The sequence below is a fragment of the Phaseolus vulgaris genome, chromosome 9 (genome assembly GCF_000499845.2).
Source record: "Phaseolus vulgaris cultivar G19833 chromosome 9, P. vulgaris v2.0, whole genome shotgun sequence".
Lineage (NCBI taxonomy): Eukaryota > Viridiplantae > Streptophyta > Magnoliopsida > Fabales > Fabaceae > Phaseolus > Phaseolus vulgaris.
This window is the reverse complement of record NC_023751.2, coordinates 5990048-6057970: the sequence shown is the minus strand read 5'-3', so window position 1 is coordinate 6057970 and position 67923 is coordinate 5990048. Positions and strand designations below refer to the sequence as shown.

The window sequence follows — 67923 nt, the reverse complement described above, 5'->3', positions numbered from 1 at the left end:
TCAAAGCTTGACATCTCGCCAATTGTGGAAGTTCTTCTTTATTCATTCGAGGCTAAGCACACGAGTAGTAAATTGTGGTTGTCCCTAAACGGTACCCCTGGAAGAGGTTTGCTTACCTTCTTCCAGTCATCATACAAAAATTTCAAAGGTAAATGTGTTAAAGTTTGAGCTTCAACAGGAGATCCGACCCTACTATACGGATTTCCCCTGTACTGGACCCCTAAACCCAAATTTCATAATGCTTGACGCCCGGAAGATTTGTCTCCAAAAGACGAGGGTATATGTGATTTTTTGACAAGCTTGAAGGTTGTCTTTGACATCTCTTATCTATTGACCAAAGAGTATCTTCCCGACTCCTTGAAGGCCTATACTGGTACTCCTTATTTCTTACCCTTGTAAATGTACCTATATCACAATCATTAACCACTTACTTGTCTTTTCTTTTTTGCAGAAAGGATATTGTCCAACATTGGCAAAGCGGAGATGGCTGAGCGCGTTAGAAAGATGAGAGCAGCTACCAGCATGAGCAAGGATTTGTTGCCACCAAAAAGGAAAGCCCCTGTCGAGGTTGCTTCAGTCTAATCTGACCAGGACAAGAAAACCAACTCGGGCTTTATTTTCAAGAGAAAAAGGCGAGACTCCCCTCCAACTCGGATGGTCGAGCTCCACACCATGTCCGGCTGATGACAAAGTGCAAGATTGCATAGTGTCTGAAAACCACAAAAATAAGGAGATCATGGAGCTCCGCCAAGGAATGGATCGCCTTCAGATGGAGATCAACCAACTTAACAACATGCATAAAAAAGCTGAGCATCTCTATACCGAGAAGACCCGAGAGGCACTGGTCCTCTCCGAAGAGAAGGACAAGCTTCTGGGCGAGATAGAAAATCTAAAGAAAGAGATGGCTCATAAGACTCCAACAAGATGATTGAGTCTCTCAAAGATGACGCTACCCGATCCTTCTTGGTCGGCTTCAAAACTGCCATGGAGCAAGCAACAGTAGTCCATCCTACGATGGACCTTTCCGTAATGGACCCGGGCAAAACCATGGTTGACGACCAATTGAGAAATAACTAATCTTAACCTTTATAATAGCTATGGACTGTAATATTTATTGGCTTGCCACACTTACTTGACATTATGGCCCTTTGAAAAATTTATGCATGTTTTTTTTTAACGTTTGTGAATCTTTTTACGTATACAAATGTATGCCTTGACTCTTAACTCATTCTCTTCATCTTAACACAACTAATATAACAAATTTCTGTTAACTTAAGCATAAAGTAATAACTTATTTACCTTGGTAGAACGTCTACTCTTAAGTAAGTGATGCATTCGGGGTGAGGACAACCTTTACTTTAACTTGAATCTCACGAATAACTCCGTCCCCCTTACTGGGCGACCCTTGGTATGATTATTGCATCAATTTCATGATGCCTTACTTCATAAGGTGTCTATTTAGGTAGTAAACCTATCCCATGCTCGGTCATCTTCACCATATACCAGAACAAGTAAACTCTTCATCACAGGCACCTATACTCGAATGAATTCATTCATTCTAAGCTAGATCGTCTTAGAATGTGAAAAACTAAATCTAATAAACCCACTCCACAGGGCGTCTATACTCGGATGACTCTATTCACCCTGGGCTAGGACGTCTTACCATGTGCCAAATTAGCTAATTCAACAAATAAATTTATCTCACAGAGCGCCTATGCTCGGGTAGTCGCACTTACGCTGAGCTAGGTCGACTTACCATGCACTAAATCAAGTAAATCGTCAATCAGATTAACCTTACTGGGTGTCTATGCTCGGGTAGACGTACTTAAGCCGAGCTAGGTCGACTTACCATGTACTAACTCAAGTACATCAACAAACAAATTAATCTCACAGGGTACCTATGCTCGGGTAGACGTACTTACGCCTAGCTAGATCGACTTACCATGTGTTACATCAACTCTATTCAATCAAAACTAATGCACCATCTTCTGAGAACAAATTTATCACTAGGTGATCTCGTTAAGAAACTTCTTCAAGAAAAAAAAGAGCATCACCTTAAACATCATATTGTTAAAAAAAAAACATCAAAACTTGAGATTGGCCACGTTCCACGTTCGTGGGATGGCTCCCCCTTCCCGAGTTTCCAACTTATATGCTCCATTTCCGAGAACCTCAACTACGCGAAACGAGCCAGTCCACTTTGGAGATAGCTTGTTCTCCTGCTGGTAGGGGTGGACCTTTCGCATCACCAAATCGACAACCTTGAATTGCCGAGGTTTCGTCTTGGTCTTGTGCTTTTACTCCATCCTTCTCTTTAAAGTCTCCGAGTTGATACAAACATGATCACGCACTTCGTCCAACAAATCTAGGTTCACCTTCTTTCCTTCATTGGATTCTTCAACAACAAAGCTTTGAAACCTGGGAGAATTCTCTTGTATCTCCACTGGTATCGTGGCATCTGACCCTTATACAAAACTGAAAAGTGTCTCTTTGATTATTGATTGAGGGGTGGTGTGATAGGACCACATGATTTTGGGTATTTCTTTTGACCAAGTTCCCTTTGCCTTTTCCAATCTCCTCTTCAACCCCCTTAGTAGGAATCTTTAGCTGACTCAGCCTGACCATTCGTCTAGGAGTGTTCTACCGAAGCGAATACCTGCTTTATTCCAAGCTTCAAGCACAACTTACCCAACTGTTGACTAGCAAATAGAGTTCTGTTGTCGGAAACTAGGTTATGGAAGAGGGCCAAGCACAACCTTCCATGAAAGGCAAGAGCCAAGTCAAGAGCGTCTAAGACAAGCTAGGAGCGTCTAGGACAAGAAGACCAAGCTAGGAGCGTCCAGGACAAGCTAGGAGCGTCTAGGACAAGAAGACTTGGATCAAGCTATGAATGGGAGAGTGGCATACTAGCACATATTCCGTGAAGGCCCATCAAGTGTATTTTAGCTTTAATTGGGGTGTAAATAGCATAGCCATGTGGACACATGTTTATTTTTCTGCACATTAGAATTAAGGAGGAGTTAACCTTGATTAGCTAAAGGTTTCTAGAAGCCTTCACTAATCAAGGGACGGTTTTGGAAGCCATGTGAACCCATGTGCACCCATGTGCTCCATGTGCCCATGTGCCTCACATTTCCATTTCATTTGGCTTCCATTTGTGTAGCATTTAGGTCATCAAATCTGGTCCTCTTTAGCCTATAAAAAGAGGAGCATACACCTTGTATTTTCAAGATTAAGGAGAATAATGTTATGCTGCCAACATTGTGCCATACATTGCTTTTCCCTAGTTTCTAGGATCTAATCTTCATCTTCATCACCTACCATAGGGCTGGCCGAACCTCCCTCTTTCCATACACATCATGCACCTTCAAGATCACCATAGCTCCTAGGAGGATCTTGCACATTTCAATCCATAGCTTCCGCACCCTTGATCCTAAATCCGAGAAGAGCTCCATGAATTTGCCATCATTTGGTATCAGAGCATAGGTTCTTCAAAGATGAGTAGTTCTTGGTCATTTTCATTTTGAGTTCTTCTTTATTTCATGTTGTTCATCTTGTTTTCATACTTGTCTTGCTGTTTTTAATTTTTTACTTTGATTTGGTGTGCTATTTGGAAAATCCAATCGGTGCACTTTGCTTAATTGATCTTGAGCAATCCTTGTGCAATTTTTGGTAGGATTCCATACACCTTTGAGTTGCTGTTTTTATTTTAGGTATTTGAGTCTTTATTGCAATTTTATTTGGTTCATTTTATGCTCTTTGAGTCTTTTAATTTCTGAATCCATATGTGTTTTGTCTAGTCTTGTTTTTCCAAAATGTCATCAAATCATAAGTAGTACTTTGTTTGGCTTATTTGTTTCTTGATTTTGGTCTAAATTTTTGTTTTGAATCTGCTGTGTTCTTGATCTTTTGGTGCCTTTTATTTTTTAGTTTGAGTTCATATTTGTGTTTAGATCTACACAAATTCCTTTTCATTAATTCAATTGTGTTTGTCTTTTGGTATCTTGCTGTTTTTTCCAGTTTTTTACAGAATCCCCTGTTTTACACACTCTATGCTGGCTGTTTTGTTTAAGAAAATTATTTCCCTACATAGGAAATTTTTTATTCTCTGGATTATGCAAGATTGAGGTGTTACAGAAAAGACAAAAAAAGAATCAGCTCAAAAGATTCAATAGAAAAAAAATGACAAATATTTTAAAAACAGTGTGCAAATCTGGGCGCTACAGTTGGCGTAACTGAACACTGAATTTGAAAAATTTATTAAAAAAAATGGTTCATGCGTTTGGAGTGAAACCAACGCCAGAATTTATTTAAGATCTTGAATATTTTGCATATAAATTTTCAGAATCAAATCTTAAAGGGGCAGCTCAGCATAAATCGGGGAAAATCACGTTCTCTGGCCCACAACAATTTTTCAGTGGTGCTGTTTTTTTATTTTGAAATCTATTCTAGTGCTATTCTTAGGATTCATTTTGTGTGCCTACCTTTATTTGAGTACCTTTATTTGCTTGTCTAATATTTCTTGGAACTCTTTCTAGTTGTCACAATCTAACTCCATTTGTGTGGTACTGTTTTTCCAATTAAATTGTTTCTTGCTTTCATTCTTTGGCTTCTAGATTTGGTGCTGGAATTGATTCTCAATTGGTGCTTATTTGAGTGGAAATTTGACTTGAGTAAGGTCTAGTCTTCTTGATAGGTGCTGGAATTGGAGAATTAAGTCCTTAATTCTAAGGGGAACAAAAGCAAAGGCAGAAACAAATACTTCTCAAAACACCACAAACACTTGGAGGGCCCAACAAGAAAGACAACCAAGGAAGTGCCAATAGCAAAAAAAGATCAACAAAGGGAGTTTTCTTAATTTTCTTTGCAACTTAACTTGTGTTAATTACTTCTTTAATTACGTGATTAGACGGTGAGTGTGTCTTCAAGGGCTCCAAGTGTCCAAGAAGCCTCACCTGGGGCCGACTAGTGTAGAGTTTACTAATTAGCAATTGTTAATTGTTTTTAATTACATTTCCTTGCTTAATTAGCTACGTTTTTCATGTGTGTTGCCTTGTTTAAGCTTTGTTAATTCGTCTTGCTTGGTTACTTAGTTAGATTGCATTGTTTTCTTGCATTAAAATCTAATTTCTCAACTTAATTGTGTTCTAAGTAGTTTACTAAGAGAAAGCTTTGTGTGAAGACATTGAGGGATAGTTTTTGGCTAAGGCAAAGGCTTGGTATTGAAGTAGTCCTTTGTGAATCACCTCCCTTACCTGGAAAACTACCTTCTTTGACTTTCCTAAATTTTCTCAAGGTAAAATACTTGTATACACAAAACTTTAGCCATGTCTTCTTCTCCTCACTCTCCAAAGTCTATTGAAAGTGAAGTAAAATCTATAAAAAAAACTCTTTTGAAAGAAGTTTCACAAGCTGTGCAAATGATTTCTTTTAGACAATTGGAGAATGAGACTAAAATTAATGAGTTGGCTAAAGCCCAAGAAGAGAAATCACAAAAATCACAAAAATCAAAAAAATCTCATACTCATGCATCTAAAAGTAATGAGTCTCTAGGGGAGGGGAGCCTTAGAATCAATGACTATTACCAACCACCCCCTAGAAGAAATAGGCAAAGGGAACAAGAGGGGCCAAGGGAGGTTAGAGTAGACCTACCTCACTTCCATGGTAAAGAGAATGTAGAAATCTACCTAGATTGGGAGATGAAAGTAGAACAACTCTTTGCTTGCCATAGGGTGAGTGAAGAACGTAAGGTACCCCTAGCCGCCCTTAGCTTCTAAGGGAATGCTATGTATTGGTGGACCTCTCTCGAAAGAGAAAGACGTCTTCATAGGGAACCTCCCATTACATATTGGAATGACCTTAGGGGAGCCCTAAGACGTCGTTACATACCTTCCTACTACCATAGGGAGTTGATGGACAAGCTCCAAAGACTCCAACAAAAGAACATGAGTGTGGAAGAGTATAGGCAGAAAATGGAGTTCTACATGATGAGAGCATCCATTAGGGAAGAGGAGGACACCACCATAGCTAGGTTCCTTAGTGGCCTATCACTTGAGATAAGAGATAGGGTAGAACTCCTACCTTACTGATGTGATTCCAATAGCCACATAGAACAAGATTCTTGACATTTTTAGGAATCACCTTGAGCTGGAAAATATAGAGGCACTTTTCTTAGAGTTGGATCATGGTTCTAAGACAAGAACTCACCAATAACTAGTACCAAATCCCAAACTCATTTGGATGAACCAAATATTGTCAAATTGAATCAACAAAGATATTAAAACTGGAATTGACCGAACAGAATTGAACAAATGATCAAATGAACCGAACCAAAACAGAAATTAAAAACAGAAACAGAACATAGTGCTGGAAAATAGAAAAACCGAAACTGAAAAACTCAAGAACACAAAGCAACATGAACAATTGAAGAAGAAGAAAGGAAGGAGAAGAGAATGCTCATGAAGATAGAAGGAGGATGGATGATCTCGCCACTAGAAGTGTGGAATGCTCCTAGATGAGAGTGATGCCGCCACTTGAGGACTCCATTGATCCATCAAGATAAGACTAGAGAAGAAGGCTCCAAAAGCTCTCCAAAGGTCACTCAAAATTTGAGTAGAGTTTTCTTAGATTAATTCCAATCTGAATTTTACAAAGAGAGCACCTCTATTTATAGCCTAAGGTGCTGAAAATGCAAGCTAAAACAATTCAAATTTCCCTCCCAAAGCTAGCTAAAACCGGCGCCTATTTCAAGCCATGAGGAAGGTGTGACTCCTTCCTTCACTTTGGCACCTCCTATTCTACTTCTACACCTATCTACTAACACACCCCCCTAAAGCTCCTAACTAAAGCCTAAAAGATGCTATAACAAAAGAGGTTTCTAAAGTTTCCCTCTAAGCACCTTCAACTAAAGAAACTACAAAAAGAGAAAATAAATGTCCTCTAGCTCCCAAAGCTTTGAACATGCTTCTTGTAATCCTTTGAGGTGGACTTTGACCTCCATGGGCGTCCTCCATTTGTGCCTCCACCTCTTCTTGAGCTTGATGATTGGCCTTCATGTCCTCTTGAGTTTGATCTCCATCATACTCCCCGAGTTGGAGAGAATTCGACCACGAATTCTGGAGACCTACAGAAAAAGGAGTTAGATCGCTGACATTAAAAGTATGACTACCTAAGAATGTATCAGGCATATCTAACTCATAAGCATTGTCATTAATCCTCTTGAGGACTTGGAAAGGTCCATCCCCTCGAGGCATTAGTTTGGACTTCCTTTGAGTAGGAAAATGATCCTTCCTCAAGTGAAGCCAAACCCAATCGCCCTCATCAAACAACAATGCTTTTCTCCTTTTATTGGCAAGTTCAGCATACTTGCCAACCTTCTTCTCAATTCTCTTCTTGATGTCTTTATGCAAAGTTTTCACAAAAGAAGCCTTTTCATCCCCATCTTTGCACAAGACATCTTCAAGAAGGGGAATAGGAAGAAGATCAAGAGGTGTTAGGGGATTAAACCCATAGACCACCTCAAAAGGAGAATGGGAGGTGGTAGAATTTACTACTCGGTTATATGCAAACTCAACATGGGGTAGTAAATTCTCCCACACTCTAGGATTCCCCGAAATAAAGCATCTCAATAGTTGTCCCAAAGTTCTATTCACCACCTCGGTTTGACCATCAGTTTGTGGGTGGCAAGTGGTAGAAAATAAAAGCTTAGTGCCAAGCTTGCCCCACAAGGTCTTCCAAAAGTGACTCAAGAACTTAGGATCTCTATCGGACACTATAGACCTAGGAATCCCATGCAAGCGAACCACTTCTTGGAAGAAGAGGTTTGCAATGTGGCATGCATCATCCACTTTGTGGCAAGGAATAAAGTGAGCCATCTTTGAAAAACGATCCACTACCACAAAAATGGAGTCCTTTCCCTTTGATGTCTTGGGTAAGCCTAAGATGAAATCCATAGATATATCTACCCAAGGCATTGAAGGGATAGGAAGAGGAGTATAAAGACCATGGGGATGCATTTTAGACTTAGCTTTGCGGCAAGCTATGCATTTATCACACAAACTATGAACATTTTTATGCATATGAGGCCAAAAGAAATGTTCATGCAACACATCCAAAGTTTTAGCAACCCCAAAATGTCCCATTAAACCCCCCTCATGAGCTTCTCTAACAAGAGATAATCTAATAGAGCATTGGGGAACACAAAGACGTTTTCCTTTAAAAAGAAAGCCATCTTGAATAAAAAAGTCTTTGTGTCCTCCTTTAAGACACTCTTGATAGATGGGAGAAAAATCAAGGTCATCATGATAAAGTTCCTTAATGTGATCAAAACCAAGATATTGAGAGGTTAAAAGATTTAGCAAGGTGTATCTTCGAGAAAGAGCATCCGCCACAATATTTATTTTGCCTTGCTTGTGTTTGATCACATAAGGAAATTGCTCAATGAATTCCACCCACTTAGCATGCCTCTTGTTAAGTTTGTTTTGGCTTTTCAAATATTTAAGAGATTCATGATCACTATGTATCACAAACTCTTTGGGAAAAAGATAGTGTTGCCAAGTAAACAAAGCCCTAACAAGTGCATATAATTCCTTATCATAGGTGGAATAGTTGAGATGACTTCCCTTCAATTTCTCACTAAAATAGGCTATGGGGTGGCCCTCTTGAAGGAGAACAGCCCCAATACCTATACTTGAAGCATCACACTCAATCTCAAATGTCTTAGTGAAATTAGGAAGGGCCAAAATGGGAGCATTAGTCAATTTTTCTTTTAAAGTATCAAAAGCATTTTGTTGTGCTTCTCCCCAATGAAAGACCACATCCTTTTTCACTATGTCATTGAGTGGTGCGGCAATGGTACCAAAGTTTGGGACAAATCTTCTATAGAAAGAAGCTAGTCCATGAAAACTTCGGACCTCATTCAAAGATTTCGGTGTAGGCCAATTTTGAATGGCCACCACCTTTGTTTTGTCCACATGGACCCCTTTACAACTCACAACAAACCCTAGGAATTCTATATGATCAAGAGCAAACATACATTTAGCAAGGTTAGCATACAAATGTTCCTTCCTAAGGGTTTCTAAAACTTGCCTAACATGCAACCTATGGTCATTCAAAGATAAGCTATAAATGAGAATGTCATCAAAGTAAACCACAACAAACTTACCAATGAAAGGTCTAAGAACATGATGCATGAGGCGCATGAAGGTACTTGGTGCATTAGTTAAACCAAAAGGCATAACTAACCACTCATATAAACCAAAGTTGGTCTTAAAAGCCGTCTTCCATTCATCACCCGGTTTGATACGGATTTGATTGTAGCCGCTTTTAAGATCAATCTTTGAAAAGATTTTAGAACCATGTAATTCATCCAACAAATCATCTAGTCTAGGTATGGGATGCCTATACTTAATGGTTATGTTATTTATGGCCCTACAATCCGAACACATTCGCCATGTGCCATCCTTTTTTGGCACTAAGATGATAGGCATAGCACAAGGACTCATGCTATCTTGCACCCACCCTTTCTCAATCAAAGCCTCAACTTGTTGGCGAATTTCCTTGGTTTCACTTGGATTGGTCCTATATGTTGGACGATTTGGTAAAGAAGAGCCCGGTATCAAATCAATTTGGTGCTCAATCCCTCTCAAAGGTGGAAGTCCATTTGGAGGATCTTGAAACACATCTTTGAACTCTTCTACCAAATTTTCCAAGCAATGAGGACTATCAACAAGTGATTCTACTCTAAGAGTTCTAGGGATGGCTAAGAAAAGAGGATGATGAGCCACTATTTCCCTTTCAATGTCACGCCTAGACACAAGGAGTGTAGGCTTAGAACTCTTATCTTTTTTATCTTTTTCACTCTCCCTCTTTTTCTTCATGATAACTTGGTCCTCATGGACTTCTCTTGGAGAGAGAGATTTTAAAGTAACCTTGTGACCATGGAATTCAAAAGATAATTTGTTGGTAAAGCCATCATGTAAAACTTTTCTATCAAATTGCCAAGGCCTTCCCAAAAGAACATGAGTGGCTTCCATGGGCACAACATCACATAATACCTCATCTTTGTATTTTCCAATGGAGAAATGGATGAGGACTTGTTTATTAACAATTATTTCTCCTACTTCACTAAGCCATTGTAACTTGTAGGGCTTTGTATGAGAGATAGTAGGTAATCCAAGCTTATCTACTACTCTTGTACTAGCCACATTTGCACAACTACCCCCATCCACTATCAAGGAACAAATGTTGTTTTGAATAAGACATCTTGTATGGAAAATATTTTCCCTTTGACTTTCATCAAAAGGTTGTGAAACTTGTCCAAGAAGTCTTCTCACAACTAACAAGTCCCCTTCAAGTGGACATTCGCTCTCTTCCTCACTAGATGCATGAGAATGCAATGAATGCTTTGGAGAATCCGAATCATGCTCACTAACTACAATGCCCTCATGCATGTACATACTTCGTTTGGAAGGACAATTTGCAGCAATATGACCATAACCCATACATTTAAAGCATTTAGTGTTAGATGTTCTAGTGGGAGACTTAGGTCTAGAAGTAGATGGCTTAGATTCCTTGGGTTTGAAAGAAGAATCTTTGGAAGGATGTTTAGAAAAATAAGTTTTGTTCCTCCAAGACTTGGAGTAGTATCCATCATTGGAAGCATTTTTAAAAGAGTTTTTCTTACCAAGTTGGGCTTCCACCTTCATTGCAAGATGAACTAAAGAACCCAATGATGAATACTCTTGTAACTCAACAATGTCTTGAATATCCTTCCTAAGACCACTCACAAACCTAGCAACCATGGCTTCTTCACTTTCTTCTAATTCAATTTTAAGCACAAGCGTCTCAAGCTCCTTATAATATTCATCCACATTTAGCGTGCCTTGTTGAAACCGTTGGAGTCTCAACATGAGGTCTTTCCTAAAATGTGGGGGCACAAACCTAGCGCGCATATGATCCTTTAAAGAGTTCCAAGAGTCCACGGGAGGACCCTTGTGATAGATAATGTCCTTTACAATTCCATGCCACCATTTCATGGCATAATCACTAAACTCTAGGGTGGCTAGCTTGAGCTTATGCTCATCTTGGATCTCATGGATCTCAAAAATTTGTTCACACTTAGCCTCCCAATCTAAATACACATTTGGATCACTAGAACCATTAAAACAAGGTAGTTTGATCGAAGGAAGCTTGGACTTTGCATCATGGTAGAAGCCATTGCCGTAGTGAATTCTTTCCCCTTGGTGATGATGTCTTTGTCCATGGACTTGGGGTGGAGGTCTCCTTCTCCTATGCTCATCTTCACGGCCAACATCATTTGAAGAAGCTCTTGAAGATGGTCTATGAGAATGATGTCCATCATGGATAGAAGGAGATGGTCTAGCTTGTTGTACCTCCATCTTTAGCATTTTCTCCTCCAACCGTCTAATTGTTCTTTGAGCTTCATGTAATTCACCAAGAATTGAAGCTTTGGAAGGAGAATTCTACTTGTAGGATGCATCACTTGAAAATCCAGCCATTTGTAATTAAAAACAGCAAACACACAAAAACAGCAAACAAGTTAAAAATTAGCAAAAACAGTGAGCTTTTTGGCAATGAAACTGCCGAAGTGAACTAAGGCTGAAAAGATATCACTCTCAAAGAAATAATGTTCTTGCACCAATCTGATCTTGAGGCCTTGGAATCCTCAAATGAAATATGTCAAAGCAAGCACACCAATCTTAAGAGCAAACCACCACAAAACCAAAGAAACAATAAAGACAAACAAGAAAAGGTATAAGCAAGGAAAGGTAATTGCAAAAGGAATACTATATGTAAGACAAACTCAAAGAGTAAGAATGAAAGACAATCAAGAAAATAAAGAACTCAATGAGAAAAGTAGGCACACAAAAGAATACTTAAGGAAAAGCTCTAGAGTAGATGAAGAAAACAAAAAAATTTAGCTACTGGAAATTTTTTTTTTTAAAAAAAAATGCAAACTGTGCTTGATATTCACTGATTTAACTGGAACGTTGTAGAGCGAACTGGATTATGAAATTTATACCACAGAAACTTCAAGATGTTAACTCAAAAATGGCACTGGAATCAATTAAAAACAGTAAGCCAATTGAGAGAAATAAATTTTTTAAAATCGCTGCCAGATTACCGTATTTTTTTTTCGGTAGGAATGTACACTTTTTTTATTTTATTTATCATTTTTTGTGTACTTCATATTTTTTAATGATTTTTTTTCTATTCTTTTCTAACACTTTGAATATCTCAAATCCAGAATTTCAGAATTTTAAAGTACGTAAATCAATTGCAATAAGGAAAAACAGTAAGCACTTTTTTCAGAAACAGAGGAATCCTAATAGGAATAAAAAACAGGATGATGAACTAGCAAAGACATAATAGAAAATGATGTATTGGAACTTGTATAGGTCTAGAATACAAGTATGAACTCAAATCTAAAAAGAAAATGCACAAAGGATCAACATCAATTTAGAAAAATTATATGACACCAAAGCAAGAAACAATCAAAACAATAAAAGTACTACTAGAAGTAATGACATATATGGAATAACATGACTAAGACAAAACTTGACATGATTACAAAATTAAAAGACACAACACAAATTTTAACAACAAGTGAAAGGAAGCTTAAGGTAAACTCTAGGAAGGATAATGCCATTCCAAAAGAGAAACCATACTCATAAGAATTATGAGTGCCATAAACCTTTTCACAAGCACTTGGAGCAAAAGAAAAAAAACAGCAAGAATACTCAAATAAAATTCTAAAACAGAAACTTAAATTGCAAGAAATTAAAGAGCTCTTGAAATAAAGTGCACACAACTCAACAATTAAACAAGAATGAACCTAAGACTCATGATACCACATGATGTGATTCCAATAGCCACATAGAACAAGATTCTTGACATTTTTAGGAATCACCTTGAGCTGGAAAATATAGAGGCACTTTTCTTAGAGTTGGATCATGGTTCTAAGACAAGAACTCACCAATAACTAGTACCAAATCCCAAACTCATTTGGATGAACCAAATATTGTCAAATTGAATCAACAAAGATATTAAAACTGAAATTGACCGAACAGAATTGAACAAATGATCAAATGAACCGAACCAAAACAGAAATTAAAAACAGAAACAGAACATAGTGCTGGAAAATAGAAAAACCGAAACTGAAAAACTCAAGAACACAAAGCAACATGAACAATTGAAGAAGAAGAAAGGAAGGAGAAGAGAATGCTCATGAAGATGGAAGGAGGATGGATGATCTCGCCACTAGAAGTGTGGAATGCTCCTAGATGAGAGTGATGCCGCCACTTGAGGACTCCATTGATCCATCAAGATAAGACTAGAGAAGAAGGCTCCAAAAGCTCTCCAAAGGTCACTCAAAATTTGAGTAGAGTTTTCTTAGATTAATTCCAATCTGAATTTTACAAAGAGAGCACCTCTATTTATAGCCTAAGGTGCTGAAAATGCAAGTTAAAACAATTCAAATTTCCCTCCCAAAGCTAGCTAAAACCGGCGCCTATTTCAAGCCATGAGGAAGGTGTGACTCCTTCCTTCACTTTGGCACCTCCTATTCTACTTCTACACCTATCTACTAACACCCCCCCCTAAAGCTCCTAACTAAAGCCTAAAAGATGCTATAACAAAAGAGGTTTCTAAAGTTTCCCTCTGAGCACCTTCAACTAAAGAAACTACAAAAAGAGAAAATAAATGTCCTCTAGCTCCCAAAGCTTTGAACATGCTTCTTGTAATCCTTTGAGGTGGACTTTGACCTCCATGGGCGTCCTCCATTTGTGCCTCCACCTCTTCTTGAGCTTGATGATTGGCCTCCATGTCCTCTTGAGCTTGATCTCCATCACTTACCAAGACTTGAATGACTTGGTTCAACTTTGCATTAAAGTTGAACAACAAATCTTGCGCAAAACTTCAAGTCAAAGGGTGAGTTCCTACTCTAGCTTTTATCCCAAGAAAGAGTTTAGAAGGGAGGGTAGCACATCAAAAGAAAAACAAAAAGAACCTACCAAACCCTTAACCAAAGAAACCTCCACCCCATCCATCTGAGTTAGAGATGTTAAGTGTTTCAAGTGCTATGGTAGAGGGCATGTGCAAGCACAATGCCCAAACCAAAGGACTTTGTTTCTCAAGGGTGTAGATGAATACACTAGTGGCGAGGATAAGCCTAGTGAGAGAGAGGAGGGGGGAGAGGATGAGAGGGTAGCTCCACTAGAGGGAGAATTGCTTTTGATTAGGAGAACCCTCAACAATCACCCTAGCACATCCATCGAAACATAAAGAGAGAACATATTCCATACAAGATGCAATGTTTTAGAAAACATATGTTCCCTCATTGTGGATAGTGGATCTAGTTGTAATTGTTGTAGTGCTAGAATGGTGGAAAAGCTTAATCTACAAGTAGTTCCTCACCCAAAACCTTACAAACTATAATGGCTTAATGAAAATGGGGAACTAAGTGTAGACAAGCAAGTGGAAATCAAGTTTTCCATAGGGAACTACAAAGACAAAGTTTTATGTGATGTAGTGCCTATGGAAGCTTGTCACATCTTATTAGGGAGACCATGGCAATTTGACAAGAAAACCTTGCATGATGGTCTCACTAACGAGATTTCCTTCACCCACAAGCTTAAGAAATTTGTACTTAGTCCTTTACCACATTCTCAAGTGGTGAAAGACCAAATACAAATGAAACATAAGAGGGATGAGGAAAATAAAAAAAAAGAGCGCTAGAAAAAGAGAAAATCCTTAGGGATAGGAAGGCGTGGGAGAAGAGTGTTCCTTCCCACAAGGTTGCTCAACAAGAAAAGCCTTTTGAAAACGTTTTGGAAAATTTGCTTCTTGTTGAACAACCAAGCCTTGTCTTTTGTAAAGGAACACTTACATGCACTGCCACAAGTAGTGAACTCATGAATCTACCTCCTCCAGTAGAAAAACTTTTAAGTGAATTTGAAGATATATTCTCTAATGAGGGACCCATTGGACTCCCTCCCATTAGAGGTATAGAACATCAAATTGACTTCATCCCGGGGGCAAGCCTACCAAATAGGCCCGCTTATAGAACAAACCCCGAGGAAACCAAGGAGATAGAATCACAAGTTCAAGACTTGTTGGAGAAGGGTTGGGTTCAAAAGAGCCTAAGCCCTTGTGCTGTACCTGTCTTGTCTTGTTGGTGCCCAAAAATGATGGAAAATGGCGCATGTGTTGTGATTGTCGAGCAATCAACAACATCACCATCAAGTATAGGCATCCAATCCCAAGGCTTGATGATATGCTTGATGAACTACATGGGTCAACCATATTCTCTAAAATTGACCTTAAAAGTGGATATCACCAAATTAGAATCAAAGAGGGTGATGAATGGAAAACTGCTTTTAAGACCAAATTTGGATTATATGAGTGGTTGGTGATGCCCTTTGGGCTCACTAATGCCCCTAGTGCATTCATGAGGCTCATGAATCATACCTTGAGAGATTGCATAGGTAAATATGTAGTAGTTTATTTTGATGATATCCTAGTGTATAGTAAAACCCTAGAAGACCATCTAAGTCACCTTAGGGAAGTTCTTCTAGTGCTTAGGAAAAATAGCTTTTTTGCCAATAGGGATAAGTGTACCTTTTGTGTAGATAGTGTAGTTTTCTTAGGTTTCATAGTCAACAAAAGGGGGGTGCATGTAGACCCCGAGAAAATCAAAGCCATCCGAGAGTGGCCCACTCCACAAAATGTAAGTGATGTAAGGAGTTTTCATGGGTTAGCTAGCTTCTATAGAAGGTTTGTGCCTAATTTTTCAAGCCTAACTTCTCCTTTGAATGAACTTGTTAAAAAAGATGTTGCATTTTGTTGGAATGAAAGGCATGAGCAAGCCTTCCAAAGGCTAAAAGCTCAACTCACCAATGCACCAATTCTATCTCTTCCAAATTTTTCCAAAACTTTTGAGATAGAATGTGATGCATCGGGGGTAGGCATAGGTGCGGTATTGTTGCAAGGTGGACACCCCATTGCATATTTTAGTGAAAAACTCCATGGTGCCACCCTCAACTATCCCACCTATGACAAAGAGCTTTATGCTCTTGTGCGAGCCCTAAAGACTTGGGAACACTACCTTGTGTCCAAAGAATTTGTCATCCATAGTGATCACGAGTCTTTAAAATATTTAAAGGGCCAACACAAGCTCAACAAGAGACATGTTAAATGGATGGAATTTCTTGAACAATTTCCTTATGTAATCAAATACAAGAAAGGAAGCACCAATATAGTGGCCGATGCTCTTTCAAGGCGGCATACACTCTTTTCAAAATTGGGTGCCCAAATTCTTGGATTTGATCACATAAGAGAGCTTTACCAAGAAGATCAAGAACTTTCATCCATCTATGCCCAATGTCAACATAGAGCGCAAGGAGGTTAGTATGTGTCCGAGGGATATCTTTTTAAAGAGGGAAAACTTTGCATTCCCCAAGGCACACATAGGAAACTCCTTGTCAAGGAATCACATGAGGGGGGACTCATGGGCTTTTTTGGAGTTGATAAGACTCTAGACCTTTTAAAAGAAAAATTTTGTTGGCCACACATGAGGAAAGATGTCCAAAGACATTGTTCTAGATGCATATCATGTTTAAAAGCAAAGTCTAGAACAATGCCTCATGGACTCTACACCCCTTTGCCGATTGCAAATGCTCCTTGGGAAGACATTAGCATGGATTTCATTTTAGGACTCCCTAGGACTGCAAGAGGCCATGACTCTATCTTTGTGGTAGTGGACCGTTTTAGCAAAATGTCCCATTTTATTCCTTGCCACAAGGTAGATGATGCTCAAAATATTTCTAGACTCTTCTTTAGAGAAGTGGTGAGACTTCATGGTCTCCCTAGAAGTATAGTATCCGATAGAGATCCCAAGTTTATAAGCCACTTTTGGAAAACTCTTTGGGCCAAACTTGGAACAAGCACTACAAAAAAACTTGTATAATGCGGCGGTTTTAATATGGCGGTTATTAATAACCGCCACAATCTGCCGTATAATACGACATTTTAGTAACCGCCACAATGATCCTTTAGAATATGGCATTTTTAACCGCCATAATTATCCTCCAAAATAAAATTCTCGCTTTTTCTTTCCCTCCTATACCATTCCTCTTTATTTTCATTTAAAAAAAATTAAAAATTTGTTAAAAATTAATTTTGTTTTTGACCAACCTTGTCTCCCACTCTTTGGACCAACCTTGTCTCCCACTTTGGAAACCAACTTCTTCTCCCTCGTGTCTTCATGAAACCAGCAGCATTTTGTCTTCCTCTTCTTTGGAAACCAACATTGTCTCCCACTTTGGAAATCGTCTTGTAGTGTCTTCATGAAACCAGCACCTTCTGTTCTCCTTCTCCGCTAACGCAACCTTCACGACCCACGAAACCCTCAGGCGAGCTTCACGAAACCCTCTGTCCGCCATTGCCGCTCCGCTCAAGGTTGTTCCTCTGACCTTCAAGAAACCCTGAGTCCGCCATTGTCGCCTTCGCGCCAGGTTTTTCAGGTCTGTGCTCACGAAACCCTAAACCTCTGTCTTGGGAGTGTATTTTTTGAAATTGTTATAGGTTAAAATCGTTAGCAGATTTGGGATTCTATATAGATTAAACAATGTTGCCATGTTCTATTCTAATTCATGTAACAAAACAACTTCACTTCAAATAATTATGAACTTCAAAATATTACCTACTAGGAGACGTTCTGGATCTAACCCGTGATTGTGAGAGGCATTTGCTCGGGCTGAATGAATGACCTACAATGTGTAGGATTTTAAAACAAATGCTACCAATTTTGCTTTACCATATAGAAGGTAATAGAATATAACCTTTCTCTCCACTGAAAATGAATATAACTTGAATCTAAATAATCATAAATTGTTGTGTTAAATGCAGACAAAATTGAAGTACGAGTGAGGATACTTTAGAATTTTATATTGGTCTTATAATTGGGAAAGTTAAAAGACAACTAGTGTTGCTACCTGATAGACAGTTTTTGCTGCTCGTTTTATTGTCAATTCCAACTGCATCAATGCATCTTTAACAAGCATGCCACGAACCAGAGCAGCAACTAAGTTGACCTTCTTTGGACTCTAAAATGCCACAGAAGACAGGGTATATAAAAAGTGTAATCAGTCAGATATGAACCAGACCCTTAAACAATCAATTAGTTTACACATCAAACCAAGGAAGGTATTCCAATAGCTTAAAAAATATGTTCTAACTTGTCTGCAAAAGTTGATAACAGATACTGAATATAGCATTATGAAATAAAGCATTACAACTTTTTAATACTCCTATTATAGCTATGCTGAATATACTTGTGATGATACTCTGATACTTGTTTATATTGCCAAATCAAATCAATGGTTTTCTTTAGCCTGCATTAGTGCTTACTTGAAAACCAAACGCACAGATGTGTGGGAACATTGAAGGTTAGAAATGGAGAGATAAAAAAATATAGTAGATACAGTCAAAGAAAGAGTGGTAAGTAGAAGTAGGATGGGGAACTATGAAACTGGGGGGCAAGATGGAATATAATTATTTGAATGTTATATAGAGACACGTTTTAATATTTTTATTTATCTAACAGATTAGGATCATTTGAACACCCATGGGGGCAAATGTCCATAGATTTAGCTCCTCTAAAGTGAGAGGAATGCAATTCAGCAATTGCTGATTAAAATATTGAAAGTTGATATTGTAATTAACTTCAGAATTTGTTACTGTTGGAATCACTCCTGACTTACCTAAGTTACAACCTCATTGGGGATTGCCTAAATTGTTCTCAAAGGAAATATGACTAAAGTAGAGTATATACTCGGGTGCAAACCTTGATTTATAAGTCATTTTTATGAGTTTGAATTAAACTTATACCCAAAGATTAGAAATTAGACATGTACTTGATTTTGTCACAACACTCAACTGTTGATGGTTCAATCAACAGTTATAACTACACTTTATTGGCTTTGTTTTGCTACCTAAATGATGATGGTTTAGTCTCACATTGTTTAGTGATATGACTAAAGTACAATACACAAGTGGGGTGATTACAAGCCAGTTTTATAAGATTAGGTTAGAGTTATACCCAAAGTTTAGGAGTTACACATGCACTTGATTTTGTCAAAACACTCAACTGTGGATTGTTCGATCAACATTATGTGTATTGTATTAGCTTGGTTGTAGAAGTACAAGCATTGTTTAAAAGTATGTCATTTGGGTTTACATATTCACCTCTTTTTCATCAGTATTATGCCATATTTATATATATATAGCAGTTCTGAAATGATATCAAAGATGGTGCAATTCTTGAGTTTGGCAGTGGCAGTTGCACTTGGAAAGATGAAACTAGTCCAGTCCAACAGAGTACAGCAAATTCTTTTACTTTCTCCACTCTCGAAATGATTTTAAAGGAAAAAAAAACAGTTTCCATAATAGCATGCAATTGAATTAGTTTAATTCATAAAATAAAATTTATTTCCTTTTTAAAAATATTTTTTGGCTTGTCAATAGCACCCCGTGGAGTAGTGCAATCACAGAACAGCATTGTGGAGCGGCTAGAGAATGCTACAAATTGAGCATTTCTAAATACATTCATCACATGCATTATACTGAATGAATAAAGTAGGATCTGTTTCACTATTTAAGTAATTAAAATACTTTTCCTTCGATGTTGCCATGTCTGGTATATTAAATGTTAAAAGTTTTCATTTGTACTTTTCGGCACTTAAAATTGGAATCATTTCATTCAAAATTCGTTCAATATATACTTGTTCAGGTCTACCAAACATGCTCTTAATGAAGGAATACCAACTACTGCATACAAGAAAACCAAAAGCAAACAATCATGAACACTGATATGCATCTCAAACCTGCTTTATTCCCTTTAATATTGCTTGAACTTTTTCTGGCTTAGTAACATCTTTCTGCTTCTGATCTTCACCTTTTGAACTACCCAAAGATGAAACTGGGACTAAAGGTGACAAAACAGGTGTTTCCTCAGATGAATTTGCCAGTAATGGAGTAGTGCTTGAAATTCCCTGAAACGGAAATAATCAAGTAATAAAATAAAAAAGATGAAGTTAAGAAGAGGGTTAACTACAAAAAGCAAGGGTTCATGTCTTACTTCAACTTTTATTATATATTAGCCTTTACAGACTTAGTTTCATTAATTTGAAGATGACCTGCACGTACTTAAATTTTGATTGCATTGTGTTAGCTTATAGAATGATAATGGTTATTTATAATGGTTATTTGATAATGATTATTTATAGAATGATTAAGAAATTCATAGAGACAACAATTGATCCAAACCAACTTGCAAATTGGTTTGGATCTAACTTTATATTCAACCATCCAGATCTGTTTTGAAGCGTATAGATTGGTTGTATAATTAAAATTTTGTTTGTGTGACCCATAAAATTTACCAAAAGCTAGTTTGGTAAATGTAGGTTCTGATTAACTATTTTATGTAGTTAACACATTTATGTAAGTAATTTTTTGTTATGGTGTTTTGTTTTGTAGTCATGCCAATTGATAAAAGTTGGATTTCTAAACCACGAAACACCATTGAATATGCAAATGGTTTGAATGAATTTTTGGAATTTGCATTTGGACATGCTAATGGTCTTGTCATAAAGTGTCCGTGTTCAAAGTGTGGTTTCAATAAGTGGCAAACAAGGGATGTAGTTCAAGAACACTTAACATGTAGCACTTTTCCTCAAAACTACCAAACTTGGTATATGCACGGTGAAGGACTAAGTGGAAATGAGTCTGTGGTTGTTCCAAGTGCGCATGTCATTGAAGATGTCATAGAATCTCATAATCCAATGGAAGACATGTTGAACGATGCATTTGGGTTTGTGGGGCACCACGATGATCACATTGATGAGGGTACTCAAGATGATGGTGTACAAGATGATATGTTGCATGGTGAAGGAAATACAAACTTTGATGCGTTGTTGAAGGACAATAATGAACCACTATATGAAGGTTGTACCAAGTATTCAAAGTTATCATTCATGTTGAAGTTGTATCATATAAAATGCATGTGTAGAATGAGTGATAAAGCAATGACCATGATTCTAAACTTGCTAAATGACGCATTTGAACATGCTAAGTTTCCTAACTCATTTTATGAGGCCAAGAATGTGATTAACAAACTTGGTCTTAATTATGTCAAAATACCAGCTTGTCCAAAAGATTGCATGCTATATTGGGGTGAAGAGAATGAAAGCTTAGAAGAATGTAAACGGTGCAAAATGTCTAAGTGGAAAGATAAAGATAAGAAACAATATGCAAAGATCTTGCGTTACTTTCCATTAAAGTCAAGATTGCAACGATTGTTTATGAGTTTTAAGACAATTGAATCTATGACATGGCATGCATCAGAGGATAACCAGGATGGGTTGATGAGGCATCCTAGAGATTCTGAGGCTTGGAAAGCATTTGATGTATTACATCCAGAATTTGCAAATGATCCTCGAAATGTACGACTGGGCTTAGCTAGTGATGGCTTCAACCCTTTCGGAACCATGAGTACAAGCTATAGTATATGGCCAGTAGTCCTCATCCCATACAATCGTCCTCCTTGGGAGTGTATGAAGCAAACCTCTTTTATCCTATCCATGATAATTCTTGGAAAACAAATGACAGGAAACGACATTGATGTATACTTACAACCACTCATAAAAGAATTAAAGGAGCTCTGGTTCGATGGAGTGCAAACTTTTGATTATTCGAAAAAAGAAATGTTTACATTGCGAGCGGCTTTGTTGTGGACAATTAGTGACTTCCCTGGCCTAGGCAATTTATCTGGATGGAACACGCACACTGGTCTTGCTTGCCCAACTTGTAACTTTGACACTGAGTCTTCTTTGTTGTATAGGGGCAAATACAGCTTTATGGGACACCGTCGATTTTTACATAAAGAACATAGATTCAGATTGAGTCGTTCTCTTTTTGACGGAAGAACTGAACTAACGGAAGCACCAGAACATTTGTCAGGGTCAGACATATTTAAACAAGTTGAGGGTATCAATGTTACATTTGAAAAACCATTAGAACCTACGGATACAAGTAAAAGGGGTCGGGGAAAGAATGTTCTTGAAGTTGTTGGAGCAGAACAATGGAAAAAGAGAAGTATATTTTTTGATCTTCCTTATTGGGAGACGAACTTGTTACACCATTGTCTAGATGTCATGCATATTGAAAAAAATGTTTGTGACAATGTTTTGTATACAATACTCAATGACCCTAAGAAATCAAAAGATAATTTAAAAGCCCGAAAGGTACTTAAAGAAATGGGTATAAGGAATGAACTTTGGCCAGATGAAAGAGGAAGATTTCGGCCAAGTGTGTTTTCATTGTCAAAACCAAAGAAAAAAACGTTTTTACAAACACTGAAAGATGTGAAAATGCCAGATGGATACTCGAGTAATATTTCAAGGTGTATTGATTTGAAAGCTAGAAAGATTTTTGGCCTTAAGAGTCATGATTGTCATATTCTTATGGAACATTTACTACCCATTGCCATACGTAATGTTTTACCAAACAATGTGACTGCAGTGATAGTAGAACTATGTTCATTTTTTCGACAATTATGTGGCAAAAGTTTAAGCCAAACCGAACTTGATAAACTTCAGTCCCGCATCATTGAAACTCTTTGCCACATGGAAATGTTGTTCCCTCCTACCTTTTTTACAGTTATGGTGCACTTAACTTGTCACTTAGTTGGTGAGGCCAAACTTGGAGGCCCGGTTCATTATCGTTGGATGTATCCCATAGAAAGGTAAATGTTTTTGGCACACATAGATTTTGAAGTTTTTTTAAGCTTCATATTTGATTATCCTAATTGAAAAAATATTTTATAGGTATTTGGGACATTTAAAATCATATGTTCGAAACAAGGCACAACCTGAAGGTTCCATTGCCGAAGGATACCTAGCTGAAGAGGTTCTAACCTTTACCTCTGAATATATGGAAGGGGTTGAGACAAGAAGTAACAGGCCTTCACGTGTGGATGATTCTTGTAATACAAATATGCCACAATTGAGTACCATTTTCCCACCAATTGGTAGAGTAGTAAGTGCCTCTTCAACTTTTGAGTTGTCAACCATGCAAAGAACTCAAGCACATCGATATGTGTTATTTAATTGCCCTGAAGTTACCCCTTTCATTCAGTGAGTGTTAACACAACTATAAATTTAATTATATTCAAAATGTGTCCTTAATGGAATCATTAGTAACACATTGGTTATGATTATTTTCTTAGGGAATTTAAAAGTCATTTGCGAAGGAGGTTTAGAGGGAGAAGAATTTCAAATATAGAGATAGAAAGGATTGTTAATAAGGATTTCATGAATTGGTTTCCTCAAAGGGTACGTAGAAACTGTTTTTATAATTGTTTTATTAAAGTTTGTAACATATGTTCACACATTCAATCCTTATTTTTGTAGATTAATAACCCAGACATTTCAAGTACAGTGTCAAATGATCTTAAGTATCTATCTCAAGGTCCGACTCCACATGCTAGAAGATTTTCTGCCTTCAATGTAAATGGATTCAAGTTTAGGACCGAAAGTCGAGAACATGGGTTAAAAACCCAAAACAATGGAGTTTACTTAACTTCATCAACATCATGTGTTGCAAGTATGGCTGATCAAAACATTAGGGAAGCGGATTTGGCATACTATGGAAAATTAGAAGATATAATTGAGCTTAATTACTATGGTCGTTTTAAAGTGACATTGTTCAAATGTAAATGGGCTGACACCACAAGAGATAGGGGGCTTAGAAAGGATCCGTGGGGTTTTACTTCTATTAAATTTTCAAGATTAATTCACATGGGAGATCGTGAGGAGCATGATCCATATATTGAAGCTTCACAAGCTGAAATGGTATATTATGTTAATGATGAAGTTAACAAGGATTGGAAAATTGTCGTCCACTTGAAACCACGAGACTTGTATGATATGGGAGAATGAGATAATGAAGTTTGTGAACTGGAACCATGTCCACAACAAGATTTAAACCATTTTTTCAGTGAGTCTGAACATTTGCCATTGTTTAGGGATGATGAAGATGATGAATTATTAAACGAGGATAACAATGATCACGAACTTCATGAAAATGACTCAATGTCAGAGTAATAATAAGCTTGGTCTGTTAATAAAATTGCACATGTATGGTTATTGTTAGTTGCACATCTATTTGATTATGTACTTTGATATGCATTGTTATATCTTGTTTTTGTATTTTATTCTTTCCTTTTTATGTGCAGATATGCCTAAGCCTAAGAGGATTAAGAACTTGTTTAAGGCAATTGGTGGACATAGTTCAGACACATCTGTGAGGAACTATGTTCAACCTAATGACACGCCTCAAACTACACGTCAACAAATAACTAAATCTGGTCAACCACATATTGGATCTCCATTACCACAAGCATCTGGACATACACCACCACAAATCTCAAAATCTGCACAACCACGAGATTTACAACTTACTTTTGAATCAGCAGCGCTACCACAAACTGAGTCTACTCAACCACCAATCTCACAATCTGCACAACCTGAAGGCACATCTGAGTATGCACAACCACACACATCTGACTCTGCACTACCACATACATCTGAGTCTACACTGCCACATACATCCGAGTCTACACAACCACATACCCCTCAATCTGCACAACCGCATACATTAGAATCTGAAGCAGAAAGGGTGGCACCAAAAAAAGGCAGACATTCAAACCACTATTGGTTTGTTGATACTATAGGTAAACATATGTTAATTTTGTTGTTGTGTTTTTCTTTTTCATTTAATTACTTTCATTGCAGATACCTTAATGTATTATACTTTATAGATGAGCATGGAGTTACTCAGAAAACGAAGCTCAAGGTTAGGGATGCTCATAATTTGCCCATTGGAACACGTGTGGTTGTCAACTATGATGATAACTTTCAACCCATTGGAGAAGCATGTGGTTTGCTTGCTGGAGTTTGTGGACAGCTAGCAGCAAATCATATATTGTTGCCTATAAGTTTTGAAAGTTGGTCATCTGTGCCTGATACTTACAAGGATACTATATGGGAGAGTGCACTGAAGGTAATTGACCCTACATTCAATAAAACATTAAATATGTACATTCTTATTTCAGTTTTTGAATATATATGTGGACTAACAATTGTATTATTTGAAGAGTCGTTTTTGCTTCATGGTAAATGAAGATCTCGCTAAGAGAGATGTTATGTTCAAAATTGGCAAATTGTGGAGGGAGTATAGATGCAAGCTCTGGAATGAATTCTATGACCCAGTGTTAAGCAGAAATGACTTGATAAAGAATGTTCCAGATGGTCTTAACATGGAGCAGTGGGCTATATTTGTGGATTATCGTCTCAAGCCTTCCACAGTGGTACATACTTTTCATTTCATATATTTCTCACTCAACTTGATTTTAAATTTGCAAAAACTGATTTCATTTTATTGTGTAGAAACTGTGTAACAGGAATAGAGAGATAAGAAAGAAACAAACTATTCCTCACACTGGTGGAGCTATGGCATTGTCAAGAAGGAGGGATAATCTGGTATATTTACATATATGTAGCTTTGTGAATTTGGCATATATTTTGATTTATAATATATTATGTATTTTTGTAATTATATTATCCTTTTTGGAATGTATAGAAAATTGAGACTGGTAGGAACATTGGCCGAGCTGAGATGTGGAAGATCACACACAAGAGGAAGAATGGCACGTATGTTAATGATGAAGCTATGGAGATTGGGGTAACTTCTAATTATATCAGTTTTGAACCTCTCATTTTCTTCTTTATGTTGAACAGAGTAATTGTTTTCTGTATATACTATTTTTGAGACATACTATTTTGGATTTGGATACTGATTTGGATATTGTTTTAGACTATTTTGGACTATTTTAGATACTGTCTTAGACTGTTTTGGGTTATTTTGGACACTGTCTTGGACTGTTTTAGGAACATATTGTCTCTACCATGGGTATATATTGTTTTGGACTGTTTTGGATTGTTTTGGGCTATTTTGGATACTGTCTTGGACTGTTTTGGGAACATATTGTGTCTGCCATGAGTATATACTATTTTGGACTGTTTTGAGCTATTTTGGATACTGTCTTGAATTGTTTTCGATTGTTTTGGGAACACTTTGTCTCTACCATGAGTATATATTGTTTTGGACTGTTTTGAATTGTTTTAGGCTATTTTGGATACTGTCTTGAACTATTTTGGATTGTTTTGGGAACATATTGTCTCTATCATGGCTATATATTGTTTTGGACTATTTTGGACTGTTTTGAGCTATTTTGGATACTGTCTTGAATTGTTTTCGATTGTTTTGGGAACACTTTGTCTCTACCATGAGTATATATTGTTTTGGACTGTTTTGAATTGTTTTGGGCTATTTTGGATACTGTCTTGAACTGTTTTGGATTGTTTTGGGAACATATTGTCTCTATCATGGATATATATTGTTTTGGACTATTTTGGATTGTTTTGGCCTATTTTGGATACTTCCTTGGACTGTTTTGGACACTGTTTTGGGAACATATTGTCTCTACCATGGGTATATATTGTTTTGGACTGTTTTGGATTGTTTTAGGCTATTTTGGATATTGTCTTGGACTGTTTTAGACTGTTTTGGGAACATATTGTCTCTACCATGGGTATATATTGTTTTGGATTGTTTTGGATTGTTTTGGGCTATTTTGGATACTGTCTTGGACTGTTTTGGGAAGACGAACATTAAAGTTGGTTGCTTCCATTTTTATGTAGGATAAAATTGATGAGTTAATGCTGGAAAATCCAGAAACTGCATCACATATATCTCCAAATGATCCTGTTGGTGTCATTTTTGGAAAGGAGCATCCAGGGAGGGTCAGAGGACTTTCATATGGAGCTTGTCCTACCCTTGCTTTCAAGAAATCCACAACAAGGGTAAGCAATATGAATAATGGTTCCTCTAGTGGTGGGTCTTCAACAAATGTTGAAGAAAAGGTAGAAAAGATGGCAACAGAACTTGCAGTTGTAAGGAGCCAAATGCATACTATGCTAGCCTACATTGCTTCTAGACCAGACGTGCCGGAACATTTTGCTGCAATGGTAGCAAATTTGGTACAAGCATCTATTAATGAGGTATAAATTACTATACTTAAAATTTTATTATAATATTGTTTTCATTTATTTTTTAAAAATTGTCAATTAATTTTAAACATATTTTAACTTATTCCAGGCACCGGATGTTGCTAGTGGTGCTCCATCACCAAACCAGAATATAAGATCAAGTGGAGGGAGTAAGACAAATTAGGATTGAGAATTTACTTGTAATATGTTTAGAAAATGAAACAATTTACATTTTGACAATTTAATTTACTTGTTGTTTGGATTAATTTGACATTATCAACTTTGTTATTTCAATGAATGAATGAACTCATCTTTTGATTATTATATTTCTCAATTTTAAATATATTATGAAATTAGTTTATGTTATAACTTAATTATATATATTATGAAACATAATATCAAATTAATTAATATTATAAAATCAAATTATAAAATAGAATTAAATAAATTATTATAAATATTAAAAATAAAATTAAAGTTTAATTATAATATCAAATTAAATAATATTATGAAATCAAATTATAAAATAGAATTAAATAAATTATTATAAATATTAAAAATAAAATTAAATATTTAATATTCGAATTATTACAGTTATAAAGTGGCGGTTAAAACTGCCACTATTTACGTAAGAATTGGTTTACCCAATTTTAAAATTACGACATTTATAACTGACGTCAATTGCACGCTTAAAACCGCCACATTATACAATGCATACTATGGCGTCTGCTACAACGGTTCTCATTTGACCGCCACATTAAACTTTGTGGCGGCAAGAATTCTGGCAGTACACAATACCGCCACAGACGTATAATGCGGCAGTTAAAAACGCCAGTTTTTACGAAAATAACCGCCGCATTATACACGTTTTTTTGTAGTGAAGACTAAAATTTTCAACTTCTTGTCATCCTCAAGCGGAAGGCCAAACCGAAGTAGTCAATAGATCTCTTGGGACTATGCTTAGGGCTATCATGAAGGGCAACCATAAATCTTGGGATGAGTATCTTCCCCACATTGAGTTTGCTTACAATCGAGTAGTTCACTAGGTGTCTCGGAATCCCAAAACGGCACACAATGTTTTTCCACACACAATGTTGGGCCTTATGAGCAGTTTTTTGTGCAACTGGCTCAACTTCAATCCATTTGGTGAAGTATTCAATGGCTACAATGAGGTTCTTCATCTAACGTATCACCAAAGGGAAAAGGCCTAAAGTGTCTATCCCCCACATATGGAAAAAGGTAATGGGTTACCAATTGGCGTGCTTCTAACATTGCTCATAACATTGGACATATCTCACACAATCCTCTTTCATCGTAATACCCAGCTCAGATGACTTTAAACGAGAGAGCTTGTCCTCCTATGTGGCTACCACAAATGCCTTCATAGAGCTCGGTCATTATGCGGGTGCACTAATCTCCACTTACACATGTGAGGATCGGGTGGGTATAACCGTGAAGAAAAAGGTTTCCATCAATAGGGTATATCGCTCTGCATTCCTCTTAACCATGTTGGCCTCCGTAGGTTCGACAGGTTCCCTGGTGGAACATCGGCCACGTCAATGCAGGTCCTTCCACGATTCCTCATTGATTTTCCACGATTCCTCATTGATTTTGCGCAACTCCTCATTGGTTTGCGCGTGTTCCTCCATAGTTATCCAAGAGGCCTCGATTTCTGCCATCAGACGATCTTGCAACAGCTCTTGGTCAACTTGGGGTTCTACTCGTAGCCGCTCCTGCTCAGCCTTGGCTTCCTCTTGGATTCGCTCTTTCTCTCTTCAATATTATTCATTCACCTCTTGGAGGGCCCTCATGGCCTCCATGAGTTGTTGTTAGGCAGGGGCATCGCTTCCTTCGAATGCCAGTAGGCCTTGCCTTGTGTTTATCATCACGTCCAAAAGATCAGTTGTAAATGTGGATGGGATCAGATAAGGGCCCCACGGTGGGCGCCAAATGTTCTCGCCGATTGACCTCAGACGAATTGAATGGGCAAGATCCTTTTCTGATTTATCTCCAATTAGTGCTTTGAGGTACTTGGTGCTCCGCTAAGACAAAGGGAGCTCTACCTGTTGATCACACTCCAACGATCAAGTCAGTGAGAACATTCAAAAATATCAAATCAGCTACAGTCTCAAGTATTCAGAAACATCATACCTTTACTTGGGGTCTCAAGACCCTTTTATAGATATTCCTTCAACGGTTTTCTCCAATCTCAACAGAGCAAGATTTCAACAGGGAAAATATAATATCAACAAAAAGCATATAATCATAACAGAAACATACTGCTTACGTGCACCTTTATTTTCAAGTGCTTAACAACAATAACACATTTTGTTCACATGCACCTTTATTCTCGGGTGCTAACTACTTTATTCTCAACAACTTTTATTGGTATTTAATTAGTGTATGTATTATAAATAATTGATAGCTGTCCTTTTTCTGTCAAATTAATATGATTCTAGCGTAGACTTGTCTAACACTAGAGAGATGATAGTATAATTGTGGACAAATGTTCCCAAGTCGTCTCCCAACGAATCCAATAGTAAAATCAGTTGATCAGGGTTTAAAATCTATCTGCAAGCAATAAAAGTTAGCAATAACAATAAAGATAAAAATAAGGGGTTGAAATAGTTTTGCAGAAAATACAAAAGAGATTTGAAATAACAAATAAAAAGCGGTTGATCCCAAGTTCTTCCACCATTGAATTCTTCACAGGTTTTCTAAAGATTAATCTTTTCTCAATCCTCCAACAGAGTTAAACCAGATTGAACATGCACCAATCTAATTCAACTGAAACTCACCAGTAAAACATGCGTCTACTGGTTTAATCAATACCCACTTTGTTCCATGCGTATACTCCATGGGAATGCTTACCTCCTCTCTCTTGAATCATGCGCCCAAGAAATTAATTAGAACGATGCGAACTAACTAAGAAACCAAAGTTTAAGACAAGGAAGACTCTCAATCATGCGTTCAAGTACAACCTCTCACAGAAACTAGTTTTCCAGGAGATTAGACAATAAAAACAACTGCTATATAGACTTAAAAATCGAAACTTTTATTGAAAAAAACCTTAGAACTCAATGGAAAATTACAAAGGAATCAACAGATTTAGCCTTCCATGCGGAAGCAAAACAAAAGAATTACTAAAAAGAAAATAAACTAAGAAAACCCTATGAAACTCTCTCCCTTTCTACTTGATGCTTGTGTTCTTTTATAGGGCTTTTCTGCTCCAAGGATCTTGGGAAAATATTGTAGTTTAGATTTTGTAAACAATTTCCACTTTCCATAATTCTTTTTATTTTGTAGAAGATTTGCTTCCAATTTTGTTTCTGGGATCTTGTAACTTTTATTTTCTCTTTCTTCTCCTCAGAATTTGTTTTCTGTTTTGATTCAAAGAAACAACTTGGACTTTTGCATGTTTGACCCATTCACAAAGGCAGATGCTTTAGATAGTTTACCCTTAAAACACAAAATTACCAAAGATAATAGTTAAGGTCCAAATAAACCCAATTATATGAATATTAATTAAAACAATGGATTTATTTATTATTATAGTCTAATAATTTATTATTAAGGTTATTGTGTGTGAATAAATATATGCTCATCAATAATCATAATACTTCTTCTATTTTTATTATCTTTTTTGTGTTCTCGATCAACGTCAACGTCTGGGTTGAGCTCATGGCCCACCCTTTGAGCCCATACTCGTCCAAAACCGAACTGACCATCCTAAATGCTTGGACCGAGGTTCCGAATACTCTTGACCAATACACTCTTACTTTGGAGCTTGCAACTATGCACCTTAGGAGTTCAATATAGGACTCTTTTCTTCTCCATTGAAGACACATTCTCAGCTTCTCTTCTCATTTATTCTTTTGAGATTGTAATGTACTCTTGCTACTTCTGTAGCCTAAGTTTCCTCTTTTAATCATAAGAGTTGGTCCTCACTCACATACTTGTTAGAGTTGGTCCTTCACCTAAGCTTATTAAATTTGTGTTGCAGCCACTACAAGGAACAAGAAGTTTAAGAAAATGTCACTTTCATGAAACTAACATCATGCCCTGATGTTCAAGCAGAAGTGAGAATTATTTATAGTGCCCTGTGTAGGCCCAAAAATTCATTAACACAGAACAAGTTCTGCCAAAACCGTGCCTCTCATACTGTCCTACAAAAGTTGAAGCAGAAGTGAGAACTATTCAGAGTACGATGTATGGGTCCAAAATTAATATGGCCACAAACTAAGTTCTACCTAGACATGTCACAGACATTCTCTTTCTACACTCCAATAATATTAGCCTACACCTGGTTTTATTAAAGAAAGATCATCTGAAAGTTCTTCGTTCTGAATTTTGTAATCTAGATCTTGCAAAGGTTGTCTCTCATTACAAACATGAGCAGACAGAATAACAAACATGCTAAAACAAGTATACATAGAACGAGCATATGCAGAAGATAATGATTTCATTATTCTATTCCAAAGCACACCTCAACAACATACTTATTAACATAGATACATGGTGTTTCATCAAGATGCGTATTCCTAATACACCAGAAACAGATTATGGAGCCACGGGAAAAGGTACCCAGACTAGATTATCAGGAGGGAAGAAATGGCAAACAGGGGAGGTTCCAGGCTCAACTTTAAGCACACGAAATGACACGTGGTCCCGGTCCCACTTAGATGTGTCCATGTGGCAAATGGCTACAGCTTGAACTCTTCCTCCATTCTCACCCTCTACCATCACCTCATAGAGATTGGTGTCACTGTGCTGACTGTGGCAGTAAAAAACTGCATAAGGGTAAGGCATAGGGTGACACCCTATGACGTTTGGAACTGAAATCACTTTCACTTCCGAGATTGTGTAGTTCTGTAAAAGAGTTGTTGAGTTTGTGAGATGGACAGTGGTCAGAACTTTGAACTGTGCATTGGACCCAAACAGATAGTGTGCAAAATCAAACAAGGACTCGAGGGATGTGGCACAGAACTTGGTCTCTCCTTCCATGTTTTCAAATTCACATTGTTTGAGTGTATACTTCATGGCCTTGGCTTGGGGTGAGTGTTTTGAGATGGAGAAGAATTTTAGAAGGTATGGTAGGTATTTTGATGAGAAGGGAACCTGGTCAGATTCTTCTCTGGTCAAAAATTTTGGAGACTTTGAAGAGTTTTTCTTGGAAAAGTAGATGGGCATGATTTTCCCAACCTTTAAATCATTTGGGATGAAAAACACATTCAGTTCAGGTTTGTGATCATCATGAGATGGCTTATAAGCCTGCACATCCTTTTCAATGATCTTTTTGTTTCTATGTTTCTTCTCCTTCTCCTTCTTCTTGTCTTTTTCTTTATCAACTCCCTTTCCTTTCTTCACTTTATCCTTATCATCGTCGTCGTCTTCATCATCGTCTTCGTCGTCGTCGTCATGATCTTCGTCGTCGTCGTCATCATGATGGACATGCTTCTTCTTCGTGTCTATATCAGCGCCTTCGAGCTGAATAACGCTGTCAAGTACAAGACCCTCTGTTGCAAGCTTTTGCAAATTATAGGATGCCTCCTTCAGTTCAAATTCTCTACTAGATGTTGCAGTTATCTTTCTAGCTCCACCCTCTTGTAGAATCTGCAACGTCAACCAAGAAGACAAATAAAGTTGAATAATCAAGAGGTAGACCATGCAAAGTCAAGAGGATCAACAACATGATGATGAAAATTAACTTAGGAACTGATAAAGTCATTTCAAGCAAAGGAAACAAACGAACAAAAGAAATTTTTCAAGAAGCAGAAGAAGAAAACATAAGTTGCAAGATCTGTCTATTAGAGATAAAAATAAAGTTTCAAGTCAACAGAGATATGACTTAGTTTAATCGAATACCAGAACTGGATCTTACCAAAAAGACGACCAGGGTGCATAGGATGAAGCTCCAGGAAGCAAATCCAAGTTTCATTTTTTCTTTTGGTTTTTCCTTGAAACTTCTGGTTCTTCTTTGAAGCTTGTATCAGAAAAGGAACAGAGACAACTAAAGATATTGGGTCCTAGGAAAACAAGAAAGCTCGGAAATCAATATTCAGAACCTTCTCGTGCCATAGTTTTCGGTATTTTATGGCGCGTCTTTGGGGGGAGCTTTTCCTATTATTTACATGGCACCAAGCAAAAATTTGCTTTTTTCTTAAGCCATTTTATATATATAATTTAATGTTTGATTATAATAAATTAAGTTTGCCTTTGAATCAGAATTTGATTATGCTAAATCAAATCAACATATAAGATTCATTTTCAATGTTCATTTTTTAAAATACAATAACTATACCGAATAACTAATTTTATACACTATATTTGAAAAATAAAAAAACGAAATATCTTTATATATATATAACTATTAACAATATAATTTTAATAATATTATTAACTAAAATTTATTAAAATTCAGAAAATTCATAAGAGTTATTTAATGAGTTTTATTTACAAATTTTAATAAACGGGTGAGATCTGATTGTTATTTTTTCAGCGAAGTTGGTTGTTTGAATTCTTTATTTGCATATAAACCCCACTCTATATTTTCAAATCAGAAAATAAAAAATCCCTTTTATATCATCCAAATTGTGAATGATTCTTCTATTTTCTATACTCAAAGAATGGTAGTAAACCCCAATACATATTTTAACATATTTTTTCTATGATCATATATTTTACTATTGATTAGAATTTAATAAAAAATTAAAAGAATTGAAAGAATCATATTAAACATAAAGAGTAAAACTCATATTCTGTTCTGACTTTTAAATTTCCTTAACTAATTATAAAATGTTTACGGTGAAGAGAGCCAGGAACTCAGTTAATCGTTATGAAGAAAATCTTCAATAACACATGCATTAGTCCTTAAATTATGCGTATTCAAAAAGATAAAAAAAAAAAAAAAAACTAGCGTTAAGTTTTTTTATACGAAATTTAAATATTGAAAATAAAAACACATGATCGAGGGATAATATTATAAGGTATCTAATTTATTTATAAAAAAACATTTTCCAATCTTCTAAAAGTTTTTAATTTTCCTAAATGTCACCATTTCACCTTCTACTTGTAACAAGTGTAATATGAGCAATTTATATCTAATTTATTTATGAAAATTTTTACTTTAATAATTACATGGTCAAAGACACATTTTCCAATCTTCTAAAAGTTTTCAATTTTCCTAAATGTGAGCATATCACCTTCTACTTGTAACAAGTGTAATATGAATAATTTATTTCTAATTTATTTATGAAAAATTTTACTTTGATAATTACATGGTCAAAGACACATTTTCCAATCTTCTAAAAGTTTTCAATTTTCCTAAATGTCAGCATTTCACCTTCTACTTGTAACAAGTGTAATAGGAGCAATTTATATCTAATTTATTTATGAAAATTTTTACATTGATAATTACATGGTCAAAGACACATTTTCCAATCTTCTAAAAGTTTTCAATTTTCCTAAATGTCAGCATTTCACCTTCTACTTGTAACAAGTGTAATATGAGCAATTTATATCTAATTTATTTATGAAAAATTTTACTTTGATAATTACATGGTCAAAGACACATTTTCCAATCTTCTAAAAGTTTTCAATTTTCCTAAATATTAGCATTTCACCTTCTACTTGTAACAAGTGTAATATGAGCAATTTATATCTAATTTATTTATGAAAATTTTTACTTTGATAATTACATGGTCAAAGACACATTTTCCAATCTTCTAAAAGTTTTCAATTTTCCTAAATGTCAGCATTTCACCTTCTACTTGTAACAAGAGTAATAGGAGCAATTTATATCTAATTTATTTATGAAAATTTTTACTTTGATAATTACATGGTCAAAGACACTTTTTCCAATATTCTAAAAGTTTTCAATTTTCCTAAATGTTAGCATTTCACCTTCTACTTGTAACAAGTGTAATATGAACAATTTATTTCTAATTTATTTATGAAAACTTTTATTTTGATAATTACATGGTCAAAGACACATTTTCCAATCTTTTAAAAGTTTTCAATTTTCCTAAATGTCAGCATTTCACCTTCTACTTGTAACACGTGTAATATGAACAATTTATTTCTAATTTATTTATGAAAAATTTTACTTTGATAATTACATGGTCAAAGACACATTTTCCAATCTTCTAAAAGTTTTCAATTTTCCTAAATGTCAGCATTTCACCTTCTACTTGTAACAAGTGTAATAGGAGCAATTTATATCTAATTTATTTATGAAAATTTTTACTTTGATAATTACATGGTCAAAGACACTTTTTCCAATATTCTAAAAGTTTTCAATTTTCCTAAATGTTAGCATTTCACCTTCTACTTGTAACAAGTGTAATATGAACAATTTATTTCTAATTTATTTATGAAAACTTTTATTTTGATAATTACATGGTCAAAGACACATTTTCCAATCTTTTAAAAGTTTTCAATTTTCCTAAATGTCAGCATTTCACCTTCTACTTGTAACAGGTGTAATATGAACAATTTATTTCTAATTTATTTATGAAAAATTTTACTTTGATAATTACATGGTCAAAGACACATTTTCCAATCTTCTAAAAGTTTTCAATTTTCCTAAATGTCAGCATTTCACCTTCTACTTGTAACAAGTGTAATATGAGCAATTTATATCTAATTTATTTATGAAATTTTTTACTTTGATAATTACATGGTCAAAGACACATTTTCCAATCTTCTAAAAGTTTTCAATTTTCCTAAATGTCAGCATATCACCTTCTACTTGTAACAAGTGTAATATGAGCAATTTATTTCTAATTTATTTATGAAAATTTTTACTTTGATAATTACATGGTCAAAGACACATTTTCCAATCTTCTAAAAGTTTTCAATTTTCCTAAATATCAATATTTTACCTTCTAGTTGTAACAAGTGTAATATGAGCAATTTATTTTTAGTTATCAACAATTAAAACTTTTTATTTATTATAATATATGTGTTCTCAAATGTGACTAGTGAGGATTGAGTTATTCTTAAACATATAGATCGAATAATACCTTAACTATTGGAATTAAAAACACTTCAGCATTTTAAAGCGAAAGTCACTTAAAGGTAAATTTTAGAAAGGATTTATAATCAATTGTGCTAATTTGGATCATCTACACAAAAACTCAGAACACCTATGTAAATAACTTGATAATATCATATCCACTTAATAACATTTATTATTCTCAATAAAAAAATAATTATATAATATTTTAAATATTCAAAAAAATTATTAGTATTTAGAATAATTTATATTAACAATAAATAATTTTTAAATTGATATCTAATTAACTAACAAAAATAATTTTTAGTTAAAACTTGTTAAGTAATTAATTTCTAATTTATAAATTATTTATTAATGAAAAAAACTATTTTAAATATCAAATTAATAATAATTAATTATTATTTATCTCTAAAATTAAATTTTATTTAATAATTTTCTTTTGATTTATATTTTGAGTTACTTCTATCACTACTCTTCTCATGTTTATTTATTTTTAATTAAATATTTTCAATTTTACATGTTTTGTCAACAGTATTTAAAGTGGAATGAAAAGGAGGCAAATTAATACAAAATATGATACTATTATAAAATAAACTCTCTCTCTCTTACATTAATATTATTTTTTGCTTACTCTTTCTTCGTTTTAATTTAATTATATCTTTACGCTTTATGTTTTATGTGTGTTTTAAGTCCTTGCCACGTTCATCTTGACTCGTATAAACAATCATGTTGCCTCAACATTTCAAGTCTAATTATATATTTATTATTTGTCCAAACTCCATATTTTTTATCACTTAAAAACCCTCATGAAATTATATGAACTTGAAACACTAGTAATGACCAATGATGTTGAATCAAGGGATTTAGTTAAAAATGCTTCTCATGCATCTACATTTGAGAAATCATAAAAACTATATGCACCCTAATTATGAATATTTTTTTATCAGTTTTTCTTCTTCTTTTGCATGTATTAACTTAACAACAAAGTTTATATAACTGTTAATAGTGAATAATGCAATAATAAGTTTAACAAATTTTTGTTAAATAAACTTTAAATAATTCTAACATAATATTAAATAAATAATGAATTTTAAGTTTAATTTAATCTTATAAAATCGATTTATAAAATACAATCTATATTTTATTATTTATATATTGAAAAATATATTTATTTTTATTAGATTATAAAATATTTTCATCTAACATTATAATTAATATATATATATATATATATTACAAGAAAATCATGAAATAAAAATTAATTTTTAAAAAAAATAAAAACTTTAATAACTAATTACATACTAATTTAGAAACTATTTAACAATAATATAAATTAATTTAGAAATTAAATTTCTTTTAATCTTTAAAGTAAATTTTAATTTAGTCACTATAATAATTAATTGTTTTTTTTATTTTATTTCATAATTTTTTTTAATGATATATATATATATATATATATATAAAAGTAAAATTAGAAGTGTGTAAATATTATTAATTGATTTACTAAAAAGGACTGACACTATTAAAATGTATAAATTTCCTTAAAAATAGTAAGTTGCGTCTAAAAAGTAATAAAGGCTAAAGTTTTTCTCATTTCTCATATTGAAGTTTTTTTTAATATATGTTAAATCAGGTCCTTAGATATGTTTGGGTTATGAATGAAAAATCATAAGAAAAATTATGATTTCTTCAGGTTTTCTAAGTTTCTGGAATAATTGTTGAACAATATAAGAATTAAGGTAATAATTCATGAAATATTTTGTATTTATGTTGTTAATGTTTTACTTTGAGTATTTGAATTGAAATGAGTTGTGATTTGCAATTAAACGAGATGACTACAATTCAATGGTGATCTAAATCACATATATATTAAAATATCATGTGATGAGAAGTGGAAAAAGAGTTCTTACATCAATTATACATAACACTAATACAACTTTATGGAATGAATTTAAGCTAGTATGCTAATTGAAGTTTGTAGACCAAAAATACTTAGAATGAATTAAGGTGTTACTTTCAGTAATTTAACATTATTTTTTTAGGATTTAGGGTTTAGAGGTTATGGTTTAGAGTTTAGGGTTTAGCTTTTTCTTTTTTTATGTTTTTCAATGTAAACTTATTTGATAAATGACTAAATGATCTTAAAAGTCTTGAAAGAATTGAAAGAATAGAAGATAACTATGTATACTAGTAAATAGTGTGTATTCCATTTTAAATACTATATTTTTTAAAGCTTTTGTTAGATGTTATATGATGGTTTTATTACTTAGAATGAATCAACATCCTCTAAAAGTTAGTTACATAATTTGAAATTTTAAAAACATGATTTTAAATTTATTTTTAATAAAATTCACATTTTTTAAATGTACTTTTAATTTTAATTTCATAAAACAAACTAATATTTTAATAATATTATTTTTATTTTTATTTCATAAAATAAACTAATATTTTAATAATATTATTAAAATCAACATTTTCTAAAGCCAGATATCCCACCACCACAATTCCTTTTTCATTTTCTTTTCTCTTTCTATCTCTCCAACTCTCTTCTTTCTCTTTTGATTTCTCACTCTATAAATCATATATTTTAGAATTTGATTGCACCGCGTTGTAGTTGAAGAGTTAAGGAACATTTTTACCCGATCAGATTTTCAAACAAAGTAAGTTCATTTTTTCTCTAAAGATCCTTTATTATATGTGTTTCCTTATAATTTAGTCATCAATCTTGGTAGGGTCAGTTGAGAAGAGTAATCCTCTTAACTTATTCTACTATATACTAAAATTTTGTTTGGAAAACTTCCATTGGACCTTAAATCGTGAAGCTTATCCAAACTGAGGGAATAAATTTCTAAAAGTTGCTTGGAAATCAAGCAATTAAGGTAAGGAAAGCTAAATTTAATTTTTAATAGCACCCTAGGCTAGAAAATCCGGTTGTGGAGGGGACGTGGTCCCAATATTCAATTTCTCTTGCAGGGATGTTGTATGTTTATATATTGTGTTGTTTGTTTATATATTATTTAAACTTCTAGAAATATTAAATTTTGATGGTTTAGTATTTAAGTGTTGTTTTTTTAATGTTAAATAGGATTTTGAATATTGTGGATTGCATTTTGAATGATATTGTATGATGAAAATGGTATGGAATTGAATTCATACATTTGAGATAATGTATAGAGTAATGTTTGTTGTGTATTAAGTATTGATGCCTATGTGGTAACAAAGATCTTCGAGCTTCACTGATAATTTAAGTCACATAGACTAAGATATCAGGTGATGAGAAGCTGATGAGGGAGTTCATGCACACCGTGACATATGAGATGCACAACTTGGGTTGTATTGAACTTACCCTAATCCTTTCTATTGGATTCGCTAGTAATCTTTGGATCAGGTGTTAGTATCTAGTAGGACTTACTTAATACGGGTCTTCTGAAAGCGTCAGATGTTATTTTGTTTATTGAATATCTTGAATGTGTAGATCCATGTGATTATTTTATGTTGGGATTTGAAGAATATTGAATAATTAAGAAATTGATTAATGTAATTTGGTTTTCTGTTTTGATTTAATTGTGCATATTATGAAATTATATTTTCAGTAGCTTACCCTTTATTTTCTTGTTGTGTTTGAACTGCGATGAATGTACTGCGTACACGATCATACAGGTGTCGGAGGGTCTGAAGAGCTTTAAGTTGTTGATTTGAAACTTATATTGTAAATATTTGTATTTCTATAAGTCCTAATCATGTATTAGGAATATTTTTGAAAAACTCTAAGCTTGTATATAAACATGTAGTATTTGTATTGCAAAAGTTAGATGTACTTTTGGAGTGTTTCAAAACATACTAAAAAAATTACAAAAAAATTACAAGAGAATGTATTTTCTAACATCTTAATACAAAATCTTTTTCTTAATACAAATTTCTTTATTTTCTAACATCTTAATAAAAAATTGCAAAGTAATTAATTATTATCTTTAAAATTAATTTTTTAATAATTTTCTTGTAAATGGTGTAACATTTTTGGTTTTAAAATTCACGTGTTAAAATAATATAAAAACAATTGTTTTAAAGTTTTTTTTTGCAGAATTGTTTTTGAATATATCTATTTGAAAGTAGTGTTTTTTTAAAACGACTTGGTTAATTAAAGTAAATTTGCAACTTTTGACTATATGAAAGTATGATACGATCCAATCTGGTTGTCTCCTTTGAGTTTTGCAGGCACAATGGTGTGTCATAATCAATGCTTTTGACTATTGGGAGTGTGACATGCATAGTGGGAAACCAAGAAGGTTGACCAAACTGTTCTTTCTGCGCCACCTTTCACAACCCACTCAACTTTGTTAATGGTTCTCATTCAAACCCATCTCAACACCTGTTGCAAACCAATTAAAGTGGCAACCTTCATGCACAAACCCATTTCTATTATTCTTATTCCTTCACATCACATCATCCACCTACAAACACCCCATTATCATCAAATATGCTTTCTCAAACTCTCACCCTAACCAACTTTCTACTTTTCAACTTAAGTGTGAACCATTTCCATTCCTTCCAAACCTTTTTTAACCTCCTTTTGACCTTATAGTACCATCAACACAATATTTTCGTTGACCAAAACTAAATTGTGCCTCTGATTTTGCCCCCACTTTAATGGATATGCCAAAGAGCTAAAAAGGAAAAGAAAAAGAAAAAGATGAAGTAAGATGTGGAAAATGAGGAAAGGTACATGACCTAGCTTTCTTCCACTCTATCAATGTTTTGTCAAAAGGGATGTACATTTTAGTTTCACAAAAATTAAATTAAATAAAAATTCTTTATTCATATTTAAGTTATACTCACTTGATTTTTAGTTTTACACATTTAAAATGTAAATTCAAGTTTTTAATATTAAACTAAACATGTAATTGCTCTCACTTTATTTCATCTAAGTTTTAACATTTGTTGAAGGTCTTTCTATCGATTAAAGATAAAGACATTTTATGTTATATAAATAGAAACAAATCTCACTTTATTAGTGGATTTGGTAAGGTTGAGTTATGATTAAAGTCAACTTCTTAAGATGATATCAAAACAATTTAGAGTGTATCTTAACAAGAATTTCTTGAGCTTATCAGGTCATTTATTATTAGATCATCCATGAATATATAATCACACATATGAATTGAGAGATTGCACATCAACTATAGATAAAGATTATAAATAAAAACATTTCATATATTATATAAGTAACTAGAAATATTATAAGTTAATTTTGTATAAGATTGAATTAAATTTAAATTCCATTTATTATAAGAAAGACAATCCTACAATCACAATTATACATATTAATAAAAACTATATTATTTAAATTAATATATATATATATATATAAACGCTAACCCATGTATTTTAACTAATAAAAATATAATGTTAAACTAAACAAGTTACTACTCTCATTTTATTTCATGTTTAAAGTTTAGATAAAAAATATATAAAAATGTAACTAATATTTTAAATATTATAAAAATGAATATGCAATTCCTAAATAATTCTTTTTGTCTTTCATAATTATACAGTAAATATTTAAATATATAATGAACAATAATTACACTCCACTAGTTTGTAAAATCACAATCTAAATATGAAAAAAAAAATGCTGAAGCCTCAAATAACATGACAAGAATGGAATGTTATTTTTTTTTTAAAAGACTTCAACATTATCATTTATTTATTTAAACAGAACAACTTGAAGAGCTAACTTAACTTTGGGGGGTTATTTGCAACATGTATCAAATTTGATTTAATTTATGTGGTGAAGTAAGGAAGTATGGCATTTTGTGTTTATTTAGTATAATGAATTGATAATTTGAAGTGATAGAAACCCCTTTTTGAAAGAAAGAATTGTTATAATTATTACAATAAGTAGGCCATCTGATGCAGAAATATAGTTGACTTTGCTAAAAAAAAAGCATATGATAGATAGGTATGTGCATGAACATGTGCTAGGGAACAAAACCAAGTGCTGCAACTACATTTTTATCCCCTATTTATTCATTTATTCATCTCCATCACATTCATCTTCTTAGTATGCACGTTTCAAGTTGACTTTCCAAACAAACCAGCCCAAACCCACCATTTTTTCTTATCATTTCTTTCAATAAAAAGGGTGGAGTGAAAGTGACAATAAGTAGAAACAAATTATTTTTTTATTCAAAAATAAATAAAAATGTCATTTTCATTGAATTTCATACCATTCATTTATAAAAAAAAAATATATGTTTTTTTTTAAAATTAATTCTCACTCACACCTTTTCCATAATAAACATATTTAAAATTAAAATAATATGACAATTTAATTTTTATACAACTTTATTTTTTTTTAATTTACTCTCACTCAAACTTTAAGTAGATATGGTTAGAAATCGCACATGTACCAGAGATAAATATATTTCATAGTATATATTAGAGTCATTAACATGATATTAGAGTCATTTAGAGTCTACCCTAATAAGTTTTGTTGGATTTGTCAGATTACCTGCTATCAGACTACTATTGAATCATCCATAAATATATAGTCTTACACACGACGAGTTAAATCATCTAGACATGTGTAACAGACCTAGAAGTGAATACAATACACTAACCAATTTTATAAGATTTAATTTTTTTAAGACATGTATTTAAAACTAATTCAACTTATAATAAGTGGCTAAGTAGCAAAAGAAACTCTTTTCTTGAGTAGATTCAAATCTTTTTCATGTTATTGTTTCAGTTGGGTGAACAAGCTAACAACCCTTATAAAAAATACCCACTGGGGTGCCTCCCATTTCCACTACATTTATGAATTCAAAAAGAAAAACGGATTGCTTTACATACACGGTGGGCTTGCACTACCTGATAACAGTAAACTATCAAATTATTTATAGAAAAATAATAATAATGATAATATATATATATATATATATATATATATATCACGACAAAATGCTATGACTTTTTGCAAACACGTGTGACCGTAGATTGATGTGTCTCTAATTCCTTGGATAATTCTGTCAATAACTGATTTTTCACTAAATACTATAAAATATCATTCTGTGTAAGCGATAATAGAGACTTTTTTATGCACAATTCATTGACAATGACAACATTAAATTAAAAATCATACTTAAAAAAATGTGACATTTGCATAATGTTTGATAGGAGCTAATAAAAGAAGAATGCTATAACTTTTGCCTTTTCATTGCATTGGATAAATTAACCATAGTTATAATATTCTATACGAAATTAAATTTCAATATAATATATTTCGATAAGTTAAATAGTCTTATATATTATTTAAAAAATAGGATTAATGATAATTTATTTATTTTTTCTTTTAATTTTGGAGATGCTGATTAAGAACAATATCATAATAGAATTTCAATTAACTAATATCTTAAATACAGTAATTAATCTTAATAATATTTTTTCTAAAAGAATTGACGTCCTTCTTCATTTAATCTTTAACACACGTTTTAAGAATAAAATTGTAATACTGTTACAAACTAAAAAAGACAATACATTGGATGACAAGGTTAAAACACAATATATTATAATAAAACAAAAAGAAAATTAACTTTTACTAATGATTTTACATGGTCACCTTAAATATATAATTATAAACTTGTTTGTTTCTCTTTTTTATTTTATCAATTAAAAAATATTTGTTCTAGATTATTATGAGTATATACGTACTTTCTGTATTTCATTTCTTTCTATTTTTTATGACGATGAAATTTCTTATTATATCCAGACTTTTCATATTTTTTTTTATTTTTTTTCCATCTAGATGCTCTGTACTTTTCTTCAGTTGAAATTTCCACTCTCCAACAAAACATCATTCAAGTTTTGTATAACACTGTGACGTTAACCAGTTAAAATAAGAAAATCATATAATATAAATTATTTCAGTAGATATTTTAGAATTACAAATACGATAAATAATAAAATTTAAAAAATTATTAAACAATGAAAATTTTGGAAATTAATATAAAACTTAGACTTGTGGTTTCTTCATTCAGTCAAAACCTTTTTCTATTGTGTGGCGTGTGCGTGAACAGTGGAGATCGAATTTGGGTGCTTTATGCCGCTTTATCTTCATCTGCACCTTCAAATTAATAATTTAATTCCGGAAAATAATAAACCCACACACTGTTTAATGCATATATTAAGATAAATAAAAGAGATCTATTTTAAAGAATATAAAATAATAAATGTAACAAATGATGTCACTAAAGAAGAAAAAAATTAACAAGAATTGTAATATATTTCTTTATGAAATGTTTTGTGCATTACCGAGAGAGGTCGAACATGATACACGCAAACATCTAACTAGTTTGGTAATTCCTTTTCAACATCGTTAAGCATATATCATGTGTAATCACACTAAAATTACTTTTAATAGATAAATTAGATTCAATTGGATCACATTAATTTATAATACTCTAACATCCAAAATTATAACTATAAATAAAAAATTATTTTTTAGAAAGTAAGTGATGAAAATTTAATCCTAAAATTTAGGACACTTTTATGCTATGTTTGTTTCGAAGCGTAGAAAAACGAAGAGTTAGTGTTGGTAATGAAAAGCGAAAAAAATCACGTAATAAAAACAAAATGGCACGACAATCAGAAAAAAGTTTTCACACAAAACTTTCTTCAAAATTTACAACACTTTTATGTTGCGTTTGTTTCGAAGTGTAGAAAAACCGAAGAGTTAGTGTTGGTAATGAAAAGCGAAGAAAACCACGTAATAAAACCAAAATTGCACATCAATCAAAAAAATGTTTTCACGCAAAACTTTTTTCAAAATTTGCAATACTTTTATGTTGTGTTTGTTTCGAAGCGTAGAAAAACGAAGAGTTACTCTTGGTAATGAAAAGTGCAGAAAATCACGTAGTAAAAACAAAATGACACGACAATCAAAAAAAAGTTTCCTGGCAAAACTTTCTTCAAAATTTACAACACTTTTATGCTTTGTTTCGAAGCATAGAAAAACGAAGAGTTACTATTGGTAATGAAAAGCGAAGAAAACCACGTAATAAAAACAATATGGCACAACAATCAAAAAAAAGTTTCCACACAAAACTTTTTTCAAAATTTACAACACTTTTATGATGTGTTTGTTTCAAAGCATAGAAAAACGAAAAGTTAGTATTGGTAATGAAAAACGAAGAAAACCATGTAATAAAAACAAAAATGACACAACAATCAAAAAAAAGTTTTCACGCAGAACTTTCTTGGTACGAAGAAAGTTATATATATATATTATATATATATTATATATATATTATATATATATTATATATATATATATATTAATTAATTTTCATTTACTTTTTTATCCTTTTTATTTTAAACTTAAATTATTATTATTTTCATTTAAAATATAATTATTATTTTAAATATAAAAAATATAACCTTAATCAAAACAAAGCCTTAACCTAAAATTTACAACACTTTTAACCTTAAAATTAACTTTAAAATTATCATGACAAATATTTTTAAGGAAAAAATCGAAAGAACGAAAAGAGCGAAAACCGAAAATTGGATAATGGAAAAATACAAGCAATCTCCCTCCAGTACTCTGCATAACATTTTGTATTAGTGATGAGTTTTTTATTATATATATTTAGAATATAGTATAATTTTAGAATCACGTGGATAGCTATATAATAGTAATATTTTAATTTATAATGTACTTGATTTTATTTGTCAACTGGTATACATAAATATGTGTTGATAGTGGGTGACTTGTGGCTTAAAGAAATGTCCAGAGGCTGACAACAACTCTGCACAGACTAGCGTAAACATGAAGTCCAATTTTGCTATTTTCGTAGTCTTTTCTCTTCTTCTTCTGGTACCTCTTTAATCTTCTCTACAAAAACTCTGTTGCTCTTTCACCTCTGTTTGTAATTTTGTTTACACTTTTGGAAAATTGAAGCTGATATATATGTAACAACCTTTCAGTTTTGTCTGCACTGAAACTGATAGAAAAATACGTTTTGTGAATATATATATATAGGTTGGAAGTTGCAGCTGCGCAAGAAAAGACATGAGAGGGTATTGGAAGGATATGATGAAGGAGCAAGCTATGCCAGAAGCAATCAAAGACCTTATTGAGGATTCAGAAGAAGTGTCAGAAGCAGGGAAGGGTCGTTTTGTTAGGGACTTCGATGTAAAGCCTAATGTCATATTATATCACACACATGTTGTGCCCATGAAGCAGAGGCAGAAGAATAAAGATTGAAGACTATGTGATTGGCAGTTTCAGACTTATTTAGCACCAAATTTATGATGCTCTTGTTGCTGTTTCAAATTTTGTACTCAAACTTTGAACCCTTTGCAGCATCTTGCTTCTTTTTGGTCTTGCTGAATTTTGTCACTGTTATACTGTCAGAATAGTTTTCTCTTCATAATAAGCAACTTTTCCTCTCCAGATTGTTCAGAATCCTCATATAGATTGTTTGGTGGATCTCACAGATTAAATTAAAGTTTAACTGGATAATAAAAGGATATAGTTAATGCTGTCTCAAACTTTTAAAATAATTGTGAATTTTTTTTTGAAGAACAGATAGTTAAAAGAAACAAAAGAAATATATTACCTGGGTTTCACAATAACAATAGTTTAGTTTTGTTAGAAAAATTCAAATTGCCTAATATTTTCAGTTTTTAATGAAGCATTCACTATTTTATTTCTTTAAATTAATTTCTCTATTTGCATAAAACAATGTATTTATTGGACAGGAGAAAATATTTGAAGATATGGTTTCAAAAAGTGACATATTTATTGTTGTTTTTCATATATATGAAAAAACTTTAAACTGCCATAACATTGAGTATTAATTAAATAGGACACGAGTAAATAATTTGATAAGTTAAAAAATATTAATATTATTTATATTGGTTTGCTACTATTATATACATTTGCTTAATCTCTTACAAAATTTAGTATAAAATATTATTGTAGTCAAATTTGAATAAAAGTGAGATATATATGTCTCTATCTTGACAAATACATGTACATATAGTATTATTTTAGCTAGAGAAGTTATCTTACATAGAGTAATTAGAATTTATACAAAATTTGCATATTTTAGAGTAGAAGTTATGTTTATCAGAATGGTGCGTGTAGAATAAAGTCTCATTGCTGATGAGTATTTTATTTGAAAAAAGGAAAAAAGATTAAATTAAGAAAACCATGAACACGGTAGAACACCAGGTACATATTCGGTACACCTTTTGAAGGTGACTTAGTAGCTAAGAAAACATGGTTTTCCTAAAATGCTTTTGACCTTAATCTTTATTCATGCAAGACTTTTGGCTCAATAAAATACTTCTTATTCATTAATTTGGTTAAGGGGTATTGTCTTACGTGTAGTTTTGCCCTTCCCTCTAATCAGATATTAAATCTATTCAACCGTCACGTTTATTAAATATGGGATATTATTTCTTTTTTTTTTCTCTTCTCTTAATTAAACTATGTAGCTGAGACACGATACACTGACACTAATACGATATCGACACGGACACGGAGATACATAAAATCTTTAAAATGTAGGATACGAGGACATGTATCTATATATTATATAATTATGAATTATATAAATTAACAATAAAGATTTATATCACAAGTATGTTTCAAATTATTTTTTGGAGCAGAAAGATGTTTTTCATAACTGATTCACAATGATTTGTTTCTTATTTTTATAATCATAATAACAATTTATACAATAAAATTTGAATTTTTAGAAAATTATTATATTTTTTTTAAATTGTGTTAGAACCGTGCTAGAGTTGTTAGAAATCTAACAAATACTTTTTGAATTAGACACTTCACGAATACGTATCCTATAGGTTTCATACGAGTGTGGAGTGTCCGAACTTCATAGCTCTTAAATTTTTCAATTTTATCCTTTATTCAATATGTCATAATTCATTTTTATATTTTTTAAATATTAATTAACTATATTCTATATCTTTCAGTGTAAACAAATCACGTGTAAGACTGTACGTGAGTATTGTTCTCTACATAAACATAAATTTAAAGGTAGGTAGGGATAATTTCTAAAAATCCAAGTGTAACAAGGAACAACATATCATCCGTAAAAAAGTAAAATTATTTCGTACAAACGGGCCGTACATAGTTTATGTTAGAGTATACTTGGAAATTTCTTTATGAAGCCCCATAATTTTTTTCTGCACTCTCGTAAATATAATTTTTTTTATTTTGCCCTAAAAAAAAGTTTTCAAGTTGTATAATTTATAAGGAATTTTTTTACATGAAAATTAACTAAATTGCATGATTCAAAAGTAAGAAAAAGTTTATAATTTTCACTTTTATATTACGTAATCTTTTTTTCATAAAAAAACTTATGGATGGTATAATTTAAAAGTAATTTTTTTTACAAAAAAATCAAATTGCACAATCTAAAAATTATTTTTTAACTTTTTAATTATATAATATAAAAAAAACTTTTTTTTTTTACACAATTCAAAAGTTTTTTTATATAAAAAAAATTACTTTCAAATTACATATTCCATAAATTTCTTCCGAGTTATTCAACATTTTCTTTTTTGAGTCCATCTAACACATACACAAAGGTGAAGGGACGGCAAGGAAGAGGCTGGGGCCAACAATAAGGGGGCAGTTTGATCTTTTAATCACCTTCATAGAGTGCTCATAGACATGATGGGATGCAGAGAGAAATGGCCCTATACCCTTCATCGTCTTTGTTCAAATTCCAAGTACTACTTCGGGACCTTGCTACTCTAAAATTTGGGCTGCTTCTTCCTGCACCTCCATACCTTCTGGTGCGACTCCCATAAGTTTTTTGTATTTCAAAAATACCATTTTTTAATATTTCAGATCACATAATTCATAAGTCTTTTTCTAGATCCTGAATTAGCTTCTAGATTATGTAATCTGAAAGCATTTTGTGATTAGTTTCCGGATTACATAATCCAGAAGTCTTTCAAAATAATTGACTTCTGGATTATGTAATCCAGAATATATCCGGATTACATAATCCATAGACTTATTTCAAATCCAAAGAAAGTTTCGGATTTGACTGTTTCTTCCTGCACCTCCATATTTTCTTCTGCCACCTCCATACACAACATGAAAATACATTTTTGTCCTTCTTGTGTCACCCCCATAGAGTAGTTTCCGGATTATGTAATTCGGAAACTCATTTGAAAAAAGACTTCCGGATTACATAATCTGAAAGTTAAATAAGACTTCCGGATTATGTAATCTGGAGAATAATCATGCATCTGAAAAATGGCTTCCGAATTATGTAATCCGGTACCTAATTACAAATTTAAAAAATGACTTCTGGATTACATAATTCGGAATATTATAAAGGGGCATTTTTGGAAATTTGAAAACTTATGGAGGTAAGAGAAAAAGGTATGGAGGTGCAAGAAGAAACAGTCTTCGGATTTTATAAATCTCAAGAAGACTTGTGGACCCAAAAACATTTTCCAACATTTATTTGCCCTTTTTTCTTTAAGGTTGAAACTTTATAGCAACCATATTTAACATCGTGTATCTGACCTAATTTTGCAACGAGATCGCTTATTTGTAAACTATGTACTTTTTACTGGTAAAAGGTTTAGTTCATGTTCGGTATTGTATATAAAAAACGAAAAATGTTTTAAATAATTTCAACTTCAGTATAGATCATGAATCCAATTTCATTGGAAGTAAAATCATATGTCACTACAAGAAAATCATGAAATATAAAAAAAATAATTAATTAATATAGTGATTAAATTAGAGATTATTTTAGAGACTGAAAAAAAAATTGGTTTCTAAAATAGTTTCTATGATTGTTAGATGGTTTCTAAATTGGTATCTAATTAGCAACCAAAGTTTTTCTACCAAATTTAAAATCTAAATAATTGGTTGTTAAAACTTGGTAGCTAATTAGATACCAATTTAGAAACTATTTAACAATAATAAAAACTAATTTAGAAATCAAAATTGTTTTTAGTTTCAGTGTGTAATTTAGTTACTATTGCAACTAATTATTTTAGTATTTAAAATTGGTTTTTATTTGATGATTATATTGTGTAATCAATCATAATCTTCTGATGTTGAAGGTTTAGGGTTAATGGTAGTTGATAAAATTTAGCCATCACGTTTTAGGGTTAATTGAAAGATTATTAAGGCTGGATGGAGAATGAAGATTTGATGCTGACAACAAGGTTAATCCATTAGGGAAATTTACCAAAATGGTGTAATTTTTTTTAGATTTACTTAAATGGACAGATTGAGAAAAAATTACAGGAATGAATATTTTTTGTCAAAGTTGCCAATAGTGTAGGTAACATAAATTAAATTCATTAATCCTGACGCACTTGTCTTTTTAATTAAAGTTGACAACTGAATTGACAACTTCAGTTTAAATAAAATTGAATACAGGATTGACAACTTTAGTGTATTTTATCTCAATTAAAGTTGTCAATTCAATTGGCAAATTCACTTGATTTTATTTTTAGGGTTTAAACAAATGATAATTAGTATTTTAAAAATAAAAATATATAATTAATAAAGTATTTTATAAATAATACCAAAATTTAATTTTGTTTTATTTAAGAAAATGATATATAAAGTTGAATAATTAAAATTAATATTTTTTACAATAATTTTAAATAAATTGGGTTAAAAATATTTTTTTGATAAATTAAAAATATTTAGTATTTTATAAATATTGTTAAAGTTAAAAATACACTTATAAAAATGAGATATAATTTATGTATAAAATTTTAGATTATATAATATATGAAAGTATAAATTATATAATATGTAAAAAGTAATAATATACATGTATTTATGTAAAATAAATTAAATTATTGAATATATGTCATTAAAAGAAGATGATATTAAAATATTTGATGAGAACAAAATTACAAATGATGACTCTATTATCTAAATGGACAATTTCCTCTGTTGTGACCTTCATTGCGACAGTAAGACCATTTTTTTTGTCTTGTTCTGAATTGATTGATCAATTTCATTTCGCAAACGAGTTGTAATTGGTTGTCCCGAGTTTTTACGTCGCATGTGGGGTTCTGGTATGAAATTTGGCCCGGTATAAGTAGACCAATAATCCTCGTTTCGAATGGGGTGGAATTCAACTTGATATGCCTTTCTAATCGTGTGGAGGTTGTAAACTGGATCAATGAATGTCGTCATTTGTAAATGACAAGAGGAACAAACAACAATAACATGACGACAAGGAAGTCGAAAAGCTTGGAAGTGGCCACAATCACACCACCAATCATTTAATCTAACTGTATATGATTAAGGTTGCCGACCATGTTGGGGGGTGGCTAATTCTTGAACATCAAATTCAGAATTTTTTGCATTAAACCTTTCTACAAAACACATAGCCGAATGTTGTTGATTTTTTCTAAGTAAGGTTGTGATATCTTCTGAATAATAATGACATGCACGTAACATGGTGTCTATTTTGAAGACTCGTTCAACAAACCATGTTTTTGTTTTTTCGAAAGTTGCCTTAACCAAAGCAGAAATCAGCAAGGAACGAGCTTCCTTAAGCACGAAGTTAATGCATTCCACTAGATTTGTGGTCATATGACCATACCTCTTTCCCCCATCATATGCTTGAGTCCATTTCTCTAATGGTATGCGATCTATCTAGGAAAATGCTTGCTTGAACTCAGATCGCATAACTGATAACTTTGCTTGTACTATGGGTTGTTTCATCTCATAAGCTGTCATAAAGAAGTAAATGAAATTAGTTAAATGGTAAAAGATCGTAATTATCTGTGAAAGAAGGTATGGAATGTCATTACCCATGTTAATCAATTGTCGTTTGAGCTCAACATTTTTGAATTTTTTGTTGAAATTCGATGCGATATGGTGTATGCAATACACAGAAACAAGGTTGTCTCCTTCCCATCCAACTTCTTCGGATTGTAATACTGAAATTATACTGATTCCTCTATCAGTAATCATGCACAAATTCGGCTGAGGTGTCACATATTGTCGCAATAATTGGAAGAACCAAATTAAAGCCTCCTGAGTCTCGCCTTCAACAATCGCAAACGCCAATGGAAATATGTTTCGATTCCCATCTTGAGCGGTTGCGGTCAACAATGTTCCACTATATCTACCGTTTAGAAATGTCCCGTCAACTTGTACAATGGGCTTGCAAAAATTGAAACCATCGATACAAGGCTTGAAAGACCAAAACACGCGATCCAACTTGTAACAAGATTTGTCTTGAACACCATCAACCATACAAGGAGAAGCATACTGCACAATTGTCCCCGTATTGCTTTCTTTTACTGCTTTCAACCATCTAGGAAGATCATTGTAGGACTATTCTCAATCACCAAATGCCAAAATAAGAGCTTTTTGTTTTCCCAACCAAGCTTTTCTATACGTGATAGTATAGCCATACAGATTTTTTATTTCTGCAATTAAGCTTTTAATTGGGACAGAAGGGTTTGCTTTTACTGAAGTTAGCACCATGGACGCAATATGGGTTGAATCCAAATTAACATGGTCTGCCTTAAGATTTGTTGACAAACAACTATGTTGTGCATCAATTTTTTTTTATCTCCCATTGATTTCGGATTTTACTAAAAGATGCACGCAATCTCCATTCACACCCTCCATCATGATGTATGCCCCGAGCCACATATCTGTTTGGCTTTGATTCCACGACAACAAATTTGTAACCGTTGTCTATGTGGTATCATTTTATGGCATTCAATGTCGCCTCCTTTGACATGAAAGACATGTGTTCATTGAGGTTGCAGTCAATGTTATGTCTGGATTGACTACCAGACGGAATATATTGTGAAGATCTATTGAACTGATCTTCATCATCCAAATCAAGGTCGTAGTTATCTCCATCTTCACTTATGTCATCCACGATGTCTCTAGTTATTAGTTCTTCATGTCGACTTAGTGACGTTCCTCCGACATTCCATGTGTCCATCTGCATTTTTAGAAAACATGATAAAGAAGAATGTTACGGAAAATTTACACTACCTTTACAACTTTCTTTGAACTTTATACTAGAAGGAGAAAATAATATATCTCACAAACCTTGTCCTCAATTTTTTTTTACTTGGATGCAAGAATTAAGACAAGAAAAAGTGTAGAACAAAGAAGGAGTGCAAGGCTACAGAGCTGCATTGTTGTTCCATTATATAACAAATGTTCTGTATGAGTACAATATAATTTTAACATAATTTTTGAAATTTTTATTCATAAGTCAAGTCCTCAGGTATTTGTGTGACAGAAAGGCATCATTCCAAGCTACACTTTGTTTAATTTTTTTTTCCCAATTTCATAACAAAGAAGTTGACTTCACCATTGGCAACTTTGGAAGAAGTTGCATTCACCATTGACAACTTATATTAAAAGTTGCTTTCATGGTTGACAACTTTGCATAGGCACCAAATGAAAAAATTTCACACACCATTGGCAACTTCAATTGCAATTTCGTGCTCCACCAAGCAATGCTTTATTTTCTCTCCAACTTTACGTTCACATGGCTATAGTTTTCATGGCAGAGATTCTTTTTTCATGGCAGATATTCTTTTTGGAAATGAAGTTTGAATTCAAACTTTCATTTATTCAAACTCACAAGCAACTCTATTTAATAGAGTCTGTCTCCTATGCAAAACATTCTCGAGCTTTGCCATTGTTCCAAAGTGCTTAAGGGTGGCATTCAATCACAAAGGTAAGTTCTCTCTAATATTTTAATTATTTAATTAATTGTAGTAGCAAACACATGCTAATAAAGATTATCAGTATATTTTAGCTCTCATAAATTGTTTTTTGTATTTTCTGTGGATGGATCTGTATGTATTTTTGTATTACATGGTGGCATTACTCATGAACCCTCCTTCATTTCAGAAGAAAATTATATCTTGATTTTGACTAAAATTTAGTTCTATATATATGAGGGAAAATTACATGTAAATAATTTAGTTCTAATGTACTAATATTTTTAAATTTGTAAACAAAGTTAACTACTTAAAATCTGTTTTAAAAACATTAACAAAATTCAACTAATATTTTTTATTTTCATACAATGTCTTCCATTATAGCTTATGATTAAGTTTAAAGAATAGAGAATTAGTATTTTATAAATAGTAAGGAGTAGGATAAGAATCTCTGACGATGGAACAGAGACAAACATGAATAATGAACTGTTCTCCATTTAGTGGGATATAGGCAATGGGCAGAAGAGGCCTAGTTCTTGACCTAACACAGAAAAGGCCAAAGTGTAAGGTAGCCACATATTATCCACGCAGAAACTTTAATTTTGAATATTAAACTGAATATAGTTGAATGAATGATATCAGAAAAGACGCACATGTAATATATGTTATATTTTAATACTTTTATTTGAATACTTATATTTTAATACTTATATTCTGTTAAAGGAATTTAAAAATGATAGTTTAAAACATGAAATTTAATCAATATCAATTTATAAAAAAGACAAGTTAATATAATTAATTGATATCAAATCCCTCTGTCAATTTTTTTCTCCTTCGAGCCGGTAATGAAAAAAAAAACCGTCTAACAATTCAAACATTGACAAACAATTGCTAAAAAAATATTTTTATTTTATTTTTCTTATATTTTTATTGTTTGTACATAATTTATTACTTTCAATAATTTTTTTATAATATGTTATATTCAGTACTCTTTAATATGTTATATTCAGTACTCTTTAATTAGTATATGTAAATATCTTTTTCTTATCTTTAATTTAAGAAAATTAATGTTTATTGATTTTAGTAGGAATTATCTATTAAGGTACTCTAAAAATTGGTTGTATTTTCAGGAATCATTTTATTAGAATTTTATGGCATCTCATCGTCTTCCCGCGAATATGTTTGTATTGCGACTCCAAGAGAAAACATGTTACTAATATATGTATGGGAATGTAATGAAAATCTATTGAGACCCAGAAGACATGCAAGCTGGGTACTAAAGCATGATGATATACTTGACCAACGAGTCAAACAGTTAATTGATCATTCTGGTTTTGGACATGTGTTAAAATTTAAGCACATTGACTTCAACCACATACTAATTACAACATTAGTGGAAAGATGGAGAATAGAGACTCATACCTTTCACTTTCCTCTTGGTGAAACAACTGTTACTTTGGAAGATGTTGAATTAATATTGGGTTTACCTATTGATGGACAGGTTGTCACCGAGATTACTAGTGGTGATTTAATATCTTTCAGGAACTGCCTCATAATGCAACCGATGATGTTATTGCTTAACATGCTCGAGCCCACATATTAACACTTATTGGGAGTCTATTGATGCCTGATTCTTCAGGTAGTAAGGTACACTTAATGTATCTATTATTGTTGGCTGACTTGAACAACGTCAGGAATTATAGTTGGGGGTCAGCTGTATTGGCTTCTGTGTGCGCTCGATCACGGAATAGACTTTAATCAAGATAATATTGGAGGTTGCATGTTGCTTTTACAATGTTGGGCATGGGAACGCCTAACATGCATTTCTCCACAACTTCAACCATTGACCAATGAAGAAGTTCAACAAGGAGTTGGTCTCCCACTCGGAAAAAGGTATGTTATTTTTGTATTAATTTTCGATATAAGAAAACAAAGTTCTTAATATTCCTTTGTTTTCGTTAGGTGGACTCGGAGGATGCATAGGATGCACATAGGAGGAACCACTGTTCCACAAATACGAGCAATGTTTGATGGCATTAAAGCTAAAGAGGTTGTGACCAATATATAAACTAACATATCATTTTAACTGAATATTTCATATTACTGATGTTTCAAACATTTATTTACAGTTTCTTTGGACTCCATATCGAGTGGATTATGTTAGGTGCTTGATCACTATTGAGGTTTCCCCAACTGCACGGGCTGTAGTTCCTCTCATATGTTTTGCAACTGTTGAATTTCATCAGGTTGATAGGGATATGCGTCAATTTGGATTTTGACAGAGTATTCCAAGTGACCCATTCAACCTTGATCAACTTCACAAAGAGGATATGAGAGGACAAACTGATCGATACATGCCACAATATCATGTCGCATGGATAGCTATGTGGAATGACCGCCATAATCATCTAATTCACGAAAATCAGTTTAATGGAAATGGCCATTTGCATGACAACTCAACATACATGCAATGGTACATCAACCATACTATCCACTACATCACGCCTATACAGTCATCGTCTGATTACGATGTAAGTTCAATTACAAAATTATTTATTATTCTTCATTCACTCATCCAAAATTAACACATATTTTCAAAACAATATGATATGCCACAGGAGACTACACAACCTCACTATCAACATCATGTCGGGTCTTCTTCTCAAGTTCAATCATTTGAACAACAATCTTTTCGTCCACCAGGTTTTCAACCGACCCAGTTGTTCGGATATAGGGATCAATCTCACATGTCATTCCAATCATCATTCCATCAACCACCTTTCAACTACTCAACATTTCCATCTCAACAACAATTTTTTGCTGGCCCGTCAAATCCCTTTGCAACCTCTACCATGTCCCCCCATCTGCCTACAATCCAATATCATTTATGCAGTATTATCGACCAACAATGCCTTCACAAGTGTCCGCAAATCAGAGTGATGACAATGAAATCGAAGGCACTGACGATGACATTCCACCTCCGCCCCCCTTCTACCCTTCCATCCGAACAACAACCACAAGGACGACCACAAAGACAACAAAGAAGACCACCATGTGGCACAACTTCTCATAGATGACAACTTTTCCTATATTTCTATTTTCTAATCATGTATAATATCATTTTATAAATATTGTTTAAACGCTACCATTTTTATTTATAATTGTATCAACTATAAACGTTATTTCACGAACATAATTTCAATTTTTTAAAAACCACAAAAATATTTTTAATTTTAATAATATTTAAAAGGTACTAAATATTTTACATTTATTACACAACCTATTTTAAATCCAACTTAATTTTATGTAACTTTATTTTTTGTGAAAACAAAATTTAGTTTAATTTTTTAATATTAATTATCTATAAAAATACAATTTGTCTCAATATTCTTATTCTTATTCACTTGTAATTTTTAAATTATTACTATATACATCTTTTAACTTTAAAAAATATTAATTATTTCAAAAAATCAACTAAACTTGCCAACAGAATTGAAAATTTCAATTGAGATAAAATATACCTAAGTTGCCAATCCAATATAAAATTTTATTTAAACTATTATTGTCAATCCGGTTGGAAACTCTAATTAAATGAAAAAAAGTAGGGAAATTAATGAATTTAATTGATATTGACTACATTATGAGCAACTTTCACTAAGAATTGCCCAACTAAATTTTTCTGCTTTTGCCGTAAATCTAAAAAAAAGTGCACCATTTTGGTAAAAAAACCAATCCATTAACTATGATCTCAGACTTTTACGATTTGAGTTAGCACCAGTTGGAACCTCTCCTATGTTGAGTTGTGATTCTACGTAAGTGAAGCAACTAAAAACTTTGCGAAAAAAAGTGAGGATCAGAATTATGATGAACTTAGGAGGCAGAAACCCTTGCTTATTCATATAAGAAATTGTACATTATTAAGGTCTTGCATTGGTTCATAAGTAAGTAAGAATAGTAGTATCACATGGTTGAAGAACCGTGAGCTTGCAGTTTGGGGAGAAAAATGAGATGATCCGCTGGGAAGAAGTGGCACACAGGAGAGGTTCCTGGAGTAATCCCAAGAACCTGAAATGAAACATGAGTAGGTGCCCATTGGGAGGTATCTAGGTGACAAACAACCATAGCTTCCACTCTATCTCCATTTTCACCACCTAGTGAGACCCTGTATACCCTATTCCCATTATCTTGGCTATGACAATAAAAAACAGCATAAGGGTAAGGCATGGTGTGACAAGCCACCATCTTGGGAGCAGGGATTTCCATGAGGGTTTCTAGGATAGTGTAGTTTTGGAAAGTGACACTTGACTTGGTTTGGTGCAAGGTGGACAAAACTTGGAGTTCTGATGTCACCCCTAGAATTCTTTGTGTAAAGTCTAGCATGGATTCTAAAGAGGTGGCACAGAACTTTACCTCTCCTTTGATGGGTTTGCTCTCACATTCTCTAAGGGTGTTCTCTATAGCTGTGGCCTGGGGGGAGTGTGGTGAGAAAGAGAAGAGTTTGAGAAGGTATGGCAGTTGTTTGGACGAGAAAGGGAGTGAATCAGCTTCTTCTTTGGGCCACAACTTGGGGGATTTTGATGGATCTCTCTTTGGAAAGTGAATGGCCATTCTCTTCCCTACCCTTAAATCTTTCAAAGTGAAGAACACCATTAGTGAAGGGTCCATATGCCTATGCTCATGAGTGTCTAGTTTTGGAATAACACTGTGACCTGGTTTATTTGGGTGATTCATGGCATGATCTTGAATATTGTTAGAGGTGTTGTGACCCTCTTCAAGTGCAATTTCCAAGACTTTGTTTTCTGTTCCAGCCAATTCTCTGGCTCCGCATCCATAGGAGCACTGCAACAAAAAGATTAGAAAAGATCATTGCTTACAAACTGTTTCTTACTGCTTCTTAACTAAAGAAAATTAACCAACAACGAAAACAGGTTCAAGCAAAATTAAACATTTGGTATACCAGGGTTACTAGTAGATAAATAAAGAGGAACCAAAACATAAAACTCATGCCCTTGTACATTTCTGCTTCTGTATACTATTGAATCCTTTCCCAGTTACGAGTTTAGTTTATCTTGAACTGAGCAGGGCAATAAGTAAAAATGTTCAAATATAAAATCCACTTGGTTGTAGTCAAGGTTCTAATATCTAACAAATTATTTTCAAAACTGATTGAATACGATGTTCCTCCATCAAATTGTCATAAATACTTTTCCTTTTCTGTTCTTTCTATGATAAACATTGTACTTGATGTAAACGTGGGTTTCGGTGGATCAATCTTGGATGCAATAAAAATTACTTGTCTAGTCAACAACAGATTCAAACAATGTAGTAGTTGCATATAATGCGCCACTTTTAGTATAATCGAATTAAGAATTGCACCATAGATTAAGCTATTTTGTATTGAAATGTCTCAATGCCAAGTTATTGCGGATTTCGTTAACAAAGAAAAATCATGGGAGATTTTCATGTCGACAAGTAAAGGTAGATTATGACACCTTGGATTCAAATAATTAACATTATAATTAGATATGGAAACATTTTGGCATATGATGTATTATGTATGAGTAGGTTGATTTTTGTTGGCCCTATTTCTTTCTTGTCCTTTTCTCTTTACAACATATCTTCCAAAAAAAAATCAATCATTCTTCTCCCTCCAACCCATTCTCAAAACCCTAATTTTCTTTTTCTTTATCTTTTATCCCAAATATCCTTCAATATATTGTAATTATGTTTTTGTTATACCAAGGATCAACCGATTTTTGTTGAATTTTTTATTTTCAGTGAAAATTTTCGACATTCTTTTTATTTATTTATATAAGTTAAACTCGAAAACCGTAGTTTAAATAAAAAAATTTATCAGCAAAATACCCTAATTCAAAGGATAAGTTTAAGGGCATAAAAATTCATCGTTTAATTTAAAATAAAAATAAATTAATCTAATATATGTTAACATAGAAATATATTAAATAGTTTTAAACATAAAATACATAATTATTAAACTCTAAAAATCATATAATTTGAAAGTTTGATTTTAGAATGACATTTTTATAAATTAAATTTATTTTTTAATGAGTGTATATAAATTATATCACTACAAGAAAATCATTAAATAGAAACTAATTTTTGAGACAAAAAATAATTAATTGGTATAATGACTAAATTAGAGACCATTTTAGAAACTAAAAAAATTATTGGTTTTTAAGGATAAATATTTTCTAAATTGGTATTTAATTATCTACCAAGGTTTTTGCTACCTAGGTTTTTTTAGTCTCTAAAATGGTCTCTAATCTAGTCATTATAACAACTAATTATTTTTTGTCTCTCTAAAATTAATTTCTATTTAATGATTCTCTTGTAGTGTATATTTATCATTAGTTTCAAATACATAGTAGCTTTAACTCATACAATTTAACATAAATATATTTTTATTTTATTATTTTAAAGGCAATTTTTTTAAAAGGATTTGGTGATGATGATAAGAATTATGAGACATCGAACTTATTAAATGTATGATAATACATTATTAAATAACTAGTTTTTTTAGTGCATAGCGTAAGATGTTAACACTAAATTCCATCAACATTAAAACAAAAGCATATGATTTTCAAAAAAATATTTTTAATTTTTAAAAATACTTTTTTTAAACTAGTTTTTTTTAATAATGTATACATGTAATTAAAAGTAATTAATGGAGAACACTTATAGTGAAACACAAATATACTTGAAAAGTTAAAAATATTTTTGAGTAATTTATATTAATTAAATATTGAAAAGTACTTTTAATGTTTTTGTCTAGTTAAAATTAAATTTTCATTTCCATAGTTTATGTAATAAATATTGTATTAAATTTTTCCATAATTTCAAAATGTGAAAGTTCAATAGCAGTTGCAAAAAATCTAAATAACTAATTAATTCGTAAAAAATCCTCTTGAAAAATCTAAATTTATTAGTACTGAAATTTTCGACATTTTTTTTATTTATTTATATAATTTAAACTCGAAAACCCTAGTTTAAAGAAAAAAAATTTATCAGCAAAAGACCCTAATTCAAAGGATAATAGTTTAACGGTATAAAAATTCATCGTTTAATTTAAAATAAAAATGAAAATAAATTAATGTAATATATGATAACATAGAAATGTATTAAATAGTTTTAAACATAAATTACATAATTATTAAACTCTAAAAATTATATAATTTGAAAGTTTGATTTTAGAATGACATCTTTATAAATTAAATTTATTTCTGAATGAGTGTATAGAAATTATATCACTAAAAAAAATCATTAAATACAAATTCATTTTAAAATCAAAAAATAATTAGTTATTATAGTGACTAAATTAGAGACCATTTTAGAAACTAAACAAATTATTGGTTTCTAAATTAGTTTTTATTATTGATAAATAGTTTTTAAATAATTAATAGTTAACACATTGGTAGTTAATTAGATATCAATTTAAAAACTATTTATAAATAATAAAAACTAATTTAAAAACCAATAATGTTTTTAGTCTCTAAAATGTCTTTGATTTATTCACTATAACAACTAATTATTTTTGTGTTTCTAAAATTAGTTTCTATTTATATTTATCATTCGTTTCAAAAATACATAGTAGCTTTAACTCAATACAATTTAAGATAAATATATTTTTATTTTATTATTTTAAAGCCAATTTTTTTAAAAGGATTTAGTGATATAACAACTAATTATTTTTGTGTCTCTAAAATTAATTTGTATTTAATGATTTTTTTATAATGTATATTTATCATTCGTTTCAAAAATACATAGTAGTTTTAACTCAATACAATTTAAGATAAATATATTTTTATTTTATTATTTTAAAGGCAATTTTTTTAAAAGGATTTGGTGATGATGATAAGAATTACGAGACCTCGAACTTATTAAATGTATGATAATACATCATTAAATAACTAGTTTTTTTAGTGCATAGCGTAAGATGTTGACTCTAAATTCCATCAACATTAAAACAAAAGCAAATGATTTTCAAAAAATATTTTTATAAATAATTTTTTTAATCTAGTTTTTTTTAATAATGTATCTAGATGTAATTAAAAGTAATTAATGAAGAATCACTTATAGTGAAATACAAAAGAAAATCATGAAATATAAACTAATTTTAGAAAAAAAAAATAATTAGTTGTTATAATAACTAGATTAGAGACCAATTTAGAGATTAAAAAAATTTTGGTTTCTAAATTAGTATTTAATTAACCACGTTTTTTGCTACTTTGACTAATTAGATACCAATTTAGAAACCATTTAACAATAATAGAAACTAATTTAGAAACCAATTTTTTTGTAGTCTCTAAAATATCTCTAATTTAGTTACTATAACAACTAATTATTTTTTTATCTAAATTTTTTTTCTATTTCATGATACTTGAAAAGTTAAAAATATTTTTGAGTAATTTATATTAATTAAATATTGAAAAGTACTTTTAATGTTTTTTTCTAGTTAAAAATAATTTTTCATTTCCATTTATGTAATAAATATTGTATTAAATTTTTCCATAATTTCAAAATAGCAGTTGCAAAAAATCTAAATAACTAATTAATTCGTAAAGAATCCTCTTAAAAAATCTAAATTTATTAGTACTAAAATGAATTTTAAATAGGATCACTGTTGGCCCAATCAGTGTTATCCTTACTATCATTCATTCATGTGACTATGGCCCACTATCAGCATCTACCATTGTCGTGTTTAGTTATACTATATGGCCACTTGGATCCAATAACTCCCAGATCCTATCTATCTATAGAACTTCAAGGTATTGTTATTTTTATTAATTAACATATAATCAATTTTAGATTAACAAATTATCAATAAAAGACAAATTTAACCTACATATTAATTTAAAATGTAAATACCCATTTTATAGATTTAAATAATAAGTTTGAATTAAATGGAGAATTGGTATTTTATTATTTAAAAAGTTATAAAATAAACTTATCACTATAAGAAAATCATTAAATAGAAACCAAATTTAGAGAAAAAAAATCATTAGTTATTATAATGACAAAATTAAAGACCATTTTAGAGACTAAAAAAATTATTGATTTCTAAATTAGTTTCTATTTTTGATAAATAGTTTCTAAACTTATATATCTAATTAACTACCAAGGTTTTTGCTACCAAATTTAAAATGTAAATAATTGGTAGTTAAAACCTTGGTAGTTAATTAGATACCAATTTAGAAACTATTATCAAGAATAGAAACTAATTTAGAAATCAATAATTTTTTTAGTTTCTAAAATAGTCTCTAATTTAAACACTATAGCCACTAATTATTATTTTTTCTCTAAAATTGGTTTCTATTAAATGATTTTCTTGTAGTGTATTTTTATTTATTTGAAGTATTTAATTTTTTATAATATAAAATATTTGACTTCTCTATGTTTATGAAGTCCTTTCTCTTTTTTTTTTGTCAAAATATATGAATCAGAGTGTTAAAAGTATGAGACTCTCATACTTTGGTTTTTCTGTAGTTCTTTTCCTGTTATAAGAATGGATAAGTCTTTTCTGCTTGTATGTGAGATATAAGTAAAAAAGGAATGACCACGTGTTAATTTAAGTTCGTGATAACATGTTGGAGTTATGAATTAGGTATTTAATAAGTAAAATATAATTTCTCTAATTTTCCTAATTTTTTTGATAAATTTTTTTAAAAGCATAAAGTTAAGAAAATTAAAGTTAACTCAAATCACTTTATTGGACGAGGATTATAAATTTTGAGAATATATGTTGATTTTAAAAAAAACACTAAGATAGATAATGTAAATGTATTGTTTGTGATATTGGGTTGGTCTCAAACTAGAAATAAGGATTGTGATATTTGATTTGAGAATGAGAGTTATATTGTTTGACAAAAAAATTGCTAAATTTAAGTTGCAATTTATATCAGTGAAAAAATAATAAATTTAGACAAATCTTTGAAGTTGGTGGAATTATTTTAAAATGAGGTTATATATGTTGAATTATTTTGATATTGTATTGAATTTATTCTTATTGTGTTGTGATAGTTGGATTTAGTGTTGAATGTGTTGTTAATTAACAATTGAGTGTTTGAACCTAATTGAATTATAAAAAGGTATATTTTGAGAATAAAGTGTTTTGAATTGGAAAAAAAACTCACTTTGATTTAATTGGGAACAAAGCTTAGTTTTGTTTTGAAGAAAATAATATGATTAACTTTTAAACAAAAATGTTGAGTTTTGCATGTAAACTTTTTTTTGCGCAATTAGCTCAAAAATTAAATTTGTTAACAGATCAGAGATAGCGTTGATAGTAGAGTTTTTATTCATATTTATCTAACAAAAAAGAAATTCCACTTTGTCATTCAAATGATATTTTCTGGCCAAATTTAATAAAAGAATTAAATTTTATTTATTAATCCTATATTTGAAATTAATTTGTCATGTATAGTTTTCATTTATTTTAAAACTTTTTAAAGTTGTTTATGAGTGTTATAAGGATATAATTGTTTTTTAATGAAAATTTTAACTAATTAAGGAATGAAATAAGATTGTCTATTCAATGCAGGCATATTATATTCAACACTCACACGTACACATATAATAAAATGTACATTTGACCTACAAAGTGTTCAAGTGCTTTTCTTAATAAATTGTGTTTAATGAGAGAATTGTGTCTACAAATACTTCTAAAAGTTGTTTTCACAAATTTCTTCTCATAAAATCATTTCCAATTAAATAACATGCAATATAAAGAGATAAGAAAAAAAAAAAGATTTACAATGTGTTTTTACACTGGTTGATCTATTAAAAAAAATTACATCTGATATTCAATAATTCGATTAAGTTTTAGTAAACTGATTAATATTGTGAAGATACAAACGATAATTATTTGGATCCCACTCATTCTTGACTAAAATTGAGTATTAGTCATCGTGGTCACTCCTGATTAGAAGAGAGTATTATTTGAACCGCAACCACTTATGGTTAAACACAGTATTATTTGTAATGCAAACAGCCCTAGCTAAAATCAAGTATTATTTGGATCACAACCATTTATGACTAAGCTGAGTATTTTTTGAAATTCAACCCCTTCTAACTAACACAACTAAGTATTATTTGAAATGTAACTACTCATAGTTAAAATTAAGTACTAGTTGAACAAAAATCACGTTTGACTAACACCGAAAGATTTATAGAGAAAATAATATAAAAAATCACTATATTATTATTTAGAAGAGATGTATGTTACATACAGGGTAATTCACTCTTTTATATTGTTCTATGACACGAATAATTCACTCTTTTATATTGTTTTATGACATGAATAATGTTCTTTTTCTCAATTACAAATAACTTAAGATTTTATACATGTTTTTATAATAAGATTTTCGCAAACTTTCCTTATTTAAAAATATTTTTTTATTGATTTAATTATTAAATTATATGCAACTATATGTTATTTTTAAATTATATTAAAATTGATTCATTAAAATTTATGCTACTCGTTGTTATCATATAATATGGTTAATTTTTTAAAGTTAATGTCACACCATCCACGTATTATCTTTGTATTTTAATTACACGACGGTCCACTTAGATCCAATTTTTATTCACCGGATATTGTTTTCAAATGTGTGTTTGTTCTGTCCGATATTGAATTATTTTATTCTACTACAAAATTGAATGCCACCGTATATAGCAGCTCAAACCTTGCTTCTTTGTTTTAAGTTATATTTAAATTGAATAATTATAGATATACAATAGATGTATTATTATGCTATTACAGTTTTATGTAAAGGAGAAGAAATAAAAAAGATTTGGAGTAACGGAAAGTTATGATTTTTATGCCTAAAAATTGCATGTGGTCAGAGAAATTTTACAACAATTTACGCCTTACAGACCAACAGAGCTAGTCTTTTTGGCAAAATAGTTCAACTTTAAGCATTAGTTTAATTTTTTTTTGAAATATTCTTGAAATTGATTCATAAACTAATGTTAATATTTTGAATTTAACGTAACACGAATCTTGTTGTTGACTGTGTATGTTCTATCTGATTAGTCTGTTCGAGATTTTGAGTTTAGAATTATTAATATTTTTTACTCACGAGAGAACATAAATGACTTCAAAAGACCTCCTGAAAAAATTGTAAAACCCATGGTAGTCGTACGATAAAAATCATAAATTATATTTATTTGTTCAATTAATTATATTAAGAAACTTGAATTTATAGTGTGTGCATATATATAATTAATTATATATATATATCATTAACTACCAAGGTTAATTATATGAGTTTTTAAAAGTTGCATACATGATTTTCAAGTTTTTAGGTGATATTGAGTAAATTATAACTCATTACACAACAATGAGATAGATACAAAATTACAACATATGAACATATGACGATGATTAGAGATTTAGGTTTTAGGACAACGTTTTTATAATATGATGATGTTTTTTATAATAATACGATATTTTTATAAAATGACGAGTGCTTTTATAATGTGATTAATGTCCTTTATGTATGTAGTGTGGAAGAAGAGATTGTAAATTATCTGTATTTTGTGTGTATGGTCTTATGGAGAATTTGAGGATTGTGTCTCGAGTGACTGAAGATTTCTTCGGTATTACATTGTGATGCATAAATGCATTTTAAGATGTTTAAACCTATAGATTTGAAAGATGTTATTGCTAGGTGCTGGGGGATTTGGGTAGATATTATAGGTTAAATTTGGAATCATAGGAATATGATGGTTTTTAAGAATGAGTATGTTGATCTAGTTGAGGTTTTTACTGCGGTAAAAAGAAAAATTTGGTCTTGGATTACGGTAAAGGAAAGATTGACTGATTTTTCTTACTCAGATTAGTGTTTGGAACTCCTTTATTGTATGAAATATTTGAGAGATTGATGTTTGGTGATTTATATTTAACGTTTTGTGCAGGTTTGGCAGTTGTGGTGTGTTTTGTGCAGCTTCTCTTGGTTTTTGTTTCTTCCTGGCAGGGTTGGTGTGAAGATTTTGGTCTTGGGTTACGGTAAAAGAAAGATTGGTTGATTTATCCTACTCAGATTGGTGTTTAGAACCTTTATGTTATATGAGATATTTAAGAGATTGATGTTTGGTGATTATTGTTTAACGATTTGTCCAGAATTGGAAGACGTGAGGTGTTTTGTGTAGGTTTTTTGGTTTCTATATCCTCATCGCAGGATCGGTTTGATGGGTTTGGCGCTTAGAGGTGTTTGGTTTACTTTTGTTTGCTCGCAAAGACTGAGTTTAATTGTTGTACTTTTGTGTCTTGTCTTGAGAATGTGTTCCTTTGGAGGATTGATGTAATTGTATATTGATGTACTCTTGTATCTTGTTTTGGTATGTTAATGTAGTTGATGTATTGTAATGTATATAGCTAGTTGGGGATAAGAAGTTTGTGTTTGAATTATTTGTATAAGGGTTTGGACACCTCCTGAAATGTCTCATTTTATTTATTTTTTGTAGATAAAAAAAATGATGATTAGAGATTATATTTATTTCTTTTCAACTACGTTTAAGTTTTTTTAAATAAACTAATAAATATAATAAAAAATTATTTTAATAAAACAAATTGCGTTTGTATCTAAAACAAGTACGGATGTAGGTTCCGTTGAGTACTATGTATTATTAAGGGATTTAGATTAGTTAGTTAAACAATTGCGTGAGTTTTCAAGTTTTATGAATAAAAAAAATTAGATGTTGTTGTTATTTTATTTACATTTATTGTTTCCGTGAGTAATAAATTCATAAATGTGAAGAATTTAGGTAAAAAATATGAATGTTGTAACTAAAGTTTCAGCTTAAACTATAACGTTATAATATTCATGTCAATTATAACTTAACCTAAAATGTTTTAATATTTTAATTTGTTTTAAAAATTCATTTGTGAATAATAAATAGACAATAATTCATTTTAATAATTTTTTTATTATAAATATTTAAATTTAAAGTTTGGATTAAGAAAAAAAA

The 67923-nt window shown here is 31.9% G+C and overlaps 5 protein-coding genes across 5 annotated transcripts; 3 read left to right on the top strand and 2 right to left on the bottom strand.

Moving 5' to 3' along the window:
* Positions 1 to 20558: 20558 nt before the first annotated feature.
* Positions 20559 to 24182, top strand: LOC137822160 (uncharacterized). Its single transcript, XM_068627063.1, has 5 exons — positions 20559 to 22822; positions 22905 to 23213; positions 23306 to 23411; positions 23490 to 23998; positions 24104 to 24182. Exons 1-5 carry the CDS (start codon positions 20559 to 20561, stop codon positions 24180 to 24182), a joined length of 3267 nt encoding a protein of 1088 aa, XP_068483164.1.
* Positions 24183 to 24213: 31 nt separating this feature from the next.
* Positions 24214 to 25546, top strand: LOC137822159 (uncharacterized). Its single transcript, XM_068627062.1, has 5 exons — positions 24214 to 24226; positions 24314 to 24811; positions 24899 to 25140; positions 25235 to 25447; positions 25541 to 25546. The coding sequence occupies exons 1-5, from the start codon at positions 24214 to 24216 to the stop codon at positions 25544 to 25546; spliced, it is 972 nt and encodes a 323-aa protein (XP_068483163.1).
* On the top strand, positions 24566 to 27372 carry LOC137822158 (uncharacterized). The gene is made up of 6 exons (XM_068627061.1): positions 24566 to 24811; positions 24899 to 25140; positions 25235 to 25619; positions 25720 to 25821; positions 26841 to 27200; positions 27298 to 27372. The coding sequence occupies exons 3-6, from the start codon at positions 25590 to 25592 to the stop codon at positions 27370 to 27372; spliced, it is 567 nt and encodes a 188-aa protein (XP_068483162.1). The 5' UTR covers positions 24566 to 24811; positions 24899 to 25140; positions 25235 to 25589.
* A 4261-nt stretch (positions 27373 to 31633) lies between these two features.
* LOC137820800 (BURP domain-containing protein BNM2A-like) lies at positions 31634 to 33339 on the bottom strand. The gene is made up of 2 exons (XM_068625049.1): positions 33070 to 33339; positions 31634 to 32801 (listed from the first exon to the last, which is right to left on the bottom strand). Exons 1-2 carry the CDS (start codon positions 33124 to 33126, stop codon positions 31749 to 31751), a joined length of 1110 nt encoding a protein of 369 aa, XP_068481150.1. The 5' UTR covers positions 33127 to 33339; the 3' UTR covers positions 31634 to 31748.
* Positions 33340 to 57793: 24454 nt separating this feature from the next.
* Positions 57794 to 59243, bottom strand: LOC137821996 (BURP domain protein USPL1-like). The gene is made up of 2 exons (XM_068626835.1): positions 58892 to 59243; positions 57794 to 58773 (listed from the first exon to the last, which is right to left on the bottom strand). Exons 1-2 carry the CDS (start codon positions 58949 to 58951, stop codon positions 57895 to 57897), a joined length of 939 nt encoding a protein of 312 aa, XP_068482936.1. The 5' UTR covers positions 58952 to 59243; the 3' UTR covers positions 57794 to 57894.
* Between the last annotated feature and the right edge of the window lie 8680 nt (positions 59244 to 67923).

Excerpts from the sequence above, each read along its gene's own strand:
- LOC137822160 (XM_068627063.1), top strand. The coding sequence starts at position 20,559 with ATGCCAATTGATAAAAGTTGGATTTCTAAACCACGAAACACCATTGAA. Across the intron at positions 23,214-23,305 it reads GAAGTTACCCCTTTCATTCA|GGAATTTAAAAGTCATTTGC; the intron begins GTGAGTGTTAAC and ends TTATTTTCTTAG. Across the intron at positions 23,412-23,489 it reads TGAATTGGTTTCCTCAAAGG|ATTAATAACCCAGACATTTC; the intron begins GTACGTAGAAAC and ends TTATTTTTGTAG.
- LOC137822158 (XM_068627061.1), top strand. The coding sequence starts at position 25,590 with ATGGCATTGTCAAGAAGGAGGGATAATCTG. Across the intron at positions 25,822-26,840 it reads ATGAAGCTATGGAGATTGGG|GATAAAATTGATGAGTTAAT; the intron begins GTAACTTCTAAT and ends ATTTTTATGTAG. Across the intron at positions 27,201-27,297 it reads TACAAGCATCTATTAATGAG|GCACCGGATGTTGCTAGTGG; the intron begins GTATAAATTACT and ends AACTTATTCCAG.
- LOC137822159 (XM_068627062.1), top strand. Across the intron at positions 24,812-24,898 it reads TTGGTTTGTTGATACTATAG|ATGAGCATGGAGTTACTCAG; the intron begins GTAAACATATGT and ends TATACTTTATAG. Across the intron at positions 25,141-25,234 it reads TATGGGAGAGTGCACTGAAG|AGTCGTTTTTGCTTCATGGT; the intron begins GTAATTGACCCT and ends TATTATTTGAAG.
- LOC137820800 (XM_068625049.1), bottom strand. The coding sequence starts at position 33,126 with ATGAAACTTGGATTTGCTTCCTGGAGCTTCATCCTATGCACCCTGGTC. Across the intron at positions 32,802-33,069 it reads GCACCCTGGTCGTCTTTTTG|ATTCTACAAGAGGGTGGAGC; the intron begins GTAAGATCCAGT and ends TTGACGTTGCAG.
- LOC137821996 (XM_068626835.1), bottom strand. The coding sequence starts at position 58,951 with ATGTACAAGGGCATGAGTTTTATGTTTTGGTTCCTCTTTATTTATCTA. Across the intron at positions 58,774-58,891 it reads TTTATCTACTAGTAACCCTG|TGCTCCTATGGATGCGGAGC; the intron begins GTATACCAAATG and ends TTTTTGTTGCAG.